The sequence below is a fragment of the Lepus europaeus genome, chromosome 8 (genome assembly GCF_033115175.1).
Source record: "Lepus europaeus isolate LE1 chromosome 8, mLepTim1.pri, whole genome shotgun sequence".
Classification (NCBI taxonomy): domain Eukaryota; kingdom Metazoa; phylum Chordata; class Mammalia; order Lagomorpha; family Leporidae; genus Lepus; species Lepus europaeus.
The window spans coordinates 123982906-124053785 of NC_084834.1; the positions used below are offsets into that span (position 1 = coordinate 123982906).

Genomic DNA, 70880 nt, shown 5'->3' on the forward strand with positions numbered 1-70880 from the left:
AGCTGTAGACACTGTAAACTTGACTGCAATCTGTGGATTGAAGACATCTTTAAAAAGTAAAAGCAAAATAAAACAAAACCCTCCAGAGCTACCTAGAATTCCTTCTGTCCTGTGCAAAACTCCTTGTTCTGGGAACACTAGAGGGAAGTATTCTCTGAACTTAAATTCTGTGTCCTCTCCTCAGGAGGACTTACGTCTTCTGACCTTTTCTCAGCGGAATCTGGACAGCGACCTTGTGCTATCGCTCACAGCCTCCCGCAGTCTGCAGTGCCTCTGCCCTGTCTTCTGCATGGGCATCTGCCATGGAGGTCACTTGGGTTCCCTTCAATGGACAGCACTGCGGCCCTGAATTGGGAGTTTGATCCTGTATGCGTGGCCGAGTGTCAGTGAACGTCCCTCTCCAACTCAGGGAGGTTTCCTTCCTCCTCCCTCACTTCTCACTCCTGCTGCTCTGTCTTCCTCACTTCCAACGTGACTTTGTGGGAGGATGGATGTGCAAGTGGGAATTAGAAATGGAGACTGGGTCCTGAGGTTGGGGTGTGAAAGTGCACGTTCTGCAAAGCCAGCCTCTGCTTTTCACCTTGGAGTTACCCTGTAGATAACCCATCTTCCCTGAGGAATCTGCAGTGTTCCTAGTCTGATCCTGGCCCTCACTGACCCTGTCTAATGTGATGAGGTGGAAATGCTTGTGCTGGAATCAGGGGGCTCAGCAGATGCACATGGAGTTCATGTTCTCAGGGCATTGGGAAGGGAGCTTCTCGACCTCCCATGTAAGAGGCCTGAGCACTCAGCAGTTTATACCCCAAGTATTTGACACTGTTAACCTGCAGGCAGAAGAGGCAGCTCAGTCCCACTGACACTAATCCTGATCTGGGGACTGGAATGAGGAGATTTTGGTACCGCAGGGGACTGGAGAAGGGAGCAGGGGAGCTTAAGGAGCAAGGCCGTGGGATCCAGTGAGAAGCCAGAGCATGGCAACTAACTAGAAAAGCCAAGACTCGAACAGATGCCCAGAATGGTTGCTAGCGTGGCAGTCAGTATCTTAACCTGCTTGACCATGCAGCCGGACAGGAAAGGGGTTTGCAGTCTAACTTCTCTGTAATCTCAAAGACATATGTATTATCCTCTCATTTCCATAAGCTCTTCCCATTCTCCAAGTAGCCTGAAATATGGTTGCTTTACCTCTGCCCAGGAACTGTGCTTCTTTCTTGGGGATGTGGGACATCCACAGTCAGTCTGACCAGCAGAGGGGAGACACAGGCTTGCTGGAAATGTCTGCAGACTTTTTGAAGGGCTCAAATGGTTTAGGTTATGTAACTGGTGGTAGTCTCCCTGTGTTCCATCGCAGCCTCGGTCTTCCCATGGTGACCAAGGGACCCCACATACTGTGAGGCTCAAAGGGTCCTAATGCTGTCCTAGCAACTCAAATGCATCTATTGTGGGCTCCTGCCTTTAAATTGATTGAGACAAACCTATAGGTGCTTGCAGTAGTTTTTATGCCCACAGTATCTGTTTCTGGAGGCCAAGATTAGTCTCTAACCCAGAATGTCTTTAGGCAAACTGGCAATTCTGAAGGATTAAGGGCTCCTGTTCAGTACCATGGAGATGATCACACAATGCTGTTGATGCCTGAAGACAATGGTTAATTTCAAGAAGCTCATCCTGGTTAAAACCAACCTCCCAGGGACTGTGACAACCTGAGGCAATGAACTGTGGTAAGGCAGAGGGCCATGAGGATCCCCTGCACTATCGATTTAGAGAAAACTATCACAAAGCCCTCAGTGAGACATGATGGTCAGCAAAACACGAGACGTTGTTCTACATTTGTAGCCAAACAAGAAGGAAGCCATTATTCCCCTATTTTCTCACCTTCAGCAGAATTCCATCATTAAGCAGAATTCTGTGCCTCTAACTTCAGTAAGTGCTTAGAGACATGCTTAAAGCTCACAACTAAATGGATCACTGCCATACACAAACAGTCTCTCATCACTTGTAAATGCATAAGGAAAATAAATTTTATTCAAATGTAGGATTACCATTCACTTCTTTTTTTTTACAAACCATTCAAATTAAACATTTATTGGGCATATTTTTCTGCATAAACTAGTTGCTATTGGGTGTAACATTCAGTTTTGGATGTGATGGATAATGGCACCATATAATGGAAAAGAAAATAACCATTTTATGTTTGCAATTTCATGGATTATTAATAATGCATTCTTATTTTGTTACCCATGCCTGAAATAATATATATTTTTAAATGACTGCATAATGCTATTTTTTACTTGTCTAGTAGTTATTTTTTTTCATTTATTAAACTTTTATTTAATGAATATAAATTTCCAAAGTACAGCTTATGGGTTACAATGGCTTCCCCCCTCCCATAACTTCCCTCCCACCCGCATCCCTCCCCTTGGATTACCATTCACTTCTACAACAACTGGTATGTAAAAACATATTACATTTGCAATACACACACTTAACAGGGTTGGCGCTGTGGTGTAGTAGGTAAACATGCCACCAGCAATGCTGGCATCCCATATGGACACCTGTTCGAGTCCCAGATGCTCCACTTCTGAACCAGCTCTCTGCTATGGCCTGGGAAAGCAGTAGAAGAGGGCCCAAGTCCTTGGGCCTCTGCAGCTGCGTGGGAGACCTGGAAGAAGTTCATGGTTCCTGATTTCAGAGCAATGCAGCTCTGGCCACTGTAGCCATCTGAGGAATGAAGCATCGGATGGAAGACCTCACTTTCTCTCACTCTCTCTGCCTCAAACTCTCTATACCGCTGACTTTTAAGTAAATACATACAATCTTTAAAAAATACACACACTTAATATGTGCAGTGTCACCCAACGACATACCCATGAAGTACATTTGTACTAAAATCACTGGAACAACAACAGAGGCCTCTTTCCATGTTTGTTCTTCCTCTTAGCAGGTCTGCTCCTTCCTGCTGGACAACGGAGGTTGCCAGGATTCATGGTAAGCTGATCTGTGATGTGCCCAGCTGCCCCGTGCAGCAGGGACCTTTCCTGGTCAGGATGGTGCTTCCTCATCCCTGCGGCAGATCTTGCCTGGTGAATGACGATCGCATTGCCAGGCAGTGTGGGCTCCACTGTCCTGAGGCTGAGTGCACTTGTTGGTCGGTTCTGGGCTCGGAGGGATTGCCACTGACCGAAGGTGAATTCCTGAGTTGTTTGCTCCAAGTGCTCCTCGGACTCTGCAGCTTCACTAGGGGAAGGCCTTTCCAGCTCTCCTGGGGTGTGCTGGCCGTGTGTGTTGTCAGCCTCAAAGTCGGATGGTCCCCTGCCTGGAGACACCGTCCCATGTTCTCCTCCAAATCCACTCTTCCGCACATAAAACAGCACGTAGGCACTTTGATTCAGGACACAAGTGATGTCACAGGCAGTTACCTTAGCGTCATCCATTTTATACCAGTGGCCAGTGCCAGCTTTGACATAGCAGAAGTAGTGTCCTGATTGACACCTCCAGCCAACATGGATGAGAACTGCATACAGAACATAGTCCATAATCCTCCGCCTTGCGGCGCCGGCACACCGGGTTCTAGTCCCGGTCGGGGCACCGATCCTGTCCCGGTTGCCCCTCTTCCAGGCCAGCTCTCTGCTGTGGCCAGGGAGTGCAGTGGAGGATGGCCCAAGTGTTTGGGCTCTGCACCCCATGGGAGACCAGGAGAAGCACCTGGCTCCTGCCATCGGAACAGCGCGGTGCGCCGGCCGCAGCGCGCTACCGCGGCGGCCATTGGAGGGTGAACCAACGGCAAAAAGGAAGACCTTTCTCTCTGTCTCTCTCTCACTGTCCACTCTGCCTGTCAAAAAATTTAAAAAAAAAAAAAAAAAGAACATAGTCCAGTGGCCTCCCGTTCTGCTGAGACCTGTAAGGTCTCATGTCCAGGCACTCGGGATAGTGCACTTGTCCAACAATTTTCTCACCCGTGAAACCAGAAAACCGTTTCAATACGAAGAGAAGCACATCACCAACTGATTGCAAGGTGAGTGTCTTGGAAGCAGCTGTCTTCTTTAGGCAGGTAGCACAGTGATAGGCATTTTCTCCATCCAGCTCTAGAGGTTTCACCAAGTGATGCAAAGCTTGCTCCACACTGTCGGCTGTCTGGATATCCAACGCGATCTCCAGGTAAGGGTCCAAGGTGTCTGAGATGCCTTGGCACTGGAGACATTGGATTTGAGACCTCCAGTGTCCTCCAAATAGCTGCTGGGATGGAGCTTTGTCCTCTTGGGGAGCCACCCCGTTCATGAGCCCAGGCAGACCTGCTGCCTTCAGGACATCCAGAGCAAACGTCAGAAATTCGTGGGCGTCTTCCTGCCTGTTTGTGTGAAAGCCAGCAGCCAGCACTTGACAGGGCTGGATCACGTCCCCAGGACTGTGGAGGGCCCCGAGAAAGTGAGTTTCCACGGCACACAGAATGCAGCGATCCGCACGACGGCAGCTTTGAGAATGCACCTGGGACAGCATATAGTTGGCGAGGGGTGGGGTATACGTGAGACACTGCAGGGCTGCATTCAGGTAGCAGGTGTTGCCCGTATTCTGCAGACCGGCCCCAATGCCATAAGGTCTCTTCCAGCTGCAGCTCAGAGAAGCTCCTCCACTGGGAGCCAGATGGGTCGGCCCCGAAGCCAAATCACTTTGCAGCTGGAGCTCTTTCTGAGGTGAGGCTGGTGATTTCCCTGGGAGACAAACACCACAATGAGCATCATCCCCATCGGAGTTAGAATGTGCCAGTGGGAGTTTGTGCAAGTCATTCAAGTGGAACTCACCTTCCTTGAGAGGTGAAGCAGCCATCATGTCTCCAGGAGCCACTATCACTGGGCTTCCCAACTGGCAGCAAGATGCTTCTGTCTCTAGATGAGATTGTCCACAAATGATCACCTGTTTCTTCTCACCCATCCTTCATAGTCCACACTGCCCACCACACCCTTCAGCCGGTACAAGATCCACCAATCAACTGCTAGCCCTTAATAGGATTAGGGGCCTTAGGGTGTGGTCATACTCCCTAAGCCTCAGGGACTTAACCGCTTTATTAAAACACCTAGAGAATATGCAGTTGTTAGGATAAGGCTTAATCTGCCTAGTGTGGAACTTGGTTGCCATGATGTGCTCATATGTGCCATTGATTTCTCAAAGGAAAACAAAGAAGAATGCTGGAAAGAATGATGGCTGAAAATAGTTTTTGTTGTGTTTTTTTTTTGTAAATCCTCATAAAGGCATACTTTATTTTTTTAGTTTTAAAATTATTGATTTATTCCGTAAAGAAACCTTTTATGTAAGGAATACAAATTTCATAAGTACAACATTAGGAATAGACTGATTCTTCCCACTATATCCGCCGTGCCACCCACACTTCCTCCCCTTCTCCTCCTACATTTCCCCTTTCCTGTGTCATATCACATTAAAACTGCTTTTCAGGCCAGCGCCGCAGCTCACTTGGTTAATCCTCCGCCTGTGGTGCCGCCATCCCATAGGGGTGCCGGGTTCTAGTCCCGGTTGCTCCTCTTCCAGTCCAACTCTCTGCTGTGGCCCAGGAAGGTAGTGGAGGATGGCCCAAGTGTTTGGACCCCTGCACCCGCATGGAGAACGAGGAGAAGCACCTGGCTCCTGGCTTCAGATCAGCATGGTGCGCCGGCTCAGCTCGCCGGCTGCAGTGAACCAAAGGGAAAAGGAAGACCTTTCTCTCTGTCTCTCACTCTCACTGTCCACTCTGCCAGTCAAAAAAGAAAATTAAAATAAAATCAACAAATTATATCATTCCAAATAACATGTATTACGTGAAATTCCAAATTCTAAGGGTAATACACTCCGTAGCCTGCTTTGTTTACGGTGGTGAATGTTAGTTATGGTAACTGACTAGCTTTTTATGTTCCTAGGTGAAACACTTCACATAATCCGTATGTACACATTGAAGAGCATAGGGATACCTCCCACCCCAGCATCCCTCTTGCCTGCACCACCAAGCTCACTCCTCTTTTCCTTTATTTTCCTTTCTCTAACTCTTACAATCATCTATTTCCATGTTACTTTATCCAGATGGGATTCACCCTACATAAGAAAAGAATTCAACAAATAGTGAGAAAAAAAGTCACAGAATAGTGTGTGCTGTGGTCAATGAATATTGAAATATTAACAGTGTTCAACAATTTTTTAGAAAACTACACTGTCTGGCCACACACACACATACCTCGACCCAGTCAAAGAAGGTTCTGAAGGGAATTCTGTTTGTGTATCATTTCAAAATTTATTTTTCTTTGACTCAGGACACAGAAATCAATGTCTGAGGAAAACTGACCTCCAAAGCTCCAGAGTGGATGGATGAATGGCAGATCACTATCCAGAACTTCTGAGCCACAGAGTCCATCAATCTCAGAACATGAGAAAGCAACAGACGGGACCAGCATGCCTGAGGGCGCCCCCACCAGAGCAGGAGAATCCCAGGGTACGCAGAGGTTGGGATCTGGAGGGACTCAAGGATCCTTCTTAATGCACACAGACTAGATAGGGACATGGACAATTCTGCTTCTGTAACTTAAATGATCTTGTCCATCCTGTGTTACCCTGCCCTGAGACATTCTCAGTGGGTCTCTGTGCCATTCGAAGTCTTCGGCAGGCCTTATGTCCCATGAAGGGACATAGCTCACCATGCACTTTCACTGAAACCTGGTTCATTATCTTCTCCTGTGGAATCTCCTGTCCTACAGTCTAATATCCCTCCCTAATACAGGCTGTGGCACTACAACATTTCTGAAAGGTTTCACAATTAATGAGATCCCTGTCTAGGCTTGTACTCCAAGCGAACATTCAAGTAAGAATTGAAAATAGGTTATTCGGCCGGCGCCGTGGCTCAACAGGCTAATCCTCCGCCTTGCGGCGCCGGCACACCGGGTTCTAGTCCCGGTCGGGGCACCGATCCTGTCCCGGTTGCCCCTCTTCCAGGCCAGCTCTCTGCTGTGGCCAGGGAGTGCAGTGGAGGATGGCCCAAGTGTTTGGGCTCTGCACCCCATGGGAGACCAGGAGAAGCACCTGGCTCCTGCCATCGGAACAGCGCGGTGCGCCGGCCGCAGCGCGCTACCGCGGCGGCCATTAGAGGGTGAACCAACGGCAAAAGGAAGACCTTTCTCTCTGTCTCTCTCTCTCACTGTCCACTCTGCCTGTCAAAAAAAAAAAAAAAAAAAAAAAAAGAAAATAGGTTATTCAACCAACCTGTGATACATTAAACCTGTGAATTCTGCTGATCCAACTAACAAATATCTTTACTAATCGCAGGTCAAGTGCAAACACTGTGGGGCCTTTGGTCACATGGCACACAGCAGGAGGTGCCCCATCAAGGGCTCGGATGGGACTCTGACTCTGCAGCCCATGGGACCAAATAAGGAGAACCTGGTGCCTCAGAAACGGCAGCATCCCGTGAACCCAGGGCCATTCAGGAAGACAGAGCTCCAGAAGGAAGAGAATCCAAGGTGAGTCACGTGAAAGTCAGTGGAAGTCATTCTGGGCACTGAAACCTAGAGAGGAGATGAATCCCCACCTCTGAACAGTGACTGAGAGCCTACAGAGAAACAGAAAGCGCCCCACTCCATCCAGGTCTCCAGACCATGGAGCTCTGCCTATTTCTGACAAATCCCTAAGTTGTAGGAGCAGGGTACATCTTGGAATGTGACCATGACAGGCAGAGAAGCAAGGAAACCTACTAGAAAGTAGGCAGTGGGAAATGTGCAGGGCAATCTGAGTTCAGGGCAAAGCCTTGACTGGAAGAGAAGTTCAGAATCAGTGTAGCCCATGGTGCTGTTCAATGTGATTGGAGGTAGTGGTGGACAGGAAATGAACACAAGTAAAGCTTGCTATTTTTTCCTGCAGGCAAGACGAGCTGCAAAGCAAGGCTGTCCTCCAGAAACCTCCCAGGAGCCTCCCAGGGAGGCAGCAGCACAGCTGGAAGGATGTGACCGTGTCCTGTGAGGATCTGAGTGTGAGTTTCCTGGCTGCCCATGCTCTGCTTCTCTAGGATAGCCTTGATCTTCTTGACCCTCATGGCCCTTTCTGTGTGAGGAATTAATCAAGACTTTGATTAGACTAGTTGACTGTCATTTCCTTACTTTTGAGATGCCATTTTTAATTTCATTTTCTTCAAATTTTTACTTTTTCCATGTTAACTTCATACTAATTCGGAGAGCATATATTCAATGTTTTTGCTTAACAAAAGCATTCTACAATTAATTGCATGCTTGTAGACCATATGCTTGAGGGAGAAATTGTACATTTGGAATCAGTTTGCACCAAAACATAGATTCATACATGTGGGTGATTGCATCTGTAAATGGATAATTTTCCCTTATTGTCCATGAAAACTCATCAGATAGTAAAGTACCTTAAAAACTGCATTACTGGCTTGCACTGTGGCTCACTAGGCTAATCCTCTGCATGCAACGTTGGTACTCCAATTCTAGTCGCGGTTGGGGCACCAGTTCTATGGATTGCTGCAGTCCTTCTCTCCCCCATCTCAAAAATGCTTCCATCTTTGGCTCTCTACACTTCCGGCTCTCCAAGCTCTCTGGCTGCGGATCAGCACTCAGCACCCAGGACTTCCCATGGGGCTTCCTGGAAGGTTTGCTCTCCAATTCTCTGCCAAGGGTGCACTTCCTACACAATTCTCTTCACCAGTTCTCCCAAGTTCAGTGCAGTGTGCATCTCTTCATCCTCCATTTTTTCATCTGAAAAACTATCTTTTGTAGGTGACCCAAAATGATGAGGGTGGAAGGATGATTTTGGAAATATTGTGCAGTAACTTAAAATGTTTACATCAATAGAGATACAGAGTCATGTTCCATAGTTCCTTGAACTGTTGGCATCACAGATGTTTCAAATTGATTGTGTCATTTCTTTATTTCTGATTAGCACAAGGGCAGTTGGACATTCCTCATTCAAATGGCTGTTTGTCATTACAATGTGACTCAATTTTGCGCTGTGTCCACTAATTTTACTTGATCTGTGTTCATATTTACTCTACAGTAAGAAAATCCTAACCTTATTCTTTGCGTTTCTCTTTTCATACAGCAACCAAGTGGGCCTATGTCTCTCAACATAGCCCAAGAGACAAGGGTCTTGGATCCTAACCTCACAAGTCAGAAGTCTGCCCTGAAACCCAGTAGCTCTTCACGTCTCCCAAAAGCACCTGAACTGAGTCACTTCTCAAGATCTAGCCAAAAGAAAGGTGAGGAGGTGGATACCCCTGACCCCAGGCCGCCTGCAGTGAAGCAGCATGGCCAGCACTGTACCTTCAATGTGAAGCAGACAGACCGCAGGCCTAATTGGTCCACTTTTAAAATTCCCAAGAAGGCCTCCAACACACAGGACTTAGACGGAAGCTCCAGATGCCAGACACAAGTCAGATTTTCAGGTGAGGATCCGCAGCCCCGTAAACAGTCTGGGGCTCTGAGGATGGGTCCCCAGTCCAAACCCAACCATGGGCCTCCAGGCAAGAGATCCGTCAAGATGCCCCATCATTCCTCGAGGAATCCAGCCAAGAGACCAAGACTGAGCCCCTTACAAAACCTACAGAGGACCACTCAGTCACCTAAGCATGAGACTCTCCAGAATCTGCAGGAGCTGCCAACTACAAGGGGCCAAGGAAGAAAAATGTCACTTCCTGTGTCACAGAGTTCACCAGCTCCCCAGCTCAACACTGACCTGTGGCCACCAAAAAACAGAGTTCCCGAGAAAACTGTGCAGGGCTCCACTACCTCCCATCACCCAGCTCCTAGCTGTGTTCCAGGCGCGTCCCTCAGAATGGCCTTCAGTGCATCAGGCAATAACTGGTGGAGCTGCAGGTTCATGACAACTCCCTCATCTCAGCCCCATGGGAAGCCAACTCCAACGCCTCTGAACCCGCCTGTCCCCAAGAAGACAGAGAAACCCTGTGTGAAATCTCCACTGAGACTCCTCTATGAGTCCCTTCAGATCTCCTCCTCCTCTGAGGACAGTGACTGGGAGTGAGACGTCCCCTGGAAGGGCAATGCCCACCGGTCTCCTCAGGTGACTTGTGGCTGGTGGTTGTACTGGGGAAGGGAAAGATTCAGGAAGCAGGCTGTGCCAGTGTACTCAGAATGGCCTCAGCTGTCCAGCAAGAGCACCCTGGTGCCAGAGGGAATGCTGGGAGCAGACACATATGGCCTCTTTGAATTACTTCAATTCTATGGTATTTCCACGGGAATGTAACAGGATAATAATGGCCTTTACCTGAAGGACTTTATATAATGGATTGACTTGGTGGACCAGGTATGACATTATAATATAAATACTAAACACTGCATCAGTACTGTTGTTCAGATAACTGTATTTTGAGACCCTCTGGCTGTTCTTTGGGTTCTGCATCTTTGAAGCAATGCTCAGCCCTGAGAGCAGGGCCTCTGTCTCTGGTCGGGTTTCAGAGGAAATCCTTAAGCTGAACGTCCTCGTGACCTTGTATTTTTCAGTTATTGTATTTCCACATGAACATGTATAGACAAAAGTAATTTGGGCATCAATAAAGTGATGTCAAATATGAAATGCTGTGTCCAGTCTTCACTTAGCGGGGTAAAGACTTTATAACTCTTTTTATTTACCACGGTTTCCTACTGGTACTTGAAGACCTTGACCACATCTAGCTATCACTTATGTAAAATACAGAACCTTAGGCTTGGGCATTTGCTCTAGGATTGAGTTGAAGAGTTAAGATGCTCACATCACATATTCGGTTTGATACCAATGTTTCACCACTGACTGCAGCCTTCTGCTACTGCTGACCCCGGGAGACTTCCAGGATCCCTCAAATAATCAGCCTCCCAGCACCTATGGAGGAGATCTGGTTGAGATCCAGCTCCTGGAAATTGAGGTCATTGGTGAAGTGAGCCAGGGGATGGCAGGTCTCTATCTGTATCTCCCTTCTCTAAGCCTCTCAAAGACATACATTGTAACATGGAAAATGAAATACAGGATCTCAAGCAAAGACCAGCTCCACTGCAATCACATGTGTGTCTTATAATGTACCCATGGGAATATTTCATGGACGTGAATGTAGAGTCAGTCCTGCATGTAGAATGAAACTGAGTTTGCCCTACTCTAGCATCACCCATGTGTTAAAAATCTGCTTAGCACAATCATGTTTACCCTCATGAAACTCTTTTTCTCAGATTTCTTTATTAACTTGAAAGTCAGAGCTACACAGAGAGAAGAGGAAGAGAGAGAGGTCTTCCATCCACTGGATCACTCCCCAATTGGCCGCAACAGGGGAGCTGTGCCTATCCAAAGCCAGGAGCCAGAGCTTCTTCCAGGTCTCCCATGCGGGTGTGGGGGCCCAAGGACATAAGCCATCCTCTACTGCTTTCCCATGCCATAGAACAGAGCTGGATTGTTAGTGGAGCCCCCAGGATTCAAACCGGAGCCCATATGGAATGCCAGCACTGCAGGCTGCAGCGTTACCCAGTGTGCTGCAGTGCTGACACCCCCATTAGACTCTAAACACACACGTGCACAAACTCACACAAACACACCTAAATAGAAAGATAGATAGATATTTAGATAGATAGAGAGATAGAAAGATAGATAGACAACGTATATTAAATTTCATCAAGGCTACTTCCAGTGTGGGAAGAGCTTATGGAAATGAGAGATCAGGACATAGGTCTCTAAGATTGCAGACAAGTTAGTCTACAAACCCCTTTGCTGTCTGGCTTCATGGTACAGGAATTGAAGCTACAGCCTGCCATGCTGGCAGCCATTCTGGCTGTCTGTTCAAGTCTTGGTGTCTCTAGTTATTCGCGGGGTAAGAGAGCATTGGGCTCTGGAAGATCCCAAGGCAGAGTTAGGCTGCAGCAGGCTGATGTTGCCCACGAGAACTGAGAACCCACCTGCTAGTGAGAACACAGACATGACGAATGGAAGGCTGCAAGACACATTCTCTCTCTCTCTCTCTCTCTCTCTCTCTCTCTCTCTATCTTCCTTTCAAATAAATAAATAAAGATTTAAAAACTGATTCTGCTTTTCTCAGTTTCTTAAGAATCAACTGATAAAGTGGCATTTTCTGGAGTTCACATACGAGCATGGCCTGAGGTCTGGGTTCCTTCGCCTCTGCCCAGTAGCTCTGCTTGTTTACTTGGGATGCAGGGCATCCACAGTCAATCTGGCCTGCAGGAGGTGACACAGGCCTGCAGGGGATGTCTGCAGACTTGTTCAAGGGCTCAAATGGTTTAGGTTGTGGAGGTGAGTGGGAGTCTCCCTGCATTCCACGGCAGCCTCAGTCTTCCCATGGCAACAAAGGGGCCCCATGTCTTTTGAGGTTCAGATGGTCCTAATGCTGTCCTAGAACCTCAAATGCATCTGGTTTTAATAGCTATGTTTCTATGTCCTTTTCTGGAGGCCAATATCAGTCTCTGGATGAGATTGTCAACAAATGATCACTTGTTTCCTCTCACCCATCCTTTATAGTCCACACTGCCCACCACACCCTACAGCCGGTACAAGATCCACCAATCAACTGCTAGCCCTTAATGGGATTAGGGGCCTTAGGGTCCCTAAGCCTCAGGGACTTAACCGCTTTATTAAAACAACTAGAGAATATGCAGTTGTTAGGATAAGGCTTAATCTGCCTAGTGTGGAACTTGGTTGCCATGATGTGCTCATATGTGCCATTGATTTCTCAAAGGAAAACAAAGAAGAATGCTGGAAAGAATGATGGCTGAAAAAAGTTTTGTTTTGTTTTGTTTTTGTTTTTGTTTTTTGTAAATCCTCATAAAGGCATACTTTATTTTTTTAGTTTTAAAATTATTGATTTATTCTGTAAAGAAACCTTTTATATAAGGAATACAAACTTCATAAGTACAACATTAGGAATAGACTGATTCTTCCCACTATATCCGCCGTGCCACCCACACTTCCTCCCCTTCTCCTCCTACATCTCCCCTTTCCTGTGTCATATCACATTAAGACCAGTTTTCGGGCCAGCGCCACAGCTCACTTGGTTAATCCTCCGCCTGCGGTGCCGCCATCCCATAGGGGCGCCAGGTTCTAGTCCCGGCTGCTCCTCTTCCAGTCCAACTCTCTGCTGTGGCCCAGGAAGGCAGTGGAGGATGGCCCAAGTGTTTGGGCCCCTACACCCACATGGGAGTCCAGGAAGAAGCACCTGGCTCCTGGCTTTGGATCAGCTCAGCGCCGACCGTAGTGGCCATTTGGGGAAGGAAGACATTTCTCTGTCTCTCACTGTCTATCTGTAAAATTTTAAAAAAAAGACCTATTTTCAATTAACTTTGTACACAGAAGACTAACTCTACACTAAGTAAGCATTTCAAAAATTTGCTCACATACACACACACACACACACACTGCCCGTTCACTCCCCAAATGGCCTAGAGCCAGGATCTTCTTCTGAGCCTAAGCACAGCGCCGGTTCCTTACATTTCTAATACTGAAATCCAAAGACTTCTTAGGATCCTTAACTCATAGCACGGGCATAGATTGCAGTAGACAATCTTCGGTGCACCCTTCCACTTGGAAACAGAAACTGTGGGCCACCTTTGGAGGGAGATCACCAGCTGCCAGGTACTGTTCCAGAATGGCAGCACAGGATTAGCCCACTGAGCCGCGGCGCCGGCCAATCTTTCCTCATGGGTGAAGGAGGCCACTGAATACAGTGGGAAATGGCACAGTGCAGAGTGAAGTTTAAAATGCAAAGGTGTGGTTTTGCTTACCGAGTAGAAATATTCTTTTTTTAAACTTTTATTTAATGAATATAAATTTCCAATGTACAGCTTATGGATTACAATGGCTTCCCCCTCCCATAATTTCCCTCCCACCGGCAACCCTCCCCTCTCCCTCTCCCTCTCCTCTTCCATTCACATGAAGATTCATTTTCAATTCTCTTTATATACAGAAGATCTATTTAGTATACATTAAGTAAATATTTCAATAGATTGCACCCACATAGCAACACAAAGTGAAACATACTGTTTGAGTACTAGTTACAGCATTAAATCACAATGTACAGCACATTAAGGACAGAGATCCCACATAAAGAGCAAGTGCACAGTGATTCCAGTAGTTGACCCCACAAATTGACACTCTAGTTTATGGCGCCAGTAACCACCCTAGGCTCTTGTCATGAGTTGCCAAGGCTATGGAAGCCTTCCAAGTTTGCCGACTCTGATCATATTCAGACAAGGTCATAAAAGACAGAGTGAGGATAGTAACCAATGATCCTAAGAGTGGTATTTACCAGGTCTGAACAATTATACAGCATTAAGTGGGGAAGAGGACCATCACTACACACAGGTTGGGAGTAGAGCCTTTGGTGGTAGAGTAGAGGTTATGATTACGAAGGAATGAGGCCCAAGTGCCATAGACAGGGTCTAGAACAAAGGACAGAGTCATTATTAGAGGAGATAAGAAAGGTGCTGTCCTAACTCAATTAAGTTTTCTGATTGAGAGGCAAACAGAACTTGACAGAAGGGGCTTGATAATAATCTGTTGGGCTTTAGCCTTGCAAGTTAAGAGGCCCAGACCTATCTATCTCTTCATATGGGGTACATCCTGAGGGAGGTGTGAACCTCCTAGGGGAAGGCACTCTGTTGACTTTCATTACTTATCTGGCCTGAGAGAAGAGCTGGCCAGGTAAAGGCAGGGGGCATCTCTAACAAGAAATTTACAGTTCTGCCTGCAATGTTGCTGACCCTACTTGGCCGTCCCCTCAGCTGCAGTGGTCACTTTGGAAGTTGGGCTGAGTGAAGGGCTTTTCAGCTTAGAGCCAATAAGATCTGTGGCTCTGACCTGGGCATCCTTCGACTACAGGGCAGGTCCATTTCCAGTGATCCAACTCTTGGCAGAGCTGCCAGGGCTCTTCACAAGCTGACTTCTGCTGAAGCCCAGGCTTACCACATTGAAAGCCACTGCAGTGGACTGGCCTGTTGGGTCTCCTTGAGGGCAGATCACTGCACAGATCAGCCATTAATAGGCCTGCCACCCATTGCTTCTGATGCCTAGCTTTCCTTTCTTCCTGGTTTTTGTTCAAGCAGACCAGAGGATGCAAGTCAAGGGAGTGCCCATGTCCCATCTCTAATCTTCACTGGCCTGAACTACAAGTCTATAGTCACAGGCATGTTCTGTAGTAGTTTTTCTAAGGTAGACAATGCCCATGAGAAAAATTATATTCTCACTTAAAAACTTTCTTTCCCTTTGGTCTGAAAGGGAGGTTTTTTCTACTTACTGTTTACTTCACTGATGGCGAAGTAAATCTAGCTATGAGATTATAATTTAAGCTCTTATTTTGGTTATGCTATTACAGAAAAATGTTAGCCATCTCTTTTATAAGGTCTAAAGATTAAATTGTGCGTCCTGCAGATTCCTTCATAATAGAATTAGTTTCCTACCTTGAAGAGAATAGAGAAACGAAAGAACAAGTTGGGCTTAGAATAGAGAAATGAGGGAGCAAGTCCTAGATCGCTTGCTGACAATAGCAATATCACATGAATACTTAGCAAACAGTTTCAACCATTAGATAACAACTTAAGAAAACATTTACCAGAAGGTCCAATGCCTTCTATAAATTTTAAGAATCATGTATTTGGAAACACCTCTTAAATATCTAACATGGTGTAGTTTGTTTAACCAGTAAACTTAAGCACAACCATATAAAATATTTTTAGTTTCTTTCTACCAACAAGTATAAAACATATAATGCAGAGATTCAGGTCACATGAATTAAAATGTATCTTTGATTAATTTTAGCAGCTTAAATTTATGGACAACCTAATCTACAAGCCAATTAAAATAAAATTCTTAATAAAATCTTCCCATGTGGACATACAATATGTACACACATATAACATTACGTAATAGACCAATATAGCAATTTTAATAATAGCTTTTAAAATCTTTAACTCTTTTTTGTAGATTGTCAATTGATTTGTATTGCTTTTTGTTTTTAGTAACCTCAGTTTACCATACTTTCTCTCAGTTGGTACTGTTAATACGTTATTGGCTTCATCTGTTTACAGAGCCATCCCAAAGTACTGAATACAATAGAAGTGGCTGGAAAAAGTCCATAGGAACCTATAGGAGGACAGCTAAACACAGAACCAACAACGCTTTAGTTTTATGAGCAGCAAATCATATAAAACTGTGGATGACAAAAGACTTTAAGTTGCCATGTTTAAAAGTATAAACTCATCAGCCAACAAGAGGCACTTGCTTACTTCACAGCATTTTTGAAAGCACCTGTAGGATTTTACAAGTATTTAACCCTTTAGGCCTCTGGGGCTTTCTCATTAAGATAACTATCATGTCTAGTAACACAAGATCATTAGACTTTTTAATTCTCAAACATTTGTATTAATAGCATTTTCCATTATAGAAACTTAAAGTTTGGTACCACATCACATCTTGACAGTACTTCTAATATAATATAAAAATAGCCTGATTAGTTGGTGTCTCTATAAGATGAGAGACATAGGTCCTTTGATTTTTTCAGTTGGGCCCAAACTGGAAAAACCAAAGTCCAGGATTTACTGGAAATTTTAGAGACCAGATTGTTTGGAACTTTGATTTTTTGAATGCCTGTCAAGAATGCCAAGAAGGCTCAAAACCCAAAATATTTGGTTGAAATAAGATTCCTTAAAATCGTGACATAATATAGACCAAATTTGATCGTTGTTACAAGGTGATTATTCAAATCTTTGAAAATAAGCACATATTTAAATAACCCATAGCTCTTAATAAAAATTCAGCTGTTTTTGAACAATTAGAATTTAACAGACATCAAGAGAACACAATAGATTACTTTAACATTGCTTTAACAGAGAATCAGATTTTAATTCTATGTCAAAGAGAAATTGAGCTTCCTGTGATCTTTTGCAGTGAGGTTTCCTTCCTTTACCTTCTTTCATATTGGTGACCATGTTTCTGTGTTTCTGTGTGTAACACATCTTTAAATATCTTTTGCAGGGCAGGACGAGTGGCAACAAATTCTTTCAGTTTCTGTTTGCTATGAAAAGTCTTAATTTCACCTTCATTCACAAATGAGAGCTTTGCAGGATATAATATTCTGGGCTGGCAGTTTTTCTCTCTTAGTACCTGGGCTATGTCTCGCCATTCCCTTCTAGCTTGTAGGGTTTCTGATGAGAAGTCTGCTGTGAGTCTAATTGGAGATCCTCTGAGAGTAATCTGACGTTTCTCTCTTGCACATTTTAGAATCTTTTCTTTATGTTTCACTGTGGTGAGTTTGATTACATGTCGTGGTGAGGATCTCTTTTGGTCATGTTTACTAGGGGTTCTATAAGCTTCCTGTACTAAGATGTCTCTGTCCTTCTCCAAACCTGGGAAATTTTCTGCTAGTATCTCACTGAAAATGCCTTCTACTCCTTTCTCCCTCTCCATGCCTTCAGGAACTCCTAGAACCCGAATGTTGGGTTTTTTAATAGTATCCTGTAGATTCCCAACAATATTTTTTAGATTTCTAATTTCCTCTTCTTTTCTTTGGTTTGCCTGTTTCCTTTCCTGTTCTCTGTCTTCTCAGTCTGATATTCTCTCTTCTGCTTTGCCCATTCTGTTTTTAAGGCTCTCTAATGTGTTTGTCGTTTGATCTGTTGAATTTTTCATTTCATTATGATTTCTAGTCACTATCACAGTTTCTTATTCTACTAGTTGCTTCATTTCATTTTGATTCCTTCCTTAATATTTCATTTTCATGAGAGAGATTTTCTATCTTGTCCAAAAGGATTTCTGTAGTTCAAGAATTTGTTTTTTGAGAACTTCTTAATGTTCTTATCAATATTTTGAGATCCGCTTCTTGCATTTGTCCTATCTCATCATCTTCATAATCTTGAATTGGGGTGTCTTTTTCATTTGGGGGCGTCATAGTGTCTTCCTTGTTCTTGTTAGCTTTTTTTTGCGTTTTTTATTTGGCATGTTGGAGATACTTGGTTTCTTCATTGTGGTGTTTTTTCTTGTTACACTATGGCTCTATATTAAGTGGACTGTCTGCTTTCAGTGGAGCCTTAGAGGCTTGAGATGGGTGTGGCCTGAGAGCTCTGTTTGGTTCCTCAGGATTGAGGGTGTGTCAAAGATGACACTCCCAGCTTAGGCGTGGCAGATCTCTCTTTCTTTCATTCTTTTGTTTGTTCGTTTGTTTGTTTTGATTCAAAGGGCAAGTAATTCCACACAGCTGAATGGAATTGGAGGTATTTAGCAGGCGAATGATAGACCCACAGGAGCCAGAGATTGGAAGCTCTTTCCCAAGGACCACACAGGAAATCTGTGCTGCCCTCAGTGTGGGCTCCAATTCTCCTGCAGTCTCCCACTGGGTTGCCAAGTTAGATCCGAATCTCCTGTTATTTCACCCCCCCAGAGTCAATGTTTTTTTGCTAGGCTCAGGGCCGGTGCAGACCTGAGGTCGCCCTGCTTATGACGTATGTCCAAAATGGCACCTGCTCTTTGTCTTGCTCGCCTTTGAGAGGTGAGCAGAGTGAGAAACTCGTGTCCATATCGGTCACTTTTCTCTTTCTCTCTCTCTCTCTCTCTCTCTCTCTCTCAGCTAGTTAGCCTGGTGAACTTTTCCCCACGGATTTTCAAGCCTCGTTCCCTCTAGTCTCCTCTTTCCACTTGCCCGCTGGTGTCTCTGGCTATTGAGGTTCGGCTCACCTCGCGTTCCAGCGTTGGTGTGTTGATTCTGCCGCTGGTGTCCCGAACTTGGGCTAGCCACCAAGTAGAAATATTCTGAAGGCAATTAATTAACCGGGAAACAACAGAGAGTGCATTGTTCCCAGAGGTAATCCCATCAAATCTGACTGGATTGGTGAACATCGGATTGGATGGCGGGTGTGACCCCGCCTCCTAGGTGCCCAATAAAAGCCAGCCTGGAAGCCCTCCTCCCTCCCTGCCTTGCCTCTGTTGTCCCGGGAGCCTCCTTCTGTCCAGTGTTCTTTCTGCAGCATCCACTCCCCTGAGTCCCTGCAGACAGACAGGAGGAGCACAGCTGGAGGGCAGGTGGGTTTCTTTCCAGAATTTTGTTCTACGGGCATCACTCAAGAAAAATAAAATGCAGGATAAGTGACACCTGGGGATAAGGCATTAGTTGATTGGGATGGGTTCTTTCCTTCATATTTTAGTATAGAGAAGGATAAAATAAATCATTCCGGCCGGCACCGCAGCTCACTAGGCTAATCCTCCGCCTGGGGCCAGCACCCCGGGTTCTAGTCCCACTTGGGGTGCCAGTTCTGTCCTGGTTGCACCTCTTCCAGTCCAGCTCTCTGCTGTGGCCCGGGAGTACAGTGGAGGATGGCCCAAGTGCTTGGGCCCTGCACCCACATGGGAGACCAGGAGAAGCACCTGGCTCCTGGCTTCGGATTGGCGCAGTACGCATGTCGTAGCGGCCATTTAGGGGGTGAACCAACAGAAGGAAGACCTTTCTCTCTGTCTCTCTCTCTCTCACTGTCTAACTCTGCCTGTTTGAAAAAAAAAAAAGAAAAAAGAAAGTGACGTGTGGGAATAAGGCATTAGTTGTTTGGGATGGATTCTTTCCTTCATTTTTTGCACAGAGAAGGAAAAAATGTATCTTCCTGGCCAGTGCCGTGGCTCACTATGCGAATCCTCCGCCTGTGGTGCCGGCACCCCGGATTCTAGTCCCGGTCAGGGCGCCGGATTCTGTCCTTCTTGCTCCTCTTCCAGTCCAGCTCTCTGCTGTGGCCCAGGAGTGCAGCAGAGGATGGCCCAAGTGTTTGGGCCCCTGCACCCACATGGGAGACCAGGAGAAGCACCTGGCTCCTGGCTTCAGATCAGCGTGGTGTGCCAGCCGCAGCTCACTGGCTGCAGTTGCCATTGGGGGGTGAACCAATGGGAAAAGGAAGACCTTTCTTTCTGTCTCTCACTCTCACTGTCCATTCTGCCTGTCAAAAAAGAAAATTAAAATAAAATCAACTAAATTATATCATTCCAAATAACATGTATTACGTGAAATTCCAAATTCTAAGGGTAGTATACTCCAGTAGCCTGCTTTGTTTACGGTGGTGAATGTTAGTTATGGTAACTGACTAGCTTTTTATGTTCCTAGGTGAAACACTTCACATAATTCGTATGTACACATTGAAGAGCATAGGGACACCTCCCACCCTAGCATCCCTCCTGCCTACACCACCAAGCTCACTCCTCTTTTCCTTTATTTTCCTTTCTCTAACTCTTACAATCATCTATTTCCATGTTACTTTATTCAGATGGGATTCACCCTACAAAAGGAAAGAATTCAACAAATAGTGAGAAAAAAAGTCACAGAATAGTGTGGGTCATGGTCAATGAATATTGAAATATTAACAGTGTTCAACAATTTTTTAGAAAACTACACTGTCTGGCCACACACACACATACATCAACCCAGTCAAAGAAGGTTCTGAAGGGAATTCTGTTTGTGTATCATTTCAAAATTTATTTTTCTTTGACTCAGGATGCAGAAATCAATGTCTGAGGAAAACTGACCTCCAAAGCTCCCGAGTGGACGGGTGAATGGCAGATCACTATCCAGAACTTCTGAGCCACGGAGTCCATCAATCTCAGAACATGAGAAAGCAACAGATGGGACCAGCAGGCCTGAGGGCACCCCCACCAGAGCAGGAGAATCCCAGGGTACGCAGAGGTTGGGATCTGGAGGGACTCAAGGATCCTTCTTCATGCACACAGACTGGATAGGGACATGGACAATTCTGCCTCTGTAACTTAAATGATCTTGTCCATCCTGTGTTACCTTGCCCTGAGACATTCTCAGTGGGTCTCTGTGCCATTCGAAGTCTTCGGCAGGCCTTATGTCCAATGAAGGGTCATAGCTCACCATGCACTTTCACTGAAACCTGGTTCATTATCTTCTCCTGTGGAATCTCCTGTCCTACAGTCTAATATCCCTCCCTAATACAGGCTGTGGCACTACAACATTTCTGAAAGGTTTCACAATTAATGAGATCCCTGTCTAGGCTTGTACTCCAAGCGAACATTCAAGTAAGAATTGAAAATAGGTTATTCAACCGACGTGTGATACATTAAACCTGTGAATTCTGCTGATCCAACTAACAAATATCTTTACTAATCGCAGGTCAAGTGCAAACACTGTGGGGCCTTTGGTCACATGGCACACAGCAGGAGGTGCCCCATCAAGTGCTCGGATGGGACTCTGACTCTGCAGCCCATGGGCCCAAATAAGGAGAACCTGGTGCCTCAGAAACGGCAGCATCCCGTGAACCCAGGGCCATTCAGGAAGACAGAGCTCCAGAAGGAAGAGAATCAAAGGTGAGGCACGTGAAAGTCAGTGGAAGTCATTCTGGGCACTGAAACCTAGAGAGGAGATGAATCCCCACCTCTGAACAGTGACTGAGAGCCTACAGAGAAACGGAAAGAGCCCCACTCCATCCAGGTCTCCAGACCATGGAGCTCTGCCCATTTCTGACAAATCCCTAAGTTGTAGGAGCAGGGTACATCTTGGAATGTGACCATGACAGGCAGAGAAGCAATGAAACCTACTAGAAAGTAGGCTGTGGGAAATGTGCAGGGCAATCTGAGTTCAGGGCAAAGCCTTGACTGGAAGAGAAGTTCAGAATCAGTGTAGCCCATGGTGCTGTTCAATGTGGTTGGAGGTAGTGGTGGACAGGAAATGAACACAAGTAAAGCTTGCTATTTTTTCCTGCAGGCAAGACGAGCTGCAAAGCAAGGCTGTGCTCCAGAAACCTCCCAGGAGCCTCCCAGGGAGGCAGCAGCACAGCTGGAAGGATGTGACCGAGTCCTGTGAGGATCTGAGTGTGAGTTTCCTGGCTGCCCATGCTCTGCTTCTCTAGGATAGCCTTCATCTTCTTGACCCTCATGGCCCCTTCTGTGTGAGGAATTCATCAAAACTTTGATTAGACTAGTTGACTGTTATTTCCTTTCTTTGGAGATGCCATTTTTATTTTCATTTGTTTCAAATTTTTACTTTTTCCATGTTAACTTCATGCTAATTCGGAGAGCATGAATTCAATGTTTTTGTTTAACAAAAGCATTCTACAGTTAATTGCATGCTTGTAGACCATATGCTTGAGGGAGAAATTGTACATTTGGAATCAGTCTGCACCAAAACATAGATTCATACATGTGGGTGATTGCATCTGTAAATGGATAATTTTCCCTTATTATCCATGAAAACTCATCATATAGTAAAGTACCTTCAACGGAAGGGAGACCTTTCTCTCTGTCTCTCTCTCTCTCTCACTGTCTAACTCTGTAAAAAAAAAAAAAGATAAGGGAAGAAAGAAAAAATCTGCATTACTTTGATGTACTAATAAAGTTTTTCTCAACTTCACAGGAAACATTATTTTGAAAACATATTATTTTGAGTGACACAAAATTATGAGGATGTGTTTCATTACATAGAATTGTTATTTTCAAAAATATTCTGCATAAACTTAAAGTTTTGCACCAAATAAGCTCTATAATATTGTGCCGTGAATAAATGTTGAACTGTTGAAATCCCAGGCATATGCTCTAGTCTAAGAACATTCCGCGCACTGATGAGGACAATGTGCATGCCATCACTGTGGGATGAAGTGTTCTGTAGATATCTGTAGGTCCATTTGATCTATATCGTCAATCAACTCGGTTATTGCCTTGCTAATTTCCTGGCCGGTTGATCTGTCCATCGATGAAAGAGGGGTGTTAAAGTCCCCTAGTATTGAATGAATGTATGTCTCCCTGTAGGTCTATTAATATGTTTAAATAGTCAGGAGCCCTGTACTTGGGTGCATATACATGTAGTATAGTCACTTCTTCCTGTTGGAATGATCCCTTCATCAAATCATTCCATGGCGCCCTTCTTCATCTCTTTTAACAGTTTTATGTTCAACCCTAATATGTCTGATATGAGGATAGTGACACCAGCACATTTTTGGTTTCTGTTCCCATGGACAATCTTTCTCGATCCTTCCACTTTTAGTCTGTGTGTATCTTTGCTGTTCAGATGTGTTTTGTTGGAGCAGGACATAAAGGGGTCCTTTTGTTAAACTGGAGAATGGAAGCCATTTACATTCAAGGTGACTATGGAGAAGGAGTGACTTGGCCCTGCCATTTGTCCTTTGATTTCCTTTGTTCTTCCACTGGTGGGTTTTCTGCCTTCTCTTGCTTTCATAATGATGCCCATCTTTCTCATTTCTGTCAATAGGACATCTCTAAGCATCTTTTTGTAAGGCTGGATGAGCGCAGACAAATTCTTTCAACGTCTGGTTGTTATGAAAGGTCTTTTTGTCACCTTCATTCATAAGCTTTGCAGGGCACATATTCTGGGTTGACAGTTTTTGCCTTTTAAGACTTGGACTGCATCTCACCACTCCCAACTAGCCTGCAGGGGTTCTGATGAGAAGTCCGCTGTGAGTCTCATTGGCAAGCCTCTGAAAGTAATCTGATGTTTCTCTCGAGCACAGTTTAGAAACTTTCCTTCATGTTTGACTGTGGAAAGTTTGACTACCATGTGTCATGGTGAAGATCTTTTCAGGTCATATCTCTTAGGAGTTCCATGTGCTTCCTCTACTTAAACATCCACTTCTTTCTCCACATTGGGGAAGTATTCTGTAATTATTTCCCTACATAAGTTTCTATTCCCTTCTGCCTCTCCATTCCTTCAGGAAATCTTAAGACCCAATATGTTGGGTGGATTGATAGTATCCCGTAGATCTCCAACACTGTTTGTAGCTGCCTATTCTCTTCAGCTTTCTTTTTCTGACTGTAAGAGTTCCAAACACTTGTCTTCTAGGTCGAATATTTTCTCGTTTGCATCAGCAAGTCTGCTGTGTAGGCGTTCCACTGCATTTTTAGTTTGATCCATTGGATTCTCTATTTCTAAAATTTCGTTTTGGTTTCACTTTAAATTTTCAAATTCCTGGCAAGTATTTTCAATCATGTCATGCATCATAGTCTTTACTGTGTGGATTTACTTTTGATTGTTTTTTCCTTGAGTAATCCTCTGATTAACATTCTAACTTCCATTTCTGTCACTTCTTTGATCTCTTCATCTTGGTAATCTAATACTGAAATGTCCTTGTGTTCCTCTTGGGGCTGTCATGAGGACGTCCTTATTCTTGTCTCTTGATTTTTGGCTCTCATTTTTCTTGGCATTTGTGGAATGGATATTTCATTTGTTCTACTGTTCAGTTAGATCTGCATGGCTATGCTTGTCTGGCTCTGTGGAATGTCAGGCCTTTCAGTGAAGACCAGGAGGTGTGTGGTGGGTGTGGCTGGGGGCTCTTGTCAATATTCTAGGATGGGGTGAGTTTCCAGGGTAACACCCAAGTTGGGTGTGTGTGAGAGATCAATACCCAGCTACGCCCTACACCTTTTCATGTAGACACTGAGGCCCCAAGGTCTCAGCACCTAGGACTCCCACGGTCACTGGGTCCAGAGAGCGTTGCTGGTTCAAGCACCATTCACCCCTCTAGCTGCCCAGTCACTGCCCAGCCAAGCTCTGAGTCCGAGGTGTGGGAAGGTGGATGGGGTGGGCCGGGATGTTCCCTCTGCTAGAAGATCTGCATCATGCCAGCACACTGGAGGCACTGTTTGAAGCCTGCCTGCCGCTGCTGCCAGCACTGCGTTCAGGTGCCCCATCTCAGTGAGCTGTTTTGTGTGCACCTGCTAGCTTCCATAGTCTTACCCTCCTTTAGAATGGCACCCGTCCTTTCTCAGCTAGATCCCAGGTTGGGATTTGGCTAGATTCCTTTGAATTGGCTCTGTTTCTCCACTGTCCTGGCACCGCAGGTGACCACTAGCAACCACTAGCCAGTGGGCTCCAGTCTGGACCTACGCCATTCTCTCTTTCCAGCTCTATCCCCACGGATTGCTGCAGTCCTTCTTCTCTCCCCCATCTCAAAAATGCTTCCATCTTTGGCTCTCTACACTTCCGGCTCTCCAAGCTCTCTGGCTGTGGATCAGCACTCAGCACCCAGGGCTTCCCATGGGGCTTCCTGGAAGGTTTGCTCTCCAATTCTCTGCCAAGGGTGCACTTCCTACACAATTCTCTTCACCGTGTCTCCTAAGCTCAGTGCAGTGTGCGTCTCTTCATCCTCCATTTTTTCATCTGAAAAATTATCTTTGGTAGGTGACCCAAAATGGTGAGGGTGGAAGGATGATTTTGGAAATATTGTGCAGTAACTTAAAATGTTTACATCAATAGAGATACAGAGTCATGTTCCATAGTTCCTTGAACTGTTGGCATCACAGATGTTTCAAATTGATTGTGTCATTTCTTTATTTCTGATTAGCACAAGGGCAGTTGGACATTCCTCATTCAAATGGCTGTTTGTCATTACAATGTGACTCAATTTTGCACTGTGTCCACTAATTTTACTTGATCTGTGTTCATATTTACTCTACAGTAAGAAAATCCTAACCTTATTCTTTGCGTTTCTCTTTTCATACAGCAACCAAGTGGGCCTATGTCTCTCAACATAGCCCAAGAGACAAGGGTCTTGGATCCTAACCTCACAAGTCAGAAGTCTGCCCTGAAACCCAGTAGCTCTTCACGTCTCCCAAAAGCACCTGAACTGAGTCACTTCTCAAGATCTAGCCAAAAGAAAGGTGAGGAGGTGGATATCCCTGAGCCCAGGCCGCCTGCAGTGAAGCAGCATGGCCAGCACTGTACCTTCAATGTGAAGCAGACAGACCGCAGGCCTAATTGGTCCACTTTTAAAATTCCCAAGAAGGCCTCCAACACACAGGACTTAGACGGAAGCTCCAGATGCCAGACACAAGTCAGATTTTCAGGTGAGGATCCGCAGCCCCGTAAACAGTCTGGGGCTCTGAGGATGGGTCCCCAGTCCAAACCCAACCATGGGCCTCCAGGCAAGAGATCCGTCAAGATGCCCCATCATTCCTCGAGGAATCCAGCCAAGAGACCAAGACTGAGCCCCTTACAAAACCTACAGAGGACCACTCAGTCACCTAAGCATGAGACTCTCCAGAATCTGCAGGAGCTGCCAACTACAAGGGGCCAAGGAAGAAAAATGTCACGTCCTGTGTCACAGAGTTCACCAGCTCCCCAGCTCAACACTGACCTGCGGCCACCAAAAAACAGAGTTCCTGAGAAAACTGTGCAGGGCTCCACTACCTCCCATCACCCAGCTCCTAGCTGTGTTCCAGGCGCGTCCCTCAGAATGGTCTTCAGTGCATCAGGCAATAACAGGTGGAGCTGCAGGTTCATGACAACTCCCTCGTCTCAGCCCCATGGGAAGCCAACTCCAACGCCTCTGAACCCGCCTGTCCCCAAGAAGACAGAGAAACCCTGTGTGAAATCTCCACTGAGACTCCTCTATGAGTCCCTTCAGATCTCCTCCTCCTCTGAGGACAGTGACTGGGAGTGAGACGTCCCCTGGAAGGGCAATGCCCACCGGTCTCCTCAGGTGACTTGTGGCTGGTGGTTGTACTGGGGAAGGGAAAGATTCAGGAAGCAGGCTGTGCCAGTGTACTCAGAATGGCCTCAGCTGTCCAGCAAGAGCACCCTGGTGCCAGAGGGAATGCTGGGAGCAGACACATATGGCCTCTTTGAATCACTTCAGTTCTATGGTATTTCCATGGGAATGTAACAGGATAATAATGGTCTTTACGTGAAGGATTTTATATAATGGATTGACTTGGTGGACCAGGTATGACATTACAATATAAATACTAAACACTGCATCAGTACTGTTGTTCAGATAACTGTATTGTGAGACCCTCTGGCTGCTCTTTGTGTTCTGCATCTTTGAAGCAATGCTCAGCCCTGAGAGCAGGGCCTCTGTCTCTGGTCGGGTTTCAGAGGAAATCCTTAAGCTGAACGTCCTCGTGACCTTGTATTTTTCAGTTATTGTATTTCCACATGAACATGTATAGACAAAAGTAATTTGGGCATCAATAAAGTGATGTCAAATATGAAATGCTGTGTCCAGTCTTCACTTAGCAGGGTAAACACTTTATAACTCTTTTTATTTACCACGGTTTCCTACTGGTACTTGAAGACCTTGACCACATCTAGCTATCACTTATGTAAAATACAGAACCTTAGGCTTGGGCATTTGCTCTAGGATTGAGTTGAAGAGTTAAGATGCTCACATCACATATTCGGTTTGATACCAATGTTTCACCACTGACTGCAGCCTTCTGCTACTGCTGACCCCGGGAGACTTCCAGGATCCCTCAAATAATCAGCCTCCCAGCACCTATGGAGGAGATCTGGTTGAGATCCAGCTCCTGGAAATTGAGGTCATTGGTGAAGTGAGCCAGGGGATGGCAGGTCTCTATCTGTATCTCCCTTCTCTAAGCCTCTCAAAGACATACATTGTAACATGGAAAATGAAATGCAGGATCTCAAGCAAAGACCAGCTCCACTGCAATCACATGTGTGTCTTATAATGTACCCATGGGAATATTTCATGGACGTGAATGTAGAGTAAGTCCTGCATGTAGAATGAAACTGAGTTTGCCCTACTCTAGAATCACCCATGTGTTACAAATCTGCTTAGCACAATCATGTTTACCCTCATGAAACTCTTTTTCTCAGATTTCTTTATTAACTTGAAAGTCAGAGTTACACAGAGAGAAGAGGAAGAGAGAGAGGTCTTCCATCCACTGGATCACTCCCCAATTGGCCACAACAGGGGAGCTGTGCCTATCCAAAGCCAGGAGCCAGAGTTTCTTCCAGGTCTCCCATGCGGGTGCGGGGGCCCATGGACATAAGCCATCTTCTACTGCTTTCCCATGCCATAGAACAGAGCTGGATTGTTAGTGGAGCCCCCAGGATTCAAACCGGAGCCCATATGGAATGCCAGCACTGCAGGCTGCAGTGTTACCCAGTGTGCCACAGTGCTGACACCCCCATTAGATTCTAAACACACACGTGCACAAACTCACACACACACATATAGATAGAAAGATAGATAGATATTTAGATAGATATAGATATAGAGAGATAGATAGACAATGTATATTAAATTTCATCAAGGCTACTTCCAGTATGGGAAGAGCTTATGGTAATGAGAGATCAGGACATAGGTCTCTAAGATTGCAGACAAGTTAGTCTACAAACCCCTTTGCTGTCTGGCTTCATGGTACAGGAATTGAAGCTACAGCCTGCCATTACAACACTTGGGGAAGATTCAGTTCTCAGGATAAGGCTTACATCTACCTGTTGTGGAACTTGGTTGGCATTATGTGTTTATTTGTGCCTTTGATTTCTCTAATGGAAATAAAGAAGAATGCTAGAAAGACTGACCAATGAAAATGGGGCATATTTTGTAAACCCTTATAAAGTAATACTTTATTTTTTTAGTTTTACAATTATTTATTTATTGCCCAAAGAAACCTTTTATTTGATGAATACAAATTTCATAAGTACAACTTGAGTGATAGAGTGATTCTTCCTAATATACCGGCCCCTCCTTCCTTCACTTCCACCCCTTCTCCTCCTTCTCCCCTCCCCAGTCCATTCTCCACTAAGGTTCATTTTCTATTAACTTTGTACACATAAGTCCAACTCTATATGAAATAAAGATTTCAACACTTTGTATACACACACACACATACACACACAAAAAAAACAGTTTCAAAATAAATTTTACAGTTAACTCTCATAATATAATTCATTAAAGGCAGAGGTCCTGCATGAGAAGTTAGTATACCATAACTGTTGCTAATTTAACAAACAATACTCTTATGCATGACATCAGTGAAGACCCAAGGCTCTTGACATAGCTCCCTAGGCTATGAAAGCCATTTGAATCCACACACTGCATCAGTATTTAGTCAACAGGATTGTGTATATTCCTCTGTGTATGTTTAAGTACTAATGTTTCAGGCATGAACATTTCCAATGGATTGATGTATATTAAATACTGTTACTGGTAATTATAAAATGTTCTTGCCAGTCAAATCAACTTTATTTCAAAATATTTTATTAATTTATTTATTTGTGAGGTAATTGCAGGCAGAGAGGGAAAGACAGAAAGTTCTTCCATTGTTTGATTCACTCCCCAGATGACCACATCAGAAGGAGTTGAGATGATCTAAAGCCATAAGGGCCATAAGCAAAGTGGAAGTTTTCTCCTCCCTCCCCAGAAAAGTACCTCCTTCTTTGATGGTCCCCTCTTTCCACTGGGTTCTCACAGAGAAGAGGAGCAGTTTTCTTCTTTTTGTTTTTCTGAGTTTTTTTCTTCATAGTATTTGTTGAACTCTTTACTTAACATACAGTTAACCATGTGTGTATAAAGTCAATTGAGGATGGACCTCAGTTAGAAATAAGAGTGGCAATAAAAGAGGGAGGAGGAAGTTTGTAGCTGTGAAGCTGTATAATTTTACATACATTCCTAAGGACTAACTTCTAAGGGTACAGTTTAAAGACTTGTCATGGCATCCCAATTCCCATTAAACTGAGTGGTAAAAATGTCATTATAAGTGTTAAAGTGATCATATAAAGTGGTAAAGTGAACATATAGATAGGATTAAGTGTTAAAGAGATGATATAAATAGGATCAAGTGTCGGGTATTAAAAACAGATAGAATTAAAAGGAGAGAATGTTCCAACATGGGAAGCAGTCCACACAGCAGACTCATAGGATGACAATTGCTTTAAGTAACACTCTGACCTCAGAATCAGCCCTTAAGGCTTCCTGGGCTGGCTGAAAAGCCTGTAAGAGCATATCAGCCATTGAAAGCCAAGACACTATGGCAAAAAATCTTCTACATGAAGGATCTCTGTGAGTGAGATCCCAATGGAAAGAAGTGGCCATGAAAGAAAGATGTGCTTTTCGGCTGGTGCCATGGCTCACTAGGCTAATCCTCCGCCTTGCGGCGCTGGCACACCGGGTTCTAGTCCCGGTCGGGGCACCGATCCTGTCCCAGTTGCCCCTCTTCCAGGCCAGCTCTCTGCTGTGGCCAGGGAGTGCAGTGGAGGATGGCCCAAGTCCTTGGGCCCTGCACCCCATGGGAGACCAGGAGAAGCACCTGGTTCCTGCCATCGGATCAGCGCGGTGTGCCGGCCGCAGCGCACCTACCGCGGCGGCCATTGGAGGGTGAACCAACGGCAAAAGGAAGACCTTTCTCTCTGTCTCTCTCTCTCACTGTCCACTCTGCCTGTCAAAAAAAAAAAAAAAGAAAGATGTACTTTTCTCTTAAGGCAGGAGAGAACTTCCACTTTGCTTATGGCCTTGTATAATACTGATGGAGTCTGTGGATTCAAAAGGCTTCCATAGCCTAGGCAGTTCATGTCAAGAGCCTTGGGTGGTCACTGATATCATACATGAGTGTTAGTAATTAAATTAACAGCAGGAATCACTGTGCACTAACTCCCCTTCAGGACCTCTGTCTTCAAAAAGTTGTATTCTGAGAGTTCACTGTGATACTTTTTAATCAAACATATTTGTGTGTGTGTATGTGTGTGCAAATTACTGAAATCTTTACTTAGTTGGTATTCTGTACAAAGAAATTGAAAAATGAATCTTTTTTTTTTTTTGACAGGCAGAGTGGACAGTGAGAGAGAGAGAGAGACAGAGAGAAAGGTCTTCCTTTGCTGTTGGTTCACCCTCCAATGGCCGCCACGGTTGGCGCGCTGCGACCAGCGCACCACGCTGATCCGATGGCAGGAGCCAGGTGCTTATCCTGGTCTCCCATGCGGGTGCAGGGCCCAAGGACTTGGGCCATCCTCCACTGCACTCCCTGGCCACAGCAGAGAGCTGGCCTGGAAGAGGGGCAACTGGGACAGAATCCAGCGCCCCGACCGGGACTAGAACCCGGTGAGCCAGCGCCGCAAGGCGAAGGATTAGCCTGTTGAGCCACGGTGCCAGCCGAAAAATGAATCTTAATGAAGAATGGGACTGGGAAGGTAGAGGGAAGAGGAGGAGGGGTGGGAGGGCAGGTATGGAGGGAAGAATACCTATATTCCCAAAGTTGTACGTATTAAATTTGTAGTCCTTAAAAAAATAAATTAATAATAAAAAAATAAAAATCTTTTAAAAAGTGACTAGATTCTTGGACCAGATATTTCCCCCTAAGACAATAAATCTAGATTTAATCCATACAACTTAAGGAACTTGCATGTAAAGGGTTTTAGCATGAGAGTTTGTGCCTATATTTCAGCCTTGAGAGACAAAGCAAGGGCTCTATTGAAATAAAATGATGCCAACTATGGATCAGACTGACTGCAGGCAAACAATAAATCATACTGAGGCTGAAACTATTCAAAACCATGTATAAGGGAAATACTTATAACAGAGGTTAAGCAATGTATCATTTTGAGGATTAAAGGTCTCAAAAGACCTAGGTTTGACCCAGGACGCATACACACTCTGTTTGATGCTTTTGTTTGTTTTTCTCTGGAGCCTGGGTGCTGATGACCTGATCACAAGACAGGGACCAAGAATACCTGGTCCCAAAATAAGAACCCAGCTAGAGTTGGAACTTCTGAGAGGCCTCACCCTACGTACTTCTTGCATGATTATTGTCACATAACTACATTTGTGTTTCCATGTATAAATCCCATCTTCCCTTTGAAAAAGATTGGATGTTGAGCCACCAACCTGCTGCCTCCCTATTTGCTAGCACCCTAAATAAACTTTATCCCTTTCATTTCTCCAAATCCTCGTCCTATGAGTCATTGACTTCTCTTGGAAAGAGTAGCTAATTTCATGTTCAGTATCATATGTTAAACATGAGGTATGCTGAACTTATTAAGCAAATAATTTGACTGTAATAGTTCCTACATCTTGAATACGCAGAAGGTAATTAATGCTTTTCTTTAGGAATTAGCTAGAGTTCTCTTGAAACAGATTGAAATGGTTAGGGAAAGAGCAGTTGTAAGAGAGTGAGCTCAGCTTCACTGAACTGCTCTTGTTTACTCTGTCACCATGTAACTTCTATAAAATAACACTCTTTTCTTCTGAGTCAAAATATGACTTTTTTGGTATGTAAAGTTCAGCATCATTTATGCAAAGAAGAGGAAATGATCAACAGAGTGAAAAGACAATCAATATGGCCGGCGTCGTGGCTTAACAGGCTAATCCTCCACCTTGCGGCGCTGGCACACCGGGTTCTAGTCCCGGTTGGGGCGCCGGATTCTATCCCAGTTGCCCCTCTTCCAGGCCAGCTCTCTGCTATGGCCCAGGAAGGCAGTGGAGGATGGCCCAAATCCTTGGGCCCTGCACCCGCATGGGAGACCAGGAGAAGCACCTGGCTCCTGGTTTCGGATCAGTGAGATGTGCCAGCCACAGCGGCCATTGGAGGGTGAACCAATGGCAAAAAAGGAAGATCTTTCTCTGTGTCTCTCTCTCTCACTATCCACTCTACCTGTCAAAAAGGGAAAAAAAGAAAGACAATCAATAAAATGGGAAAAATATTTGCAAACCACCTATTCAATAAAGGTTTACTATTCCAAATGTATCAGCAACTTAAAAAACTTAACAACATGACAGCAACTAATCCAGTTGAGAAATGGACTAAAGACTTCAATAGACAGTTCTTGAAGGTAGAAATACAAATGGCCAAACAATATAAGAAAAAATGCTCAACATCACTAGCCATCAGGGAAATGCGAATCAAAACCACAATGAGATTATTACCCAATCCTCTTAAGAATGGCCAAAATCCAAAACACAGAGAGTAACAAATGCAAGTGAGCATGTGGAGAAAGGGAAACACGTATACACTGTTGGTGGAGATGTAAATCAGTGTAGCCACTGTGGGAAAGTGTGGAGATTACTTAAAACACTAGAAATTATTAACTGTTTAAATAATTATCAACCATAAAAATGCTCCCTCAATTTCAACATTTCATGAAATTGAAGTAAGCATATTAACAATTTCTCTGGAGTCAATAATAATATGAAGTAAATTTATTTCCCTTTGGAGAATGGAAGAGTAAAGCAATGGTTATGGAAGATTTCTCTTCAGGGCAATGAGCTTAGCTGTGCTTGGGAATATAAAATATTTTTCGGTTTATTGGAATTTTCCCCAGCATTAACATGAAAGTGAGAACATGAGGCTGACATGGGCTTGGCATATGGCACTTACCAGGGAAGATTAGACAGTGTGTGGGAAAAGGAATAAAAGACTCTTCTGTTTGATGATTTAAGTGATACGGGTCTGAATTTGAAGGATTAAAAGATAGATGTGGATAATTAAGTGGGAACAAGTGATTGAAGAGAACAGAGACTTGGAAGATGTTGAATAATGGGATTTAGGGGGAAGCTGAGTGGCAAAGCTTGAAGGATAAGAGGGCTTACTGTAGGGCGCTGCAATATGGACTTCTAATTTGAGAGTACATCCAAGTCCTAAGAATCTTAAGAAGAAGGGAGGTATTTAACAGGAAGGGTCACTCAAAGGAATGATCCAGGGGGCCGGCATTGAGGGAGTTATGGACCTGAGACCTGTTCTTGTTGCTCCAGGCAGACATGTTAGAGCAATGTTACCTCCAGAATCAAAGGCTGATCTTTGGAGCAGAAATTTTTGTGACACTAGGGAAATATGCTAGAAATACGAGATCTCCAATCTCACTCAGATATGCTGAATCACAAACTCGGTGAGATGGGTTGCAGTGAGTGTGTTCTACCGAAACCTCTGATTTAGAAGACACTTGACTGTTCGTGAACCATATGATCCAGGGCAGAGTCTTCTTCTCCCAGGGCCTCAGAAAAGTGATGGCATAAGGTTTTTCCTAAATCCCACTGCTGATATATACATAGAATGAAAGAATTCTGGAACTCTCTATGGCCACTTCTGGAGGTGGTCATTTAACTGTAGGATAACTCATTAGTGCATTAATGCCTGCATTTCATATTTGCTTGAATTTGATCTGAATTTACCCAAATGTGAGATGATATTATAACCCCCATGAAAGTTTCTGGTTAACCTTGTCCCCCACAGCTAACATTCTGCCTTCCATTGTGACCTACAATTATGACCTAGCTCCATTTATCCACGAAGAAGACAATAACACTCTCACGAGGAAATCCTCCCCTAGGGTTATGACCCAGATACCCTGAGCTTTCTATAAGGGAAATATCTTTCCATGGACTTGCATGTCTTGGACTAAAGGAAGAATCTAGCTTTATATGGTCTACTTGTGCAGACTGTTCTGAATGGAGTAGAAGTAAGAAGGTAACACTCATGGCCACTGATCACTACCAAGGCACAGGGAGAAGAGGAAGGCTCACCAGTGTTTCACTGTAACATAAACTATTCATTGACCCCCAGCAATCTGATGGAACAAGCAGTGCACATGGGAATTCTAGGTTAGTAGAACCTCCAAGTGTATGGAGGACAACTAGGGAGTTTCACGGTTTCCTTCTCTCCCTCCTCTCCTTTCCCTGCCCCATACTCACAAACTTGCAGGGACTCAAGTCCAAGCCCTGGTGTGAAGGGCTCAATGCACTTGGATCCTGCTTTCCATGAACAAGTGAAACACAAGATCAGTACAACCCCTCACGTTAGCCATCAGGCCTTGCAGTCCCTGAGGAGTTAATGACTTCCAAGATGATCTGCAGTAATGAGGATCTTAAACTCGGGTCACTCTCTTTCTCTTGTTAACTCCACCCCCATCCTCACATCTAAGCACACACAGGAGCTAAGCAACTCAGAGTATCTGTGAGAATGCTGTCTTTTCAGGCCAAGAGCACACCCTTTCTGTGTGTTCTCACACTGAAATGTCTTCACTCATCAAGGCAGACCAATGAGTCCACCATATTTGAGCAGACCACTCTACAGTAGCACCTCATGGCCAGCAGGTGGCTCACCTGCCATGAAGAATCAAATTAGCTATCTGAGATGCTCCTCTCATCCTTATGTAAAACCATTAGGTTGTCCCCAAAGCAGGTGTTCTAAGGAAAAACAAAGGATATCCACAAAAGATGCCTGACCAGGTCAGGTTACAAAGGTTTTGAGTTCATGAAAATACTCACAATCTCATGTTATCTTTTCAGTATTTAGATAATGTAGAAGACTCTAAACTTGAAAATGATTTAACAAGAACCAGAAGGTGAAACGGTTTGTGAGCATTCACATGTATCATTGCAAGTGTAAACATGTGTGATGATGGCTTAAACTGGAGAGGGAGCAAACCCATGAGTTTTTATATGGAAGTTTTGTGCTTAAGTTTGTACTCAGAATAATAACAGAGGTTTTCTAACTCCTTGATTCTGTGCTGTGTTTCTTGTTTCCTGACCAAAAGAACCAGAACCCAGGGTCTTGTACTGAAGAGATCAGGGGCAGAGACGGGATCCTCCCCAGGTGGAGGTGGGAGTGACAGAGAGGATACGAGGCCTGGATCAGGAGCAGGTCCCCTGAAGAGGGGAGGGGAGCCAGAGTGAGCGTCCTGGGAGCCTGGTTCTCAGCTGGGGAGTCCCACCACAGATGCCACACTTGGTCTGAGTTTGCAGGCCCCTGTCAGGTGGGTGAGGCTGCCTGAGCTGACCTCGGGCAGCCAGTGAGGACCTCAGTCTACAGTGCCTAATCCTTCAGGTGCACCTCTGGCTCCTTCAGTTCTCTGTAAGAGAGTGCTCTCAGCTTTAGATTTAGAGAATTTTCTAAATGAAAGAATTGCAAACGATCAAGACCTGAATACATGCATTGGAAGTAATAGTTATTTTAGGTAGTAGCTTGTTTTATTATTCTGAATTGTATATTCAACATGTAATTGAATGCCATATTTATAATAACAAATGAATAGATACTGTGCATATACACTATTATAGAAATACATAACTGTACATCACTACATATGATATATAATCATATTGATATATATATACACTATGTAGTATATCATATAATTATGCAATCTATAACTAATTTGTAAGATTATTATCAGGATTTCATTCTTCCATTTGTCAAATATTTTTCTAATAAAATTGCCAAAGAAATTTATATGAAATAAACAGTGTCTTCTAGCTTTGAATGGTTCCATTCCCATCAATATCAGACCACATCCAGTGGTTTTAGGATTCTGGGGCTCAGAACAGGCTTCATGAGGCAGTGCGCTTGGAAGTGGAGCCGCCTGCCTCACCTCACAGCCTTGGCTCCTGTGGACAGGAGCACCACTGTCACTGCTGCCCACCTCACAGCCTCAGCACTGGCCCATCTCTCCGACTAACCAGAAAACCAAGCCCAGAGCCTTCATTTAAATGAAGGCAGAAAGAAGAGAAAATAGAGGTCAGTGGAGAGATCAGAACCAGATAGGCGGCCGGCGCCGCGGCTCACTAGGCTAATCCTCCGCCTTGCGGCGCCAGCACACCAGGTTCTAGTCCCGGTCGGGGCACCGATCCTATCCCGGTTGCCCCTCTTCCAGGCCAACTCTCTGCTGTGGCCAGGGAGTGCAGTGGAGGATGGCCCAAGTCCTTGGGCCCTGCACCCCATGGGAGACCAGGAGAAGCACCTGGCTCCTGCCATCGGAACAGTGCGGTGCGCCGGCCGCAGCGCGCCTACCGCGGTGGCCATTGGAGGGTGAACCAATGGCAAAAGGAAGACCTTTCTCTCTGTCTCCCTCTACTGTCCACTCTGCCTGTCAAAAAAAAAAAAAAAGAACCAGATAGGCACTTTCTGATCACTTTTTTCCTGAAGCTTGAATTAATCTCAGTTGAACGAAGAATTTGGAGCCAGAGTTTTAAGAGTTTTGGGTCGTGCACTTCTAAGAGTTGAACTAATATACACACGCACTTCAAAGGAGCACAGACACATAGTATTCACTAAAAGGTCTTTATTTGAGTAGGAAAGAAAAGGATGAACCACAGGAGTTGTCTCAAGGCAAACAAGGAACTCGCTTTCTCTGCTCGCCATGCTCAGCGAGGGCAGCAGAATGGAAAGCGGACACCACGGATTTTGCAATCCCCGATGCGACGTTCCCGAATTGTACAGGCGACTTGTTTTCTACAAACACAGCGCCCGCCTGCCTTTGCACCTGTGGACACATGAGGAACATCAAGCATCGAGCATGGGGGTCAGGGAGGGTAGCAAAGAACATGCTATAGAATTTGCCTGTGAGTTGACTGGATTCATTATTTGGCTCTAGGACAGTCAACAACATGGACAATACAACCAACAAATACCCACAGCAAATACTGGTCCCACAGAACCTGAGACTCATTCTCAGTGTCTTCACTTCTGTGTGCTCTGGACCCATCACACATGCATCTGAGCACAGCCTTGCTCCTGCCTCCAGATTCTAAACCTCCTCTTATAGACTGCATTCAATATTCTCCTCTCCATGAATTCTGCACATTTAGATACAGAAAAATCAGTAATGTGTCTGTCCATGTTTAAACCTAGAGACTACCACACACATCTCGCACATTCAGGAGTCTTGGCAGAACGTGCCAGATTCACTGGGCTTGCGATGCTCACTTTACAGTTGAGAAACTGTGGGTCTGGGAGGTTATGTGACATCATCTCAGTTGCTCTCCCAGGCTGTTCCAGTGCCCATGTCCCGTTCCTCCCCTGAGTCTGTGCAGCTCTGCTATGCTGTATCTCTCACCTAAAGCTTCAAGAGCGGAGCTCTCATCCTCTTTAACGTAGTTGGCCACGTCCTGATCCTCTGCCTGTGGGGGCTGCTGGTCTACGACTTCATCGATGCTCACTGAAATGTGCTCAGCCTGGGCCTGCAGGGCCACCAGGAGAATGGCAGCAAGCAGAGTGAGGGTCCTCATGGCTGGGAGGCACCTGGAGGAGGGGAGAGCAGGGTGTGGGTGTGTGGGGAGTGAGCAAACTAGCAACAGGTGTAAAACATCTGTAAACCACACGTCTGCTGAGGTTACCATGCAAAGTACAGAAATTATGCAAACAGCTCAATAGCCAAAAGCATATAACCTGATAGGAAAATCACAAAGATCCTGAATAGACATTCTGTTAAATAAAGCTCTCTTGAAGAAGCTGCTGTTGTGTCCACTGGGCATGTCAAGTAAAATATGTATGTTTGGACAAACTTCTTGAGATTCTCTATTAGCCCACCTGGCGGCTCCTGTCTCCAGCACCCACCAGAGGCCCACACAGTGGAGCACAACGGGGCCTCTGCATGCTTGAGTTCCACCACTGTAAGCCTTACCTTGAGGGGTCAGATTGATGCTGGGCTGCAATGACAAAACCATCACCATCATAGAGTACTTACAGGCTATATGGAATGAGCAGAGAAGGGCAGGCAGCAGTCCTCTGACCCAGGCCTCCTGGAGCAGCAGGCACCACACACATGCAGCACAGGACTTCTCCTATTTAAAGATCTCCTGGGGCGAGATGTCCTAATTTTACAGGACTGCTTCCTGTTGGGCAATTCAGACAACTCTGGGGCAAGGACAGTTGGGCAGTTTATGTGAAGCTGCGGTAGCACAGGGCTCAGCAGCGAACTTCACGTCGGCCTTAGTCAGCCTTGCCCAGGCCCAGGCAGCAATGACTATTGTTTCTCCAGCACTCTTAGCACGACTGACCCCAGGGTGCCTAAGCCATTTCCCAGGCTGAATCTCTTGGAGCAATGAGTATTACAGTGTGCTGGAAACCCTGGACCTACACTCTACAGTACATACCTTGTTAAGGAGACTAGGGTGAAAATACAAGTGCATCTGGGCCAAGGCCCAAGAGGTTACTGCACGATACTTTATGTCTCCTGGACCAAGCTGTCAGCGTGATGGCTCAAAGACCTGGTATCCACACCAACACAAGCCGACTGTCCTGTATCCAGCATGGCTGGGATGAACACGTGTGCCTGGGACCTGGGATGCACAAGCTTCACCTCATGAGGCCGACCCTTTGTTATCTGGAGGACAAGTCCTAGGGCAACCACTGCACTTTTCAGAATGTGCCACATTTCACTTTCTAGTTCCTCCTCACCGAGAACTGAGTAGCATAGGTTTTGGGAAAAAGAGGAATGAATGGATGGTGACAAGGCAATGGTGCATTGTGTACTAGCCCACAGTCAATGTGGTCACCAGGATGCTCACGCCATCTTCTGCACAAAGACAGAGACTCAGGATGGCTCTGGTCTTTATGGATTTGGGAGGTATCATCTGTGAAGGACTGGGAGCAGCTGAATGAGAAACAAAGTGTCCACCTCCAAACCAAGGAGATGTGAGGTGTCTCAAGGCTTGTAACAGTGGTGGCTGTGCAATATCTCTGGGGCAGGCTCTCATCCTATGGGAGCAGTGAGTTCATGTTTGGTGGACTAATCAACTTCAGCATTAGCAGAAGTGGGCACAGTCTCAGCCCAGCAAATGGGCAAACTGAGGTATTTGTTTGGAACAAGAGGCAGGTGTTGGTGTTAGGATCTAGGGATTTAGTGGTCACCTGTAGAGACCTGGAGGCTGCTTGAGAAGGTACTAGAAGTGGTGGTGTGAGCACATGGGGAAGGCCCTGTGGTTGTGTTAACCGCCAGTGGGCAACAGAAGCTGTAGTGGGCACAGCATCTTTGCCCACAGCACACACTGCAACCGTCAGGTTTTCTCCACCAGACAGGAGACAGGGAGTTTATGGGGAAGGAAGTCCACAGTTTTGCAAAACTCACAGGGAAGGCTCACAAACTGACTTGTTCTTGTGGTTCCCTTGCAGTGGGATTAGAGCTAATTGTGCTACAAGTAAGGTAACTAGGGATCTCATCAAAGTACCAATCTCTGGGTCATCTGTGAGGGATTCAGAGACCATGAGCTAAGGGACTAAAGAGTCTCATATTTGAGCAGACAACTCTACAGTAGCACCTCATGGCCAGCAGGTGGCTCACCTACCGTGAAGAATCAAATTAGCAGTCTGAGAAGCACCTGTGATTTTCACAAGCAGCTATTACAATATTAGTCTCAAAGCAGGTGTTGAAAGTTAAAAAAAAAAAAAAAAGGATATCCACAGAAGATGCTTGAATTTGTCAGGTTATAAAGACTTAGAGTTCATAAAAATAATTACAATCTCATGTTATCATTTCAAGATTTAGATAATGTAGGAGTCTCTGTTTGTTTTTACTAAAGTCAAGCTAATAACTTGAAAACGATTTAACAAGAACCAGAAGGTGAAACGGTTTGTGAGCATGCTCATGTATTACTTCAAGTGTAAACACGTGTGAAGATATTTGACACCTGGAGAGTGAACAAGCCCATCAATTTTTATCTGTCAGGTTTCCCTTAAGTTTGTACTCAGAATAATAACAACGGTTTTCTAATTCCACGTATCTGAGCTGAGTTTCCTGTTTTATTACCGAGAGAACCAGAACCAGTGTCTTGCACTGAAGAGATCAGGGGCAGAGAAGGGATCCTCCCCAGGTGGAGGTGGGAGTAACAGAGAGAGGATACGAGGCCTGGATCAGGAGCAGGTCCCCTGAAGAGGGGAGGGGAGCCAGAGTGAGTGTCCTGGGAGCCTGGTTCTCAGCTGGGGAGTCCCACCACAGATGCCACACTTGGTCTGAGTTTGCAGGCCCCTGTCAGGTGGGTGAGGCTGCCTGAGCTGACTCTGAGCCAAAACTCTCCCTTCTCAGGGCCCGAGCTCTGCTGCAGCAGGTTGAGCTGCCACCTGGGATGGGCCAGTTCCTGTCCTGGCTGCTCCACTTCCCAGCCAGCCCCCTGCTAATGGCCTGGGGAAAGTAGCAGAAGATGGCCCAAGTGCTTGGGCCCCTGCCACCACCCTGGGAGACCCGAATGAAGCTCCCTGCTCCTGGTTTCAGCCTGGCCCAGCCCTGGCTGTTGCAGCCATCTGGGGCATAAACCAATGGATAGGAGATTCGTTCTCTCTCTCTCTCTCTCTCTCTCTCTCTCTCTCTTTCTCTCTCCCTCCCCCGTCTCTATCTGTAACACTACTTTCAGATAAATAAATAAATCTTTAAAACATAAACTCCCACTCCCTAAGCTAAGATTTGTCTCAGGAGAAGACCTCGCAGTCTAGCAAAGGAACAGAGTCGCCATTCTCTTCCCTTCTCAGCATCTCTTCACCTTCCCCACAACCAGCGCTGCCTCTGCAGCCCTGCAGACACAACCGGTCTGCTATGGTCCCTCAGCCACTCAGCCCATGCTGCTAAGAATCCCTCTGACCTGCCATTCTTTCATACAGAGCTGTGCATCATCAGGGCTGCTGCCGCATGCTTCTTCTTCTGTAGCCCCAGCAAATACACAGAGAGCTGCAGCTCTCTGCTAAAGCCCAGCCAACCATCTAGGTGGCCCTGTCCAACAAGACCATGAAACCTCCCTGGAAGGCGTGGTCTGGCCACAGGAAATGCTCATTGCTCTCCCCAGCCAGGTCCAGGTGTGGAGCCACGAATGCCACCCTCTATCCTCTGGCTCGTCTGGATGGATGGATGGATGGAGTCTCTCTCTCTCTCTCTCTCTCTCTCTCTCTCTCTCTCTCCAGATTTCTCAAACACAAGTCCTCTCTTGGCATCTACTCACATACCCCTGATGAGTGTGAAAGCTTTTAAGTTGCCCCATTGCTTCTTGGTCACCTACATTGTGACTGACAAGGAGATCTCTGTCTCAACAAACACCCTTTGCTATCCAATGACTGTTGTCTTAGAGAGCGTCTTGGTCCACACGTCCATTTGTGTTAGCCGAGTCTCTCCAGGGAACCAGTAGGATAGGTAGGGATACACAGAAAGAGACATCACAGAGGCTGCATTGCCACAGCTATAAAGGCTGAGAATTCCTGTGGTTTGTTGTCTGCAAGCCGGAGGCATAGGAAGGCCATTAGAGTGATCCTGATCTGAACCTGAAGACATGAGGACCGGCAACCCAACAGTGTGAGTCCCAGCCTGAGTCTACAGGCCAGATGACAGGGCAGCTGGCATCGGAGGGTAGAAGAAGACGGTGTGCCAACTTGAGCAGAGTGAGAAAATTCACCTTTTCTCTGCTTTCTTGTTCTCCTGAGACCCTCAATAGATTAGATGATGTCTACCCACATTGGCCAGGGTGCACCTTCTCACTCGGTCTGCTGATTCACGGGCTTGGGGGCCACAGAAGAGCCTAGAAGTTGCAGTCAGCCTCTGACAAGACAGAGCCTGGGAGTATCTGGAAAAAGAGTATTGGATCCAGGAAAGAGCAGGCTGCTCTGAGGACATAACATGCAGCTGTGTGTGAAAGATTGCATGTGTGGGGGAGCACAAAAAAACAGTGCTCCTCAGGCAGGCACCCAGGCCTGGGAGCCACACCTGGCTCTTCAGGTAACAGATAAAGGCTCAAGTGGGTTTTTAGTTCAGAGTGGTCACTCATAGAAGTGTGGAGGGTGGATTAGAAAAGAGACCACAGTGGCCAGCACTGTGGTGTAACAGACTAACCTGCCACCTGCGATGCCAACAACCCATCTGGGCACTTGTTTGAGCCTCTGCTGCTCCATTTCCAATCTAGCTCCCTGAATGCACCTGGGAAAACAGCAGATGATGGCCCAAGTGCTTGAGCCCCTGCTCCCACATGGGAGACCTGGATGGGATTGCAGCTGCCTGACTTCAGCCTGGCCGACCCAGCCCTAGCTGTTGTAGCCATACAAGGAGTAAACCAGCAGATGGAAGATCTGTGTGTGTGTGTGTGTCTTTCCCTTTCTCTGTGTAACTCTGCCTTTCAAATAAATAAATAAATCTTTAAAAAAATAAAAGAAAGGAGACTGCAGTCTGGGAGACCCATGGGGTGAGCACGGATGTCAGTCCCAGAGACAGTGAGTTAGTCAGCTCAGGCTACTTAACACCTCAGACCGGGCAGCTGCAACACCAGAACTTCCCTTCTCACAGCTTTGGAGGCTGAAATACAAGGTCAAATGTCTCTAGGGATGCTCCCTGACCCCTCTCTCCCCAGCTTACAGATGGCAGTTTGCCCTGTTTCTCAGGACACCCCTCTGTGCACGACTGTGCCCCAATCCTCTCTTCTTACAAGGAGAGCAGTGACACGATTACAGTCCTCCCAAACAAGCACACTCAACTTTAATTATCTCGCTGAAAACTCTGCGTGCAAATATAATCCCATTACGAAGTACAGGGCCGAAACTTCAATGTAGGAATCTGGTGTGAGGTCAAGGAGATATAGTATTCAGTCAGACACAGGTGGGGAGGATGGAACAGGTCCCAGGCCATGAGGAGCAAGAACAGACAGGAAGTAGGCACTGCCTAGACGTGGAAGTGAGAGAAACAGAACAGAGAGGTGACACACGTGTGTGTATGGGGAGGGAGGAACGTGATCACATCTCCAATCCAGACCGGTTCAAGGGAAGCAGGAACCCTAGAGATGAGATGCTGGCTCAGTCCCACTGTAGGCCCCAGCAACGCTAGCCTACTGTGCTGGCATGATGTCCAGGGACTCCCAGCTTCACCTCATCTCTCTGCACCTCCATTTCCCTCCTAGCAAAAGGGAGATACTCTAGGGCTCACTGTACAGACTCGTCCCAGGGGTCCAGAGAGTTACCACCACATAAGAGAGGTGCTTGGCACAGGGTCAGCTGCCCCATGAGCAAATGCTCTGTGAGTGTTCACTTTTGCTATTGCAACACCACCATCCCACATGCCCACTCAAGGAGGCATCTTCATGAACCAAGCCCAGGAAATAACAAAGCACTTCTTTGTACTCTGTGTCGATTGCTCAGCCATCAACAATAAAACTGGTGGATACGCGACTCTGGGTCAAGTCGGAGCCGGGTTCCCACTTCTTCCTTCTGCAGCCATATCAGGGTCAGTCCCTGCAGGCATGCATCTCACGTCTCACGGGAGCAGATTTCCGTAGATTTCCTCTCTCCCACACAGCATGAATCACCGTGGTACTGGAAAGTGAAAACTTGATCTTTCCTATACTCAGAGTGGGACTTGCAGGTGCACTGCTACAGGTTAGCAATGGGGACACTAACCATGTGTTCAAGGAAAATCATGATCTAGTTGAGAAGTCAAAGCTGAAATTTATCCAGCTGGTCAAACTGAGGATTTATATCTGGAAACAACTGGTCAGCAAGCCCGGGTTTTATTACAGAATGTATGCTTTGCTACAGTTGAGTACATGCATTGAATTAGGTTTAAATAGCACAGATCTATGCATGGTTATCAGTCATATTGTAAATCAAAGCATACCTCCTAGACAGTTATAGCTAACAGACTTGATTGTCAAGGAGGTGTGTTACTCTTCCACCCTCATTCCCACACAGATGTATCCACATGCAGGGAGAGGCAAACTATGGGGTCCTTGATCAGTCTTCCTACATGGGCCCTAAGACAGAAAGCTCATTCCATCTTCAGGCACGGTGGGTGTTTTCTTGCCTGTGGCTGATGTTTCCCTGGTCATAGCTGATGTTCCTTGAAAGGCACCATTAGGGGACCAGCACTGTAGTGCAGCAGATTGGGCTGCTGCCTGCCATGCTGACTTCCCATATGGGCACTGGTTCAAGCCCTGGCTGCTTCACTTCTGATCCAGCTCCCTGATAACGCACCTGGGATAGCAGTAGAAGATGGCCCAAGTCCTTTGGCCCCTGCACCCACTTGGGAGACTTGGAAGAAGCTCCTGGCTCCTGGCTTCGGATCTGCGCAGCTGTAGCCATTGCAGCTATTTGGAGAGTGAACCAGTGGACAGAAGACCTCTCTCTCTCTCTCTTTCTCTCTCTCTCTCTCTCTGTCTCTCCCTCTCTCTGCCTACAACTCTGCCTATCAAATAAATACATAAATATTTAAAAGAAATTTTATTTGCTTTACTTGTCTGAGTGGCACAAAAACAGAGAGCTCCCAACCACTGTGTAGCTCTATGTTTGAGGCTGAATCTGGCAGCAGGAATTTGATCCGGGTCTCCCACCCAGGTGGCAGGGACTCATTACTTGAGCCATCATCTGCTGCCTCCCAGAGTGCACATTTGCAGGTAACTTGACTCAGGAGTTGAGCCAGGAGTAGAATCCAGGCACTCTGATACAGGATCCCAGCATCTCAACCAGTCAGTTAACTACTAGGCCAAATGCTCACTCCAAGAGGAAGTTTTTAAAAGAAAAAATGAGGAAGGTAACATCAGATATTTTGAAACAATAATTGTTGGCCACAGTGATTAATAGCCAAGGTGAACAAAGCTTGAACAAGTGTGGTGTACTGTTTGTGCTATGTCGGGGTGGCCTCTGTGCAGCTTGTGGTTCTTTTACAATAGTTACTACCAAGAAAGAATCCTCTCTTCACAACCTGCTGGCCTATCATTCTTTGTTAGGGTTGGCACAAGCGACTCCATCTTTAATTTGGCAACTTCCACATTCCACGTGACCTGTTGACTGGTGAGGCTCACACCTGAAGCCTTTCTTCATATTTTCATCTTTGCCAACAAAAAGATGGTGTCTTGGCTTTCTGCCTCTCCTCCTGCTCTTCCTGTCCACGGGGTGATCTTACACCTGGGAGAGGGAATTCTAGAACCAATCTGATTGAGTGGAAGGAGATCCCCCAAAGCCATGTCAGGTGCAGCCATGGGACAGCACCTCAGACCCTCCTGGTACCTCCCTGCAGGTGGGATTCCAGAACAGAGGACCTAGCTAGTCACTTCTAGTTATGTGTATCCTCTGAGAAAGGAAGATAGCAACAGCTCCCCCACCCACCCCCAACAGGTGCTGCAGGGCAACAGACACAGGCAATGGACAGAACTTAGAAACTGACATAACTGTTCTGGAGGGGACTGCTAAGGAATCAGGCTTGCCCCGTTTTTAATGTTTTGCTCTCTAGAAAGAGGCCCAGAGGCCCTGGATGTAACTCTTGGTCCCTGGGAGAATTTCGCTCTTTCCTCTCTGGGTTTCAGAGGTTTTTCTTTGTCACACCTCAAACAGAAGCTGCGGCCCCCAAGGTCACCGCCTGGCCAGCTGCTTCAGCGAGGCCTGATACCTCTTCCTCCAGCTTACCTAAAACTGGGCACTCCTACTCTGGCCTCAGAATCAGCCCTTAAGGCGTTCGAATCTGGCTAAAAAGCCCATGAGAGTTTCGCAGGCATGGAAAGCCAAGACACTGTGGCAAAAGAGAAAAAAAAAAAAAAAACTAAATGAAAGATTCCTGTGGGATCCCAGCGGGAAGAATGGGCCCTCAAAGAAGGCAGTACCTTTCTCAGAAGGGAGAAGAGAAATTCCACTTTGAATATGGCCTTGTCTAAATAAGATCGGAGTTGGTGAACTCAGGAGGCTTCCACGGCCTTGACAGCTCATGACAAGAGCCTCGGATGATTACTGACGTCATAAATAAGAGTGTCAATTGTTAAATCAACAGCGGGAGTCACTGTGCACCTACTCTCCATGTCGGATCTCTGCCCTTAGTGTGTTGAACTATGAGAATTAACAGCAAAACTACTGCTCAAACAGTGCTCTATACTTTGTGTGTCTGTGTGGGTGCAGTCTGTTGAAATCTTTACCTAGTATATACTAACTTGATCTTCTGTATATAAAGATAATTGAAAATGAATCATGAAGAAGAATGGGATGGGATAGAGAAAAGGAGATGGGATGGTTGCAGGTAGGAGGGAGGTTATGGGGGGAAAAGCTGCTATAATTCAAAAGTTGTACTTTGGAAATTTATATTTATTAAATAAAAGTTGAAAATTAAAAAAAAAAAAACTGGGCACTCCTGACCTTCACTTGCCTGACCCTGGGGCCCACTGGTTCACCAACACTGCCACCTGCACCAGTCCAGCGGAGGCAGAAACCCCTCTACTGAGCCTTGACACAGCACCAAGGCAGGAGAGGGTGAGCATCTCCCTCTGCTGCAGCCCCTCTGGGGCTCCTGTACAGAGGATTTTACACCGAGCACTTAGACCCAAATGTTTTATGCCTAAACTTCAGTTACATTTGGACTTTCCCTTCAATACACACCCACGCACACACACGCGCGCACACACACATCTCCCTGGGCTTAGATCTTTCTCCCACTCATTCCCCCATTCATATAGCACCCCTGAATACTCCTGAGGCTGCTGGGCCAATGCATCTTTTCTTCCTTACATTCCCTCTCTGTCCTGCAGATTACCTTGTAACCTCTTGCCCTATGCTTGCCGCAGGTTGAGCATTTTGGCTGGCATCCACTCTCTAATGCAGAAGCAACAATTCACCTACTACTCGCTTTGTTGTTACACATTTTTATAGGGCACAGCATGATACTTTATTCCATGTATCCAATGTGTAATGACCAAACAGGGAAGTTGGTATTTCCACTTCCTTACCAGTGCATCTTAGCTAGAGCTTTCTAGCACCTTCTACTAATAACACAGTCCTGGCTACAGGTCTCAAGTTTAGGGAAAGCCCTGAAAAGGAAGAAGGGTCCAAACTAAAAGCTGCCCCTTCTTGGTCAGGCGCCCTCAGGGTCCCATGTGCACTCTAGTGATTTGGAGCCAAGTTCCGCTCTCATCCTAGCCTATTCTCGGCCAGGTGACCATGGAAAATAACACCTCCCTAAACTCCAGTTCAGTTCCCATCCCCATAGGATAAGTAGTAATAAGACCTACCTTGTAAGGTTGTGGTTCAGATTAGCTGAGGTACTGTGTTTTTTTTTTTTTTTTAACATTTTATTTATTTATTTATTTATTTTGACAGGCAGAGTGGACAGTGAGAGAGAGAGACAGAGAGAAAGGTCTTCCTTTTTGCCATTGGTTCACCCTCCAATGGCCGCCGCGGCTGGCGCGCTGTGACCGGCGCACCGCGCTGATCCGATGGCAGGAGCCAGGTGCTTCTCCTGGTCTCCCATGCGGGTGCAGGGCCCAAGCACTTGGGCCATCCTCCACTGCACACATCCTCCCTGGCCACAGCAGAGAGCTGGCCTGGAAGAAGGGCAACCGGGACAGAATCCGGCGCCCCAACCGGAACTAGAACCCGGCACACCGCAAGGCGGAGGATTAGCCTAGTGAGCCGCGGCGCTGGATGCTGAGGTATTGTGTTTTAAAAGCACTTATGCCCAGTGTACAGAAAACATGTGGGAGGCTGGAAAGTTATGTATTGTTATTTTTACAAGCACACAAAGTGTAGGTGTGTTGTACCTGAGTGAGTATGAACAAAGGAGCTCCACACATTGATAAAATTTGATGGTCCTTTATTTGCCGGCGGTGGAGAGTGGGCTCATGCCCTAAAGAACTCTCGACCCTGAAGCCTAAAGCAAAGGGTTTATAAAGGTAAAAACCACAAAATCGGGAGGGGAATACACGGTTGCTAAGATCTGGGGGAATACATGGTTACTGGGGTCAAGCTGACCTAAAACCTATGCAAAACTAGTATCAATTATAATCTTGACAATACCAGTTACAATCTTAACAATTTCAATTATAATCTTGACACTAATCCAGGTATTGGTTTTAATCATATGTAGGACATAGACAAATTACATTTTTATTATTAACCCAGGTGTAGCCTACTCACTTCCAAGCTTGAGCGATCATGGTAGGGGGTTTCTGTGCTCTGCCAAGTGTAATGTAGTAGACTGCTATTGTTCAACTGTTTTAGATCATAGTTTCAGACCAGAGTCTCACGGTGTGAGGGGGTGCCTTCCCAGAATGGAGTCTCAAGTGCTCCAAAATGGAGTCCCTACTGTCAAGGTGCTACTTCAGGTGCAAGGTGAATTCAGATCAGTGCTACAACCAACACAAATCACACAGAGAAAGAGGGGAAAAAATGGAATAGAACATAACAGACTGGGCAGTTGGTAAAAGTCCCTTTAAAGAAAAAAAATTATTAATTCTGAAGCATGTCTTGCATTAGAAGTAAACATCATGAAAATACATGATACCATCAAATTTCACCAAAGAGCAGGCAGATTCATTGTCCAATAACAAAACATGACAGATCTTATTTCTTATCTATAAATACTAACCTTGAATGTAAATGAGTTAAATTCACCACCCAAAGGACTTGAGTTGGCTGAATGGATTAAAAAAAAAATCAGGACCCCACTAAATGGGCCAGTGCCACAGCTCACTAGGCTAATCCTCCGCCTGTGGCGCTGGCACCCCGGGTTCTAGTCCCGGTTGGGGCGCCGGTTCTGTCCCGGTTGCTCCTCTTCCAGTCCAGCTCTCTGCTGTGGCCCGGGAAGGCAGTGGAGGATGGCCCAAGTGCTTGGGTCTTGCACCTGCATGGGAGACCAGGAGAAAGCACCTGGCTTCTGGCTTTGGATCGGCACAGCCTGCCGGCTGTGGCGGCCATTTGGGGGGTGAACCAATGGAGGGAAGACCTTTCTCTCTGTCTCTGTCTCTCTCTCTCACTGTCTAACTCTGTCAAAAAAAAAAAAAAAAAGCACACTTCACAAACAAAGATACACACAGACTGAAAGTGAAAGATTGGAAAAAGATTTACCAGGCAAATGGAAACCAAAAGTGAGCAGGTAGGTATAGCTAGCTATCCTGATAGCAGATAAAATAGACTTTAAGTCAAAAACTGAAAAAGAGATAAAGAAGAGCATTATATTTTGAAAAGATGTTCAATTCACCAAGAAGGCCTAGTAATCATAAATATATATGTACCCAACACAAGACCACCCAGATAGATTCAGCAAACACTACTAGATCTAAAGGGAGATGGTAGCTTTGGGATCCAAAGGAGAGAAGGCCCACACTTCCGGGAATGGAGAGTCCTTACCTGCACTTCTGGGAATGAAAAGTCCTTGCCAACGTCCCCACAGGTGCCTTAAGGTCAACCAATGAGGATCAGACCTGCCTCAACCTTTAACCTCCACGCCCTGGATCTATAATAGGAGCCCTCCCATCCTCTGACGGGCAACTTCCCAGCCCCCACCATATTGGGACTAGGGAACCTTGCCTGGGAGCAGAATCCCAATAAAAGCCTGTAAATTGATTCATCTGGCTGGGAAGATTTGTTACGTGCTGGACACCTTGCAGGAAATATAGGTACAGAAGGAACATTCCTTAAAATTACAAAGACTATATTACACAAACCATCAGCCAATATCATACTGATTAAGGAAAAGCTGAAAGCATTTCCCCTCAGCTCTGAAACAAGGATGCCCACTTTCCCCACTCTTACTCAATGTAGTACTGGAAGTTTTAGCAAGAGCAGTTAGGGAGGAGAAAGAAATAAAGGGCAGCAAAATTGGAAAAGAAGAAGTCAAATTATCGGTGTTTGCAGATAACATGGTGTTGTACATGGAAAAACCTAAACATTCCATCAAAAAGTTGTTAGAATTGATAAACCAATTCAGTAAACTTGCAGATTACAAAATAAACATACCAAAAATAGATTTGTATGCTAATGATGAACTCACTAAAAGAGAAATCAAGAAAGAAATCCCATTCACACTAGCCACGAAAAAAAGGCCAATATTTAAAAATAAAAATAACTAAAGAAGTGAAAGATCTCTGTGATGAAAGTTATCAAACACTGATACACAAAAAATTAAAAGATATTTCTTGCTTATGGATCAGAAGAGACAATATCAAAATGTTTATACTCCTAAAATAATTTACAGATTCAAAATACCAATGGCATTCTTTACAGAGTTAGAAAAAACAATCCTAAAATTCATATGGAGCCACAAACCCACTTCTGCACAATAGCCGAAATCATCCTGAACAATAAAAAACAAGCAGGAGGCATCACAATACCTGATTTCAAAACATACACACAAAGCTTTAGTAATTAAAACAGCATGCTCCCCCCACACCCCGGCGCTGTGGCGCTGCGGGTTAACACCCTGGCCTGAAGCGCTGGCATCTCATATGGGCACCGGCTGGAGACCCGGCTGCTCCACTTCCAATCCAGTTCTATGCTCTGGCCTGGGAAAGCAGTAGAAGATGGCCCAAGTCCTTGGGTCCCTGCACCCGTGTCGGAGACCTGGAAGAAGCTCCAGGCTCCTGGCTCTCTGCCGCTGCCTCTCTGCCTTTCAAATAAATGAATAAATCTTAAAAAAAAAAAAAACACACAGCATGATGCTGGCATAAAAACTAAAACATAAATCAATGGAACAGAATAAAGGGTGCAGAAATTAATCCATATACATACAGCCAACTGAGTTTTTGACCAAAGTATTCAGACCATACAGTGAAGTAAGGGTATTCTCCTCAACAAATGGTGCTGGCAAAACTGGATTTATATATGTAGAAGAATGAAATTAGATCGATACTTCTCACCATACACAAAAATAAACTCAAGATGGATCAAAGACCTAAATGTAAGACCTGGGACTACAATGGTGTTGGAAGAAAATGTAGGAGAAACACTCTAAGACATTGAAATAGGGGACAACTTCTTGGACAAGACCCCCAAAGCACAGGTAACAAAAGGAAACTAAACAAATGGGCCTACATCAAACTTAGAAGTTTTTGCACAGAAAAGGGAAATGATAATAGAGTGAAGAGACATCTAACAGAATGGGAAAAAGTATTTCCAAACCACCTGCCTGTCAAAGGGTAAAATCACGGAAATATCAGCAACTTAAAAAACTCGACAACAGGGACTGGCACTGTGGCACAGAGGGGTAAGCCACAGCCTGTAGCACCAGCATCCCACATGACCGCCAGTTCAAATCCCAGCTGCTCCACTTCTGATCCAGCTGTCTGCTAATGGCCTGGGAAAAGTAGCAGAAGTCCTTAGGCCCCTGCAACCATCTGGAAGACCTGGAAGAAGCTCCTGGCTCCTATCTTCAGCCTGGCCCAGCCCAGGTCATTGTGGCCATTTGGTGAGTGAACCAGTGGGTGGAAGATCTCTTTCTCTGTCTCTTCTCCTCTCCCTGTAATTCTGACTTTCAAATAAATAAACGAATCTTTAAAAAAAAAAAAAATCCAGTTGAGAAATGAGCAAAGGACTTCAATAGATAGTTCTCAAAAGAAGAAATGCAAATGGCCAGCAAATATATGAAAAAATGCTCAGGCAGGCGCCGCGGCTCACTAGGCTAATCCCCTGCCTGCGGCTCTGGCACCCCAGGTTCTAGACCCAGTTGGAACACCAGATTCTGTCCCGGTTGCTCCTCTTCCAGTCCAGCTCTCTGCTATGGCCCGGGAAGGCAGTGGAGGATGGCCCAAGTGCTTGGGCCCTGCACCCGCATGAGAGACCAGGAGGAAGCACCTGGCTTCTGGCTTCGGATCGGCGCAGCACGCCAGCCGGAGCAGCCACTTGGGGGATGAACCAACGGAAAAAAGAAGACCTTTCTCTCTCTCTCTCTCACTGTCCACTCTGCCTGTCACAAAAAAAAAAATGCTCAACATCACTAGCCATCAGGAAAGTGTAAATCAAACCACAATGAGATATCACTTCACCTTTGAACCAACCAAGGTGTCCATCATCAGACAAATGGATAAAGAAAATGTGGCACGTATACACAATGGAATATTATTCAGCTTTTAAAAAGAGTGAAATTCTACCATTTGCAGCAAAATAGGTGTGACTGGAGGACATCATATTGAGTGAAATAAATCACACAAAGAAGACAAATGCCATGTGTTTTCCCTTATATGTGAGAGCTAAAATTTAAAAAACAAAGAGAAAGGAAGGTCTGTGTTATCAGTGTTGCTGCAAATATAGCTCTGTAAAACTTTGTTTTATACCTTTGTCAAACCAATGGAAAAGAATATTATATTACTCCAGTTTTCATGATCTGCGATTACTTTAAGATTACTGTTTATGGGTGAAATGGTCATTTTTCCATTCAATTATTGTTATAGTAGTTTATTTTCCAACTAGTCTAGGATCTTTTTCACTTTTACTTATTAAACTTCTTGTTTGTTGAAGATCTAAGCCTTTTTACTGCAATGTAATTTTAAAGTGCATTATTTCAAAACCTAAAACAAAAAAGAAAGGAAAGGAGAAGGAAAGAGGGTGTGACAGGGAGAGATGCTGAGACAAGGAGGGAGAGAGGAAGGTAGAAGGGCGTATCATCATGTTCTTAGAATCATAGCTTCAAATCACATTGAATCTGTTAAAAAAACTAATTAAAAATTAAAATAAAATTTTAAAGTAAAAAAAATAAAAACTAGGGCCTAGGGAGATTACTGATGCCATAAACAAGAGTGCCAAATTGTTAAGTCAACAACAGGAGTCACTGTGTACTTACGTCTCATGTGGGATCTGTCCTTAATGTGTTGTCTAATGTGAAGTGATGCTATAACTAGTACTAAAGCAGTATTTTTACACTTTGTGTTTCTGTGTGGGTGCTAACTGATGAAATCCTTACTTAGTATATACTGAATTGATCTTCTGTATATAAAGATAATTGAAAATGAAAAAAAAAACCTGGTGTTAAATTGGAAATTGCATAGAAAATTAATTAATTTTTAAAAATATCATGTAGGATCTCTGTCTTTAATGTGTTGTACACTGTTATTTAATGCTATAACTAGTACTCCAACAGTATTTTTCACTTTGTGTTGCTATGTGGGGGCAAACTGTTGAAATCTTTGCTTAATATATACTGAACTGATCTTCTATATATAAAGAGAATTGAAAATGAATCTTGATGTGAATGGAAGGGGAGAGAGAGCGGGAAAGGGGGGGAGTTTGCGGGTGGGAGGGAAGTTATGGGGTGGGGGGAAGCCATTGTAATCCATAAACTGTACTTTGGAAATTTATATTCATTAAATAAAAGTTAAAAAAAATAAAATAAAATAAAAAAGAAAAAAAAACTAAAAAAAAAAATTCACAAATTACTCTGACACTTCTTAAAGCAGTCGGAAGTCTTTATTCAAGACCATTATGCTAGATGACAGATTGGCTAATCCCAATTCCAGCAAAGACAGCTGCAGATTTGCATCCAAGGCATGGATGAGGGTGTCAGTGAGTCAGCGGAGATCCACTCAGAGGAAACCCAGGGCAGGGCCAAGGATTCCCATCAAAGGGGCAGGGTGGGGTGAGGCATTGGCCAGAGGTCAAGGGTGGGGAATGACCTGGACAATTCTTAGCCAATTCTAAGCTCAGCGGGCCAAAGTCAGACAGAGCCAAGATTCATGTGAACTTGAGAGGAGAACCTAGAGGAGCCTGGCTAAGGTTTGGTCAAGAAGAAAGTCTCAAGGCAGCCGTGTGCCCCAGCAGTTAAGATGTTGGCAGCCTGTAGTGAAGTACATTCAAGTCCTGGCTCTACTCCTGACTCCAGCCTCCTGCTGATGCACATCCAGTGATGGCTCAAATTGTCGAGTCCCAACCAACCAAGTGGGGAACCTGGATTGAGTTCCTAGCTCCTGGCTTTAGGAGCTGGCTGGCCAGAGGCTGGGCGACCTCCTCTACTTCCTGCCCAACGTCCCTCCTAGGAAATCCCCATCACCGGAGCTCACCTGAGCAGAGTGAATGCACCGGTCTTTTCTCACGTAAGCATGTGCAATGTTACAGCATTATCTTTATTTGAAAAAGGAAAGGGAAAAAGAACTTTTGGTACTACAAGCTTCAAAGAAGATTGTACCAAATTTTAGCTGACAAAATTCTACATCAAATTCAGTGATTCCCAAACCGGTGCCTGGATTGGGGGGGAGGTCATATAATCTGGGGTTGGCTCGTAAACAGCTGGAGAGCAAGGACTGAGGAGGAGGTGCCATCTCCATTCCACCACCAGAAGGCAGAAGCATATTAGTCACAGTCCCAACCTTCTGAACTGCCCTGGATGTATAGGGACCTTCCACCACCACACAGACTCTGTTCCTTTTACCACGGTCCCCACAGAAGAGAAAGCAGTTTTGGGGGAAATAAAGGAATCCAGGTCCCAAGGGAACCAAGCTGGCCACACCCATCCCACTTTCCTTGTTTAAGGAGCCAGCTTTAGTTGGCCTCTCCCTGAGAACTTTGGTCTCATGGTTCACTAAACATAAACACACAAGCAAGTGAAAGGTAACCTGATTCCCTGTCCAGTAGCTATGCTCCTGCCCCATGGTAGCTTAAAGTGTGGCAAGACCCCAGCCCACCCCAGCCCACCCCACTGGCACAGTTTTTACACCAGAGTTGCTCTGTGCCCTCTCACTGCACTGCAGCCACTCACTGTCCTCATTCAGGATTTCTGCGTCCCTTCCTTACAGCTTTGCACAGATGTCCCAGGGTAGAATATAGACCTGCAGCCTCAGGTAGGTAAGAACAACCCAAGCAGTGTGACCTATATTCAAGAACTACAAATTCAACACTCAGCCACCTTCTTGGGTCCGAGCTATGATTCTCAGCTGTCTCCTACCTATGGGTTCTTTCTTGAGAAGCAGCTCAAACCCTCCACCAGCTACCCAGCCTCCGAGACCATGGCTTTTGCTACTCCTCTGAGTTCCCTGTTATAGACAGCTTCCTCAAGACAGGAGAGGCTTTACTGGAAGACATCCTTGCCTTGATCCCTTAATTTCCCTCCCAGGTACTCCAAACAACTGTCCTCAGACAGTCAACTTTCCCATCTATCACTTAGAGCTTTTCCCCAAGTATTCTCTCAATTTGGCCATGGGTCTCTCTCCACTCAACCTGGCCCATGACCAGTTGGCACTCCAGATTAGACCATCTAAATTCCAGGTTAGACTGTTAGTTAGCACAGATAATTGGGTCACTCAAGTTTGTGGGTAGTCCCCAGACCAGGGCTCCCACCACAGGACATTCCACTACAGCAGACCTCACTCTGCATTTCTTCTGCTTTAATTATAGAAGTAATGATCCCTGACACCTAAGTGCACATTGACCCCAGGTTTCAGTTATTATGTTGCACATACACTCCCCTTCATTTTTCAGAACACTCCCATAATGTAGACACTGGGATTCTTTGATTTCAGTGATGAGAAACCAACTCATAGAAAGCTTAAGTAAAACACCCATGAACACATATCTTGAAAGCAGTTGAGCTAGTGTTGGAAATGAAGTCTGTTTGATTCCAAGGCCTGGTTGATGCCGACATGCAAGCCTGCTTAGATGCAACCTGCCCTAAATCTGTTGACTTCAAGGATTCCCAGAGCTGAATGAAGGATATACTTCCTTCCCCAAAACAAAACACATGTATAAAGTCGTGCTTCCAGGTAACGTTTAAATATCAACCTGTAGGTCTTGATCAGCTGGTTGGGGAGGGTTCCAAACAACTCCATCTTCAGTTTTGAGCCAGCCCATTCCTCTGAGTCACTTTGACCCTAGCTCCTCCTAGAGGAAGGCCTCCCTTACATACCACTGGAAATATCGAACACAAGGGGACCCTTGATCAGCTCCTTGATGTGTTGTGAAAAGGCGAATGCCCCTAAGATCAGCAATTAAACCAATGGTTCAGTAACTAATTACTGTTTGGAGCCCAAAACTCCTGTACATTCTAGGGATAACATAGTGAGCAAAAGAGAGGTTTAAACATCTCCAGCCACCTGGATTGTTATCACAGCCTCACAATTTGTCTCCTGGTCTTTCTCTTGTCCCCTTCCCCATCCGTTTCCCAAATCTTTGTTCAAACAAGAACTCACTGAATCCTTCCCAAAACCTTCAGGAGAATCTAGGTGTCCTTAAGAAACATCCCAAACTTGAAAGAAAAAGAAAAAAAAAACTACAGGCTGCCCATCGTAAAGCAACCCCCAGTCTCCAGCTCCACCAGCATGCTGTGCTGGTGAGTCACCTGGTGTACAACATTCTCTTTTCCATTTACTCCTCTGCCTTTCCTAGGCCAAAGGTTGCTCAGCCAGGTCTCCGGTGGCCAAATGCTCACACAGCTCTCTGCACATCACCTTCATGTGGAGGGGCGATGGAGGTCATGGCCTCAGGGTAGGGCCATTTCTTATCCCCTACATGGCTCCCAGAAGGCCAGCTCTGCACATCTGAGGTCACAATAGTCCAGGGTGAGTCGGTCCCTCAGCCCCCAAGCCAAACCCTTTCTGACAGAATCACTTCTCTGACCAAGGAACACTTGTAGAATAGATGTGTGTCTGCATTGTGCATGTGTGTGTGTATTGTACAGTCATGGATGTAGACATTTTTAAATTAACCCATTGTTCATTGTATAATATGTACATATTGCATCACAATACTGCCAATAGATTATGGATATCATAATCATATATTTTTCCTTGAATTTGATTTCTTAGATTCCAACTCATTTTTTGCAACTCACTTTTTTAAATAAAAATTTTTTTCTATGCTCTTGCTGTCAAGTTTGTGAGCGTCATAAGATATTTCTTCAACCCAACCAGATTTTCTTTGGAAGGCATTTTCTTTGGCAAGAGCTTATTCCAGTGGGGTTTCTTTTTTAAGATTTTATTTATTTATTTATTTATTTATTTATTGAGAGGTAGAGTTATAGACAGAGAGAGGGAGAGACAGAGAGAAAGGTCTTCCATCTGCTAGTTCTCTCCCTAAATGGCCTCAATGACTGAGCCAATCTGAAGCCAGGAGCCAGGAGCTCCTTGTGGGCCTGCCACATGGGTACAGGGGCCCAGGCACTTGGGCCACCTTCCACCGCTTTCCCAGGCCCTAGCAGAGAGCTAGAGAGGAAGAGGAGCAGCTGGGACTAGAACCAGCACACATATGGGATGCCGGTTCTGCAGGCAAAGGCTTAGCCCACTACTCCACAGCGCTGGCCCCAAGTCCAGCGGTTTAACTATTGGTTATCTGTCTGTCCATCTCCCCTGGAACAACACAGGGACTGGGATTTACTCACCTTGGGATCCACACACTGCCCAGGAGCCATCCCAGCACCTGGGAGTTCTCGTCAAATATTAAAGAATCGACTCAGCTGACCAAAGGGATGGGGCAGTTTTCAGCAGGATTCACAGAACCAGACTGGAAGCTCTTCCTCCTGGATTCCAGTCTCATGACCTCGATGTGGCCCTGTCCATCCATCGCTGAACCTGAAGTCTTCTAGAAAGTTCTCATGGGAGATGAGCTCACAGTGTTTCTGAGGCTGTGTTCCTGAACCTTGGCCTTCTGATGTTCCATGAGCAACTCTCACGTGTGCCATGGAAACTGAGGGGGAAAAATCCAAATTGCATAATAAATAGTTATTTATTCACATTTCCTTTGAAAGGCAGGGAGATGGAACAAAAGAGAAACTAAAGGCAAACAAAGATCTTCCATCCTCTGGTGCACTTCTCAAATGCCAGAAACAGCTGAGGCTGGGCCAGGCCAAAGCCAGGAACCAGGAATTCAGTCTGGGTCTCCCATGTGTCTGACAGGGTCCCAAGTACATGAACCATCACCATCTGCCTCCCAGGGTGCACATTAGATGAAGCCGGAATGGAGAGCAGAGCCAGGACTCAAACCCAGATACTGCAGTATGGGATATGTGTGCACCAGACTACCCCCCCTGCAAATATGGAAATGAACATCTAGATGATTTGGCGTCAACTTCTCATGACATCGTGTTGCTTCACTTTGTTTTGACACAGTGATGTTTGGGTTTGGGGTTTTGCAATAAAGGGAGAAAATATATTCAAAGCAAAGAGGAAATATATTCAAAGTAAACTAGAATATGAGGAGGCACTGATGTCCCTCTCTTCTCTTCCCTGATGCCTCCCCCACTTTATAGCAAATTGTCCAGAATATAGCTTTTTGCCCAGAAAACGACAACTGAAGTCAGGTTTTCACCCTCCACTCCATTCCCCTAAATGCCCTGCCATGGCTTCTCATGTTAGGAAAATGCACCATCTTGTCTGTGGCACCATCTATGCCCCAGACACCATCCTAGGCTCCAGCCCCCCATCACCACCATTGCTGGAAGCCAGGTGACCACCTGGCCCAACCACAAGTTCAGCTCCACCCCCACCCTAATGGGATTCGCTGTTCATACTTCCCTTCCTGCCCCCCGTCTAAGGTTTTAACAGGACCTGCTCCTGAACACATCCCAGATGACCAGGATGAACAAGGTCCAAAGAGCAAGTAGGCTCCAGCTGCATGGGTGTCCATGACCCAGCTGTTGGACCATGGTCAGGACTAGTCCTAGCTCTGCTATCACGCTGCTCACTGACTGGTAGTCAGCTCAGCTATGCTCTTGTACTGAGCACTGACTAAGTAAAAACCGTAGGGAGTGCAAAATGAGAAAAAGGCCTGGTCCCTGTCGTGTCTGCGCAAGATGCGGAGCCCTGACTGAGCTCTCATTCCCTGCGGCTGCCCTGTGCCCAGCCCAGCAGAACCAAACACCCCGAGTTTGCCTGCAGTAGAGCATTTGCCCCTAGATGTTGCCTTTTTCTCCTAGGCAGGGCAAGCACTGTTTCATACTTAAAGAAAAGGCAAGCATAGCACTCAGCTACACACTTGACATCACCGTCTAATAATTAGCCACACAGCACCAGGAACTCGGTGTCCGAGACACGGAAGGCACTAGGGGCCCTGTCTGGCCAAAAGGAAGAAGGTGTCCAGTGCATGCTGGCCACATCTGAGCCTGAGCTCATAGAGTTTCTGCAGCAGGCCTACACCCCCAGGGTGGCCCCCCATTCACTGGGAGGAGAGAGACTGAGGGGGACAAAATTGCCCCTGCCTTCTCTCCTGGGCTCCAGGTCAAGGGCCCCTAGGAGAACTGTGGCCAGCAGACACCAGGAAGTCTGAGTGCTTGGACAAACCTGGTGATGTGAAGAAATGCCAGCCACACTCACACCCTTGGGAATGTGTATGTGTGTGTACACATGTGCTCACATGTGCATGTGTGTGTCTGTGTGTATATTTACCACAGTGATACCACAGTTGCCCACCTCTCTCCTGAAACCCTCACAGAGCTCCTGCTCTCATTTTGTCCAGGTCTGTGCTCAAATGTCCCACTCAGCGATGCCTTCTCTGATTCCCCAAACTCGCTGGCCCCCCATTCTCTTATCCTACTTCCCCGTTTCCACACCACACGCATGCACATTTTTCACACAGACATACATGTGCATATGCATGCAGTGTACGAGTCTGTGGTCCATCTCCTTCTGGGTTAATCTCTTGCATAAACAACAGGTTCTGCGTGGGAAGGGAGCAGGTGCATCCCAAGAACTCAGCTGAGTGAAGTCAGAAGGACCAAGCCCCTGCAAGAGCAGCAGGAAATTGGGGTGTACACTAGAAGGGTGGGTGCTGGGGCAGCGTCGGCCTCAAGACTGCAGCCCAAGGTGTGGAAGTGCCTGCCGCTGTCATGGCCCAAAGCCTGCAGGTGGAAAGTCGAGACCCCAGGAGAAGACTGAGAATCCACCAGGACCTCCCCGGAGTCATGGCCTTGACTCTGTGAGCACCTTCCTAGTCTCCGCTGAGAATGGGAGGGGAAGGGGCCAGAGTCGGGGTGCCAGGGCCAGAGACAGGCAGCACCTCCGGCTGATTTAGGAGCCAGGGAGGCTCCCAGACACAAGGCAGGTGATTGACTGATGTCTCTGTGTGAATGGGCAAATAAATAAGGAACTGTGGCTATCTAGACTGATTTCAAAATGCACTAGAAAAGAAAGACTGTGGTTTTCATCCACTGCGCACTGCAACAGCAGCTTGCTGCAAACACAGCTGGCATGATTTCTTCACAACCCAGCCCTTGCACACCCAGGACTCGTCACCAGTTTCACCATGGCCCCCAGCATTGTGGCTCCAGAAGCCCTTACCTCACTAGCTCTGATCTCCCTCTGTGGTGGGCAGGCCTTGTTTGCCATCTCTGCCCCTGGCGGCTTTGTCTGCTCACTGGCAGGGACTGCCCCTCCTCAGCTCCAAAGTCACAGCCCTGGCGCAGCCCAGCTAGAGCGGAGGTTCAGTAGCTGTTGGCAGAGTGAGTCGAGGGATACAAATTGGTGCGCTGTCGGCTTCGTCTTGACCGTCTCTGATAGGATCCAGCTTCTGAGGATCTTGTTTCCACTGATCACACATTGCAATATCCTCTGCAGGGGCCAAGGTGTACCTGCCACAGACAGCAGTTACAGGATCAAGACACCAATAGAATCAGGATGATCGGGGCCGGCACTGTGGTGGAGCAGGTAAAGCTGCCGCCTGCAGTGTCAGCATCCTACATGGGTACCAGTTCAGGTCCTGGCTGCTCCACTTCCGATCCAGCTCTCTGCTATGGTCTGGGAAAGTAGTGGAAGATGGCCCAAGTCTTTGGGCCCCTATACCTGCCTGGGAAGATCTGGAGGAAGCTCCTGGCTTCTAGCTTCAGATCAGTGCAGCTCCGGCCATTGTGACCAATTAGGGAATGAACCAGCGGATGGGAGATCTCTGTTTCTCTGTTTCTCCTTCTCTCTCTCTCTCTCTCTCTCTCTCTCTCTCTCTCTGTGTGTGTATGAGTGTGTGCGTGTGTGTGTAATTCTGACTTTCAAATAAATATATCTTAAAAAAAGAGAAAGAAAGGAAGGAAGAAAGAAACAGGATGACCAATCAAACCCAGACAAAAGGCATAACCTGTTTGCTTACCTGGATTGGGGAGGGGCTGTCCTGAGTACCATAGGGGACTCCACAGCACCCTGCACTAAGTCTCCGCAGTGCCAGTAACAACACCACCAAACGTGTCCCCAGGCATCGTGAGATGGCCCCTGCCTGAAACGCGGTGTGGACCCCAGATGGACAGCTCTGCTCGAATGCAGTCTAAGAAGTTGGGGCCCAGTGTGGGGGGTTAGGCTTAGGGCAGAGGTTGTTACTCTCAGAGATCCGACATTCAGCATGACGACTGTGGTTACCGGCAGTGGTGCGTCTACTTGAAAGTTTCTTACAGAGTAGGTTTTGAGTGGTCTGACCACCCACAAAGTAGGGGAGGTAATGCACACATTAATTAGCTTGATGTGGACATTCCACAATGTCATAAATGTGTACAATTTTTGCCTGACAAAGAAATAATTTTTTAAAAAAAGCTAGGGGGACCAGCACTGTGGTGTGGCAGTGTTTGGGCCCCCACATCTATGTGGGAGACCTGGAGGAACTCCTGACTCCTAGCTTCAGATCAGCCCAGCTCTGGCCAATGTGGCCATTTGGGGAGTGAGCCAGTGGATGGAAGACCTTTCTCTGCCTCTGCCTCTCTTTCTGTAACTCTACCTATCAAATAAATAAACAAAATCTTAAAAAAATAAAGCTAGGTTAAATGTACTTAAATTAGGATTTTCAAGGCTGATTTTTTTTACCTTTTTATTTTTTTAACTTTTATTTAATGAATATATGGATTACAATGGCTTTTTCCCCCTATAACTTCCCTCCCACCCGAACCCCTCCCATCTCCCGCTCCCTCTCCTCTTCCATTCACATCAAGATTCATGTTCAATTCTCTTTATATACAGAAGATCAATTTAGCATATGTTAAGTAAAGATTTCAACAGTTTGCACCCACACAGAAATACAAAGTGTAAAATACTGTTTAAGTACTAGTTATAGCATTAAATCACAATGTATAGCACATTTAGGACAGAGATCCTACATGAGATGTAAGTACACAGTGACTCCTGTTGTTGACTTAACAATTTGACACTCTTGTTTATGGCGTCAGTAATCTCCCTAGGCTCTAGTCATGAGCTGCCAAGGCTATGGAAGCCTTTTGAGTTCGCCAACTCTGATCTTAATTAGACAAGGTCCTAGTCAAAGTGGAAGTTCTCTCCTCCCTTCAGAGAAAGGTACCTCCTTCTTTGAGGACCTGTTCTTTCCACTGGGATCTCACTTGCCGAGGTCTTTCATATAGGTTTTTGTTTGTTTGTTTGTTTTGCCACAGTGTCTTGGCAAAGCTGATTTTTAAATGCCTGCTAAGCAAGATGTATTTTGTAGCAACTTCGAGCTTCTCAGAGAACAATAGCCGCCAAATTCTCTGAGGCTTCTCTAGCACCACCATGCACACTAAGGACTTCATTGACTGTGCAACTGCTCCATAAGGTGGGCACTGCTGCTATTTCCCATCTTCCAGATGAGAAGACTGAGGACAGCAGGCCAGGGTTAGTGGACAGCAAGCCGAGCAGTGAGGCCTGCCCTGGGCGAAGACTCCTGCACTCTCCCTCCGACCTCAGGTCGCTGGTTCCTGTGGTCCGTGAGTTTCTGCGGTCAGAGCCGGGGGAAGCCTCTCACCAGCTAACAGAAGTCGCCGCCCGCCAGTGTTGTGGAAACTGTGCCTCTGCTGTGTGCACACGGACTGCCTCTTACGGCTGGAAGAGCCGGGCTCCCTGTGAACTGCTTCTGGCAGTTACCATGCCTGCTCTGATCAAAACTGAGAAATAGTGGCAGAGTTTGGCACATCCACTGAAACACCACTTGGAAGGCAAACATCTCACATCAACAGCCTGGGTTCGATTCTCAACACTGCTCCCAACTCCAGCTTCCTGCTAATTCACACTCTGGCACGCAGCAGGTGGGATGCCTCAAATACTTGGGTCCCTGTCACTCATGTAAGAAACCTGGATGGAGTTCCCAGCTCCTGGCTTCAGCCTGGCCCAGCTCTCCCACCACTGCTGCAGGCATTAGAGGCGTGAACCAGCAAGCAGATGGTTCAAAGCCTGCTGCCCTCCAAGGGCCTACGCAGAGAAGAGGGGGGTGCAGTGGGGATTATCTCCTGGATTTTGAACTCAGGGATACCTGTCACCCACCAGTCCTTTCTCTGTATAACAATCAAGTTGCAGGTCAGGTGTCCTGAGAAAAACTGGGAACGCTTGAAAATATGGAAACAGTGAACACTTCCACAAAAGAGCCACCCCAGTCCCTGACACCCAAAACCCTGGCATCCCAGGTGAAGGCTTAGTTGACCACAGCCTGCAGGAGGGGAGCTGAGGTCTCACCACAGTGATTTCCTTCCCATTTCATCCCAAGAGGCAGCACCACGCCCTGTTCAGTCTTCCTTTTTGCCGCATCATTGGCCAAGTGGGAGCATGGAGCTTCCCAGAAAATCCAGATCTTTATTCCTACCAAGTATCCGACAGGTGCTGACAGCTGACAACATCTTCGGACAGCCGGACTGGAAGCAGGACTTGCTGCTGCTTCTATAAACCCAGCTCCATCCCAGCCAAGTGTGCACTGCGCACAGCAATCTGGCAGCATGAACACTCTTCCTGCTGGATCACCTGGGCAGCCTTTGTCTCACCACTTCGTCCAGCACAGGTTCCTTCAGAAATGGCTTCTTTCCCACAGCTGCGCCCACACAGAACCGGCACACGCTGTTGTCTCGGAACCTCAAGAGAACTCTCACCCTCCATTACTACCGATAAACTCTTGGGTTTCTTGGAGAATGAGTGAAGGAGAAAGACCAGGACCAGGGAAAGGAAAAACTAAACTTCATCATAATCTTTTAGGTGAGCATCCTCAGAGAACCTCCCAGCTGTGATTTCTACCTCCATGAAAGGAGCGCTCCCTGCCTGCTGGAACCCCAGCTGCAGAGTAGAGCCGCAGTATTTGCTACAGGCTCGTGTGTTGCCCAGATCCGTCCTCTGACTCCACTCTGGCTACCCTGAAGAGCAAAGGATGAGCTCAGTTTGTCTTCTAATAGCAGCAAGCACCAACGTGTGCAAAGACGCATGGGTGCACTCCCTCCGGATCCTGTGCCTCAGTCATGGTTCTCCTCCCCCTTGAAGCACTGAGCAAGTCCAAACAACTCACCCGTGAGCTGGTCAGCAGCAAAGCAGTCCTTAAACACAAGCCACCTTGAAACCTATCCTTGACTTGCTGGCTACGAAACACCGCCTCGTGTGCCCAGCACTCTCTCCCGAGCTGCCTTTTCCTGGGGACATGGTCCTCTAGGCCAGAGGGCAGTTGACGATGTCTGGAGCTTTCTGGGGCTGTCAGAACTGGGGATGCTACTGGTGCTCAATGGAGAGAGGCTCCGAATGCTGCTAAACCTCACCCTGCCATGCATAGCACAGTCCCATGTGCAGTAGTATTGGGGTGTGTCCCTGCCCTAGAGCCAATGGCTTTAAGTCTTCTAAGTAACCCAAGGACCATCCTGTGGACCCAGTCCCACCTGCCAGAATTTCTCTCAGTAGATGGAGCCAACAGGGCCTTGGGGACCAGAGAAGCTTGGGTTCTGTCTGCCTGGAGGTGGGGAGGTGGGGGCAGGAGGAGGAGGTAAGGGGTCCTGGGGTCCAGCCAGCCCACCCAGTCTGTTCAGGAAACACAAACTCTGAGAGCTAAAAGAAATCACAGGAAGAGGCATTGGCCCAGAAAGAGATGTCACAACTTCCCACCAGAAGGGCTGAGGTGCTTGGTCCCCCAGACACCTGGAAGTGTCAGTCCCTCCCACCTTGCATGGCCCAGTTTCCTCATTTGGAAAACGGAAATTGCGACAGGTGTGTCCTTTCTGCTGCACAGGTCGAACGAGTGACTTGGAAAGCTGTTTGTGCTGTGAAGGACACTTCTCCCCAGGAACCTTCTGGCCCCTCCCACAAATCCTCACACAGCCACAGCAGCAGGTCCTGAGCCCGTGCTGGGTGGCTTCTGGGGCTGTGAGATCTCCCCGGCCCTGGCTCCAGTGCCAGGAAGGATCTCGGGACTCTCCCCATTGCAGGCTTGCTGATGCGAGCAAGGCACCGAGTCACTGTCGCCTGAACACCTCTGTGTGGGGGAGGAGGGGGGCGAGGAAAGGCAAGTCTGTGTGCATGTGTATGTTCACCTGTGTCAATGCAGAGAAAAAAGCCTAGAGCCAGACAATAAGCAAATCAGAAACAAATAGAAGCACCGTATGTCGGCAGCCTGGACCTCTGGGAAACAGAGTGGGTGTGAAAGGGCAGGAAGAGAATAAAATCCTGTCTGGGTTTCCTCTGTACGCTTTATAAACAGAGTCATTTTGTTCTTCCTGTATTATAATGAGATTCTGCTGAAGAGAGCACATCAAGATACAAATGGATTTATTTGGAATACAGCCATGTGCAGTACCATGACAATTGAGTACCATGATGATCAAGGCAACAATGGATCACAGAGTGGTCCCAAAGATTCACCAAACCTGAACACCCCCACCACCACCCTGTGGTGTCACAGCCACTGTAAGGTCCCAGCACCATGCATCACCCATGTGTCCACCCTGATGCCAGCGCATACAAACCCACTGCCCTGCCAGTTGTGTAAAACTACAGCACATACAACCCTGTCAGAACACAGCTCGGCAATCCTAACAGGGTAACCAGCCTGCTTTTCAGAGCTAGAAACTTCCTATGGCCTAGAGATCCCGCAGCAGTGGTGAGGCTGTGGAGCAAAGCAACACATGACTCACACGCTATGGGGAAGCCCGTGTAAACACCCTCCAGCCCTGCCAGTCCCACGAACACTGGCACAGTTATGAACAGTGCGTAACACCTGAAGATGCCCAGCAACCCCGGGACCTGTGAATGCACTTGCTCGCCTGCTCTGCTCTCTGTCCTCAGCGTCCAGCCCTTATACCACAAACACAGCTTGAAGCGCTGGGCCCCGCCTGCAGCAGCCTCTCACTCTCGTGGCTGCTACGCTCCCCATTGACCTGTGCCACCTCGGTCAGAGTAAATGCACTCCATGCTGCTTCCAGGGTGACAACATTGCCTAACAACTTGTTTCTCAGGCTGTATCCCCACCATTTCTTTCTATATGAAGGTTTTTATTATTATTATTTTAATTGTATCTACTTATGGGGTATAGTGTGATAATGACACATGTATTCAGTGTGCGATGATAAAACCAGGTTAGCATTTCCATCTCCTTAAACTTTTTTAATTTTTTGATTAACACTTAACAGTTACACATATTTATCGGACAAAGTGTATCTTTCAATAAATACATACAATCTGTGATCATCAAATCAGGGAAATTAATGTTTCTCATTATCTATTCTTCATGTCTGGAGACTTCAGCCTCCTATTTTCTACTTATTCCTAAAACACACAAGAGATGGCGTGAACTTCAGCCCCCTCTGTGCCCTGCAGCACAAGGTCTTATTCCTTTCTGTGTGGTCTGGTACCTGTTACCCAAATTCCTTCTATCTCCCCCTCCCACTCCCATCTCCCCAGCCTCTAGTAATCAGAATTCTGTGTTCACATGGACTTTTTTTTTCTTTTAACTTCCATATATGAGAAGGAACATGTAGTAGTTGTCTTTCTATATCTGGCACATTTCACTTAGCATGATGTCTTCAGTTCTATGGATGCTGCTGCAGGTGATAGGATAGCCTTCTTTTGATGGCTGAACAATATTCCATCATTCATACACTCCCTATTTTCCACTCACCCATTGATGGTGCCTAGATTGATTCCATATCTGAGCTGTTATGAATGTCAGCAATAAGTAGGGAAAAGCAGGTATTGCTTTGATATGTGTATTTCATTTCCTTTGGATGTAAACCCAGAAGGCAGATAACTGTATCATACGTTAGATCTATTTTCAGCTCACCACACTGGCTGGGCTAACTTATATTCCCACATACAGCTCATCAGGATTCCCTTTTCTCCTCATCCTCTCCAGCATTTGCTATTTTTTGTCATTTTGATAATAGCCATTCTAATTGGGGGTTTGATTTTTATTCCCCCAACAGCTAATTATGTTGAGAATTTTTCATAAATTTGTTGATATTTGACTTTTTCTTTTGAGATGTGTCTATTCATATCATTTGATCCTTGTAATTTTTAATTTGTTTTGATTGAATTATTTGTTTCTTATATGTTCCAGAAAATAATCATTTATCAGACGGATAGCTTGCAGGAATTTTCTCCCACTCTATAGCTTATCTCTCCACTCTTATTGATTTTTTTTCTTTTGCTGTGCAGAAGCTGCTTAGATATAATCCCATTTGTCTGATTTTTGATTTGTTGCCTCTGAGTTTTCAGCATCTTAGCTGTAAAATAATTGCCAATGCTGATGTCTTGAAACATTTCCCCTCTTTTCTTCTAATATTTTATAGTTTAGGGTCTTAAATTTAGGTCTGTGATCTATTTTGAGTTGATTTTTGTATAGGATAAGTGCTAGGGTTAACCTTCAATCTTCTGTATTGTAGACATCCATTTTCCCATAACCACTCATTCAGGAGGTTGTCCTTGCCCAAAAGAGTGTTCTTGGTGCCTGCATCAGAGATCGTCTGGTATGAGTGTAATCTCTACACAAAGACCCTCTCTCCTCCACTCTTCTCAGCCATCCTCTCCCTTACTGCTCTGCTTCCTGGGCTCCTTAGACTTGTGCAAACACCACTGGCCCAGAAAGCATGGACTTGGCATCTCTAGACCCAGTCACTGCCAGATGCAAGTCAAGTCAGTTCTCACTGCTGCTCTGCCGCCTCATCTAGACCGTGGGGAGAGGAGGAGGATGGGTGCCCTGTACTCATCTCAAAGACAGCGGTGATGACCACAGAAAAGCGTGGATCCAACAGAGCTTTTCTCCACTGTGCAACACATTAGGCCCAGGAGCCGCAGCAGAGATGGTTGTCACAGGGCATTCCAGAAGAAATGAGAGGCTATTTAATGAGATGCTTCCTCCAGGCCAGAGTCGATGAAATATCTGATTCATTGTTACAATAGTATACCTAGTGGGAGACCTACACAGAGCCCAGTAATCTGCTATTCAATCAACAAGTACCTGAACAAGTCAGAGACCAGTTAAAGTAGATGCATGTGGGATCACCAACACATCACTGAGATTTTTTTAACAGTAATGGCACATAGACCACAGGTGATCCTAGGCTTATTTACAACAGTCTTAGAGAAGGAACCAACAAGTATCTTTTATTTAAGAGGTAGAGAGACAGAGTGTGACCATTTGCTAGTTTATTCCCCCAAAAGCCTGCAATGGCCAGGGCTAAGCCAGAGCCAGGACCCAGGAACTCAGTCCAGGTCTCCTACGTGGGTGGCAGGAACCCAGTGACTTGAGCCATCACCGCTGCTTCCCATTATCTGCATCAGCAGGAAGCTGGAGTCAGGAGCTGCCAGAGTCAGGTGGCAAATCCAGGTATCCGTACGTGGGACACAGGTGACTTAATGGGCATCTTACTTGCTAAGCCAAATGCCCACCCCTAAGCTCAATATAAGTGCCAACTCTCGTCATGGGTTTAGTTTGTATGAGATTCCAAGGCCAAATCACATTCACACTCTAAGATGATGAAGATGAAGAGACAATAAATGTGATTCAAGACAGACCAAAGTATCAGAAGAGTAGTCTAAACACAATGAGAATTCATAAGGAGGAGAACATTACACTACTGGGAGATCAGAAAAGGTCCCGAGGCCTTGAAGGACAGAACTTCAACCTGGGTCAGGAGGAAACAGCCCGCACCAAGACCACAAAGGCTGGAAAAGTGAGATGTGGAAGGGAATGAGCTGGAGTATTGATTTCCATGGGGGTGCAGCAGAGAAGTGGGAACTAAACAGGGAACGCATGACTAGGTCAAGAGAACAGATACACTCCCAAGTGTCAGCAGAGAATTTCCGATTCATTCGCAGAACAGAAGAGTATTTGCAGTTCTTCCAGGGATTGGCCTGCTCAAATGATTCCTTTTCCAAAAAGAACAGGTGATCAATTACAGTTAAAATCAATAATTCCTTGCCCAAAAATAACTTACTGATACTTGGCAAAAACACTGTCCCAACTGAGCAAGTCACTAGCCTCTGAAACCCAGGTGTCATTACATTTTAAATAGGATTAACCGTACCCAGCTCATAGAGTTGTTTTGGGAATTAACTGTGACAATAGCTATGTAAGTATCTGATTTGGAGAAGTGTCTTTTCCAAAGGATAACAAAACCATCTCTGACCAGGACTTATTTTCAGTACAAACACACCCACAATGAGGAAATACGTTCCAGAATTATCCAGCTGAAGACGCCTCCGTCTCACAGAGTGGGAAGCTGTGCCTCTCCAAGGCCACAAGGCTGGCCACCCACAGAGCCACAGAGCCGAACCCAGGCCTCCTGACCCCAGGCCTCCTCCCTCCTGCCACTGGCCTCCCGGGAACCAGCGCCAGAGGGTGACCAAGTGTACCTGAGCTATTTCCCTGCAGCAGAAGGCAGCCTCCTGCTCATCCCCTAGCTCCTGTCCCATAAAAGCTCCAGTACGGATGCTGAGGACAGCAAGCTCCTTTACTGGTTTGCATGGAATGGGGAGAGCAGGGTTTAAGCCAAAGATTAATCAGTAAGTCGCCTTGTCTCAGGCCAACCTGGCTTTGCCCTGACTGCGGCAACTATATCCCCTCCCCCTCCCCCCCCCCCACCTCCACCCCACACACACACAGCTCCTCTGAGTTTTCCAGGGTGGAACTTTCACTAAATATCCATTTGCACATTACAAAGCAAAAGCTCAGAGAGGCTTAGCCTTTAGACCAAGAGCCCCTAGACGGTAACCGGCAGTATCAGCTTCTGCAGTTTCTCAATCCCTTAGCTGGTACAGGGCACACTCCACACCCACGCAATCTGCTCTGTGTTGCTGATGTCGGCGAGCACTCTTCCCACGTTTCCATTAAACAGGTACTTCTGACAGTCCTTCTGTGCCCTGGCCTTCACCACACCTCACTGCTCTGGCCTGGTCCTCTCTGGACGCTCCCACTCACGATCGTTGGCTGATCCAGCTCTAGACGGTAAGCACTGGAGGGGCTCAGGAATACATTCTTCACCCCTCTGCTTCTCACTCTGCACCCTTGCATAGGGGTTTCATGCACTTGCTTTGGCCTTGGTTGACTTTCTCCTCGGAGTCTTGGGCTCAGACCCCAGCTCCAGGCTTACGTGTGCCTGCCAGGATGACCCACACCCTTCTCAGGCTCCACACATGCAAATCTGCACTCATCATCTGCATCTTTTTTTTTTTTTTTTGACAGGCAGAATGGATAGTGAGAGAGAGACAGAGAGAAAGGTCTTCCTTTTTGCCGTTGGTTCACCCTCCAATGGCTGCTGCTGCCAGCACATCTTGCTGATCCAAAGCCAGGAGCCAGGTGCTTCTCCTGGTCTCCCATGCGGGTGCAGGGCCCAAGGACTTGGGCCATCCTCCACTGCCTTCCCAGGCCATAGCAGAGAGCTGGCCTGGAAGAGGGGCAACCGGGACAGAGTCCGGCGCCCCAACCGGGACTAGAACCCGGTGTGCCAGCGCCGCAAGGTGGAGGATTAGCCTGTTAAGCCACGGCGCCGGCCCATGATCTGCATCTTACCCTTGGTAAACGCAGCCCCATCCCCCGGAATGACCTGGGCTCGACTCCTCCTTCGCTGCCCCACCCAGATCAACATTTCCCCA

The 70880-nt window shown here is 46.2% G+C and overlaps 4 protein-coding genes across 4 annotated transcripts; 2 read left to right on the forward strand and 2 right to left on the reverse strand.

Moving 5' to 3' along the window:
• Positions 1-2885: 2885 nt before the first annotated feature.
• Positions 2886-4923, reverse strand: LOC133765413 (ubiquitin carboxyl-terminal hydrolase 17-like protein 6). The gene is made up of 3 exons (XM_062198977.1): positions 4794-4923; positions 3875-4703; positions 2886-3534 (listed from the first exon to the last, which is right to left on the reverse strand). Exons 1-3 carry the CDS (start codon positions 4921-4923, stop codon positions 2886-2888), a joined length of 1608 nt encoding a protein of 535 aa, XP_062054961.1.
• A 1477-nt stretch (positions 4924-6400) lies between these two features.
• On the forward strand, positions 6401-10017 carry LOC133765414 (putative protein FAM90A23). Its single transcript, XM_062198978.1, has 4 exons — positions 6401-6466; positions 7294-7487; positions 7885-7993; positions 9079-10017. Exons 1-4 carry the CDS (start codon positions 6401-6403, stop codon positions 10015-10017), a joined length of 1308 nt encoding a protein of 435 aa, XP_062054962.1.
• Positions 10018-20541: 10524 nt separating this feature from the next.
• LOC133765415 (putative protein FAM90A23) lies at positions 20542-26399 on the forward strand. The gene is made up of 4 exons (XM_062198979.1): positions 20542-20661; positions 21122-21315; positions 21713-21821; positions 25461-26399. The coding sequence occupies exons 1-4, from the start codon at positions 20542-20544 to the stop codon at positions 26397-26399; spliced, it is 1362 nt and encodes a 453-aa protein (XP_062054963.1).
• A 10434-nt stretch (positions 26400-36833) lies between these two features.
• On the reverse strand, positions 36834-37697 carry LOC133765417 (corticostatin-3-like). Its single transcript, XM_062198980.1, has 2 exons — positions 37526-37697; positions 36834-36952 (listed from the first exon to the last, which is right to left on the reverse strand). Exons 1-2 carry the CDS (start codon positions 37695-37697, stop codon positions 36834-36836), a joined length of 291 nt encoding a protein of 96 aa, XP_062054964.1.
• Positions 37698-70880: the final 33183 nt, after the last annotated feature.

Coding starts and splice junctions, on each gene's coding strand:
- LOC133765415 (XM_062198979.1), top strand. CDS start 20,542: ATGGCAGATCACTATCCAGAACTTCTGAGCCACGGAGTCCATCAATCT. Junction 20,662..21,121: donor CAGAGCAGGAGAATCCCAGG/GTACGCAGAGGT, acceptor TACTAATCGCAG/GTCAAGTGCAAACACTGTGG. Junction 21,822..25,460: donor AGTCCTGTGAGGATCTGAGT/GTGAGTTTCCTG, acceptor CTTTTCATACAG/CAACCAAGTGGGCCTATGTC.
- LOC133765417 (XM_062198980.1), bottom strand. CDS start 37,697: ATGAGGACCCTCACTCTGCTTGCTGCCATTCTCCTGGTGGCCCTGCAG. Junction 36,953..37,525: donor CTCCGCTCTTGAAGCTTTAG/GTGAGAGATACA, acceptor ATGTGTCCACAG/GTGCAAAGGCAGGCGGGCGC.
- LOC133765413 (XM_062198977.1), bottom strand. CDS start 4,923: ATGGGTGAGAAGAAACAGGTGATCATTTGTGGACAATCTCATCTAGAG. Junction 4,704..4,793: donor TGCTTCACCTCTCAAGGAAG/GTGAGTTCCACT, acceptor TTTGTCTCCCAG/GGAAATCACCAGCCTCACCT. Junction 3,535..3,874: donor AGGTCTCAGCAGAACGGGAG/GCCACTGGACTA, acceptor CGCAAGGCGGAG/GATTATGGACTATGTTCTGT.
- LOC133765414 (XM_062198978.1), top strand. CDS start 6,401: ATGAGAAAGCAACAGACGGGACCAGCATGCCTGAGGGCGCCCCCACCA. Junction 6,467..7,293: donor CAGAGCAGGAGAATCCCAGG/GTACGCAGAGGT, acceptor TACTAATCGCAG/GTCAAGTGCAAACACTGTGG. Junction 7,994..9,078: donor TGTCCTGTGAGGATCTGAGT/GTGAGTTTCCTG, acceptor CTTTTCATACAG/CAACCAAGTGGGCCTATGTC.